This window comes from Zea mays, chromosome 3, assembly GCF_902167145.1.
Source record: "Zea mays cultivar B73 chromosome 3, Zm-B73-REFERENCE-NAM-5.0, whole genome shotgun sequence".
Taxonomy (NCBI): domain Eukaryota; kingdom Viridiplantae; phylum Streptophyta; class Magnoliopsida; order Poales; family Poaceae; genus Zea; species Zea mays.
Genome location: NC_050098.1, coordinates 123,413,618 through 123,483,670, shown reverse-complemented (window position 1 = coordinate 123,483,670; position 70,053 = coordinate 123,413,618). Strand labels below are relative to the sequence as shown.

At 47.8% G+C, this 70,053-nt stretch overlaps 4 protein-coding genes, 1 long non-coding RNA gene and 1 other non-coding gene across 17 annotated transcripts in view; 1 reads left to right on the top strand and 5 right to left on the bottom strand.

The window, feature by feature from the left end:
• Positions 1–2,193, bottom strand: part of LOC100216762 (uncharacterized) — a 2,654-nt gene extending 461 nt beyond the window's left edge. Inside the window, exon 1 of the mRNA NM_001143162.2 lies at positions 1–2,193. This exon is cut by the window's left edge and continues 461 nt beyond it. Coding sequence (NP_001136634.2) covers positions 1–2,161 — 2,161 coding nt within the window. The 5' untranslated portion in view covers positions 2,162–2,193.
• Positions 1–2,558, bottom strand: part of LOC103650491 (uncharacterized) — a 9,014-nt gene extending 6,456 nt beyond the window's left edge. For 2 of the 4 annotated variants that reach the window (XR_004857184.1, XR_004857185.1), the window contains exon 1: positions 2,237–2,558. This is a non-coding gene — a long non-coding RNA (uncharacterized lncRNA). The remainder of the gene's footprint in view (positions 1–2,236) is intronic. The other 2 variants (XR_004857186.1, XR_004857183.1) reach the window with 2 other exon arrangements.
• Positions 2,559–3,465: 907 nt separating this feature from the next.
• LOC100194364 (uncharacterized) lies at positions 3,466–6,946 on the top strand. 3 transcript variants are annotated; one of them, XM_008674004.3, is made up of 7 exons: positions 3,466–3,765; positions 4,186–4,299; positions 5,503–5,616; positions 5,861–5,973; positions 6,077–6,157; positions 6,242–6,313; positions 6,401–6,946. In XM_008674004.3, exons 2-7 carry the CDS (start codon positions 4,188–4,190, stop codon positions 6,443–6,445), a joined length of 537 nt encoding a protein of 178 aa, XP_008672226.1. In that variant the 5' UTR covers positions 3,466–3,765; positions 4,186–4,187; the 3' UTR covers positions 6,446–6,946.
• A 315-nt stretch (positions 6,947–7,261) lies between these two features.
• Positions 7,262–7,349, bottom strand: TRNAM-CAU (transfer RNA methionine (anticodon CAU)). Its single transcript is given in 2 exon segments — positions 7,262–7,297; positions 7,312–7,349. It is a non-coding gene; the product is annotated as a tRNA-Met (tRNA).
• Positions 7,350–33,918: 26,569 nt separating this feature from the next.
• Positions 33,919–38,404, bottom strand: LOC103650490 (NAC domain-containing protein 21/22). 2 transcript variants are annotated; one of them, XM_008676077.4, is made up of 3 exons: positions 37,566–38,404; positions 34,875–35,167; positions 33,919–34,741 (listed from the first exon to the last, which is right to left on the bottom strand). In XM_008676077.4, exons 1-3 carry the CDS (start codon positions 37,750–37,752, stop codon positions 34,202–34,204), a joined length of 1,020 nt encoding a protein of 339 aa, XP_008674299.1. In that variant the 5' UTR covers positions 37,753–38,404; the 3' UTR covers positions 33,919–34,201. The 2 variants fall into 2 exon arrangements, with proteins under 2 accessions (XP_008674299.1, XP_008674300.1); XM_008676078.3 differs by having other exon boundaries at positions 33,919–34,738.
• Positions 38,405–42,101: 3,697 nt separating this feature from the next.
• LOC100216669 (S-adenosyl-L-methionine-dependent methyltransferase superfamily protein) lies at positions 42,102–51,276 on the bottom strand. 6 transcript variants are annotated; one of them, XM_008674023.3, is made up of 13 exons: positions 51,062–51,276; positions 50,869–50,964; positions 50,709–50,792; positions 49,892–49,966; positions 49,702–49,782; positions 49,008–49,135; positions 48,688–48,921; positions 48,380–48,554; positions 47,534–47,617; positions 45,467–45,814; positions 43,365–44,773; positions 42,944–43,231; positions 42,102–42,837 (listed from the first exon to the last, which is right to left on the bottom strand). In XM_008674023.3, exons 1-11 carry the CDS (start codon positions 51,206–51,208, stop codon positions 44,570–44,572), a joined length of 1,656 nt encoding a protein of 551 aa, XP_008672245.1. In that variant the 5' UTR covers positions 51,209–51,276; the 3' UTR covers positions 42,102–42,837; positions 42,944–43,231; positions 43,365–44,569. The 6 variants fall into 6 exon arrangements, with proteins under 6 accessions (XP_008672245.1, XP_008672246.1, XP_008672243.1 ...); XM_008674024.3 differs by having other exon boundaries at positions 43,379–44,773; XM_008674021.3 differs by having other exon boundaries at positions 42,944–44,773.
• Between the last annotated feature and the right edge of the window lie 18,777 nt (positions 51,277–70,053).

The window sequence follows — 70,053 nt, the reverse complement described above, 5'->3', positions numbered from 1 at the left end:
CTTGGTTCATCATGTCAAGACCAGCAGTTAGAAGCATCCGTATGCGCTCATTGGCAAGTAACTCTGGTGGGAAAAGGCCCTTCCATCCCTTATACCAGTTCATTATCTCATTGAAATCAGGATTTGGTGAGCACAACCAGTGGTAAAGAACCTGCTGCCACTTGCTGAAGAAATCGACTTCCAACATATGGACCATGAGCTGTACTGGGATTGCAGATGTCCACAACATCACCCAGTTGAACTGATCGAGCTTCTGGTTTGCTGGGTTGATCTGAAAGTCTTGCAACGCCAATCTCAGTTTAGGAATGATATACCGCACAATCAGGTCTTCCCAGCTTGCCGAATCAAACACGTCTTTCCACGGAGACAACACTGCATATGCTGAAGCATCATGTGCTTGCCATACATGGAGGACAGTGCTCAACTTGTATCGAATAGAATGGCACAAGGTCTCTATCCTTTCCCTTAGCATTGGCAGCCATGGATGCACCCAGACATGGATCGGTATGCTTTCCCTGCGAGGATCCCAAGAATCCACGGCAGCTGAGAGCTTTGGCATGATCACATGCTCTAGTAATGATTGAAGCAAAACAGGCGGCAGCAACTTCTTATTATCCCATAACTCAAGAAAGTGGAGCATTGGTTCCGGTTCCCTAGCCTCCCACGAATTGGTTCCTGATATCCTCACAGCCGGTAGGATGACTTCACTAACAAGCTGCACATATGGTGTCATTGATGCGGCACTATCTGAGAAGTCATATGGTTGGTCCCCCTGCAGCAGGTCCTTCCATTTTTTCATGACTTCTAACCCAAATTTTGGATCATGCAGGGGCTGCCACCCCTGGAAGACGCGGATTAGGAGCGGATGAGCGTATCTGCAAGCAATCCATGCGATGCTACACATCTTGAACTCCTCCTCAAACTGCACCTTCAATCCGTGGAATGTCTGAATCAACCCATCCAGAGTGAGCATGCCGGATGCATCATCGTCCTGGACCTTCTCCAGTGTCTCTGCAATTCTCTCCATCACAAGCAACTGGCGTTTCTGCGATGCCTCTTGCTTAGCCACTTTTTCCTTCTCCCGCACCAAGCTAGCCACCTTCTCCTGCTCCCGCCGCAGCTGGGCGTCCAACCTCACAATATCAGCCCTAGCCTCATCAACAAGCATGCGGACATTGTACTGCAGCTCTGGCATGGGCACGTCATTCGCCTCCATCTCTTGTTCTTCATTGAGACCCTTCAAGTCTGTCAGCACCCGCGCCTGTGGCCCTCGCATGTCAATCACCTTCTGGACAACAGCGGGCTGTTCCTCCTGTTCCTGCTCAGCACGCATAGCCAGGAGCTCATTTTTCGTCAAGATTGGAGCCTTCTTTGTGGTAGCCTTCTTGGACCAACGCTTCTTCTTCGCTGATGCCGGTGGAGGTGGTGGGGCTGGCACATTCTCCTTAGCAGACATGATCTTGGGCTCCCTGAACCCCTCAACGCTCCCCAGGCCAGCGTTCTTGGGTCGCAGAGTGGACTCAACCGGCGCAGTGATCCCCTGCTGATTCTTGCCAAGGCCCATGCCTTTCTTGTACCCCATCATCCGCATCATCTTGGCCACCTTGGAGTTGGACTCCAGGCTCCCAGGAGCGGCGGATGGCTCCCCGGCCCCGAGACCCGCTGCCTGTCGCCGACGGGCCGCCATCTCCCGCTCCCGCTCCTTCTCCTCCCGCCTCGCGCGCGCGCCGTCCCTGATCTTGCCGAACATCGCCGGCAGCATCTCGGTGTCCCCCTCATCGTCCTGATCCTCCTCCTCCTCCTCCTCCTCCTTATCGGCAGCAGCGGCGGCGGCGCGCCCGAGCCCCGGCCTCTCCTCAGGCTCGGGCTCCTGGGTGGGCATGAACTTACCGGTGGAGACGAACTGGACGGGCTTGGTGAGGTCGGCCTCCCCGCCGCCGTCCTTGCGGCGCTTCCGGCGGCGGCGGCGGGTACCTTCGTCGTCCTCCGAATCGTAGTCGGAGTCGCCCTCCGCGAAGACCCCGTAGATGGCGTCATCCCGGGTCTGCGGCGCCCGCTCCCGCCGGCTCCGGTAGTAAAACTCCCCGTCGCGGCCGAACCGCCCGCCCTCGAAGTCCCCCTCCATATCGAACCGGTCCATCCCCTCCGCCTCCTCCGCCATGGCGGCGGCTCTCCGCTCCCCTGCCCTCAGTGGCGGAGGACGGAAAAAAATTTAGGTATGGCTTGGCGGACGGACCTGCTCGGCGGACGGCGGAAGCTCGGCGCGTCGCGCTCGCGGACGAACCTGTTCGGCGGACGGCGAAGCCGGAAAGCACAGCAGCTCGGCGGACTGAGGGACAGTGACAGGCGGACAGCGGCTCGGCCGGCGAACGGAGGCACAGCACAGCCACAGGGGCAACGGCTCGGCGGACGGGGAGGGACAGCGGCTCGGTGCCTCGGCGGACGGCGGAAGGCACAGCGGCGGCCTGGCGGCTGACTGGGTGTGTTCGTGAGCCAGGGTTAGCGGCTTAGCGGTAGGGCACCAAATGGGTGTGTTCGTGAGGCCTCGGCACGAATGGAAGCTGGGCCGGCGGACGTACCTGTTTATTTTATTTTAGGTATGGCTTGGGCCATAATAAACTATAATGGGCCCTCCGCCCCTGCCTGCCCTCCTCGGCTCCTCTAGGGTTAGGGCTTCACCCCGATTTTATTTTCTTTTTTTGTGTGGAATTTTTTCCTGGGAAGACGACGAGTCGCAAACAGGCTACAGCGCGCTCCGGGTCTCGGTGCCTTTGCGGCGTGAGTTTTTTACTATTTTGTCACCCTGAAATGAGTGGATTCTCTGTAATGTTACGTTCGTTATGGGCTTCTCTAAAACATCTCTCTTAAGTGCTAGGCTTCTCTTAAATGCAGATTACCCAAGCAGTAGCTATAAATGTGACTGATCATATTTCAAAGGAGAGAACAATTGCATATGACGAGGATAGCCCATGTATGAAGTTAGGCACCCCGTATCCTTCTATGAAAAAATTCAGATTGGCTATGAGACAATATGGAATAAATAAAGAGTTTGAATTGGGTATTGAGGCAACTTGTCCAAACAGGTATAGAGGGTTTTGTAAGTCTGATGGTTGTTTTCAGCTCATTTTGTGTTAAATATATGACAGGTTGTATGTTAAATATTGTTTGAGAGAAGTCAGGGACAAAATAGACATTTTATGTACCTGTTGGTTTATTAGAAGCTGAGAGACAGTGTATAATGACATTTGAGAGAAGTCCAGTAGCTGAGAGAAACGTTTTAGAGAAGTATGTGGCGAACGTGACATTACAGAGAAGCCATCGTTTCATAGTGACAAAATAGTAAAAACCTCTTGCGGCGTTGCCGTGCCAGGACGAAAGCTCCTAGGATGACGTGTCAAAATAACACCCGTCCGTTCTCACTTCAGGCCCCCTCGTCCGTTCGATCGACTCCTCGGAAAGAGGGCGCTCATGTGGTTGCGTATTCCGCGCTGGGACACGTATGGCAGGCGTGCGCTTCCTACGGGTCGTCCTCAACCTCTCGTCCGGCCGTGTTGACCTGACCGAATAACCACCCGTCTGCCGCTGTGCCGCACCCCGCACGAGACCCGTCCTTGAGGGGCACGTCCTAGATCGGTGGCGCCTGCCTCTCGCCGCCGATACGGTGCCTCTCGCGGTCTCGCTCCCCCTCGCAGGTCTTTTGGTTTTTTTAGTTCCTCCCTTTGCTTCTTGGAGGTGTTTGTTGCCGTCTCACCCGCAGTTCTTGAGGTACGCACGCAGTAATCCGGCTTCTTTCTATGTTCCGATGTCTTGCTGGTTGGATGAGGAGGGTACGACGCTCTGTGGAGAGATCTAATCGCGCTGGTAAACTGGGGCGATCGGTGTGGGGGAATCGGATAGCGTGGATGGGATTTGGGATTGGAAGAGAAGCTGGAGGATGCCTTTTTTCCCCTGTCCCCAAGCTTTCTGTGGATGACGGTGATAATCGTGGACGAGCTAAGCTCATTGAGTGTCTGGCTGATGTGGGATTGGGTGGCATATGCTGGATTGCTAACTGTTCCATCTGGTGCACCAAGAATTGGACTGCACTGGGGTTGGGATTGGGATTGGGATGGGATTGCTTTGCCTTTGATTGTGTATATGCTTATTATGTGCTCATCCGCTGTGGCTTTGGCCGGAACTTTGCAGACATGCAGAGCCAGATAGTGTGCCACGGGTGCAGGACCCTTCTGTTCTACCCAAGAGGTGCTCCGAGCGTGTGTTGTGCGGTATGCCATGTGGTCACCAATGTGCCGCCTCCAGGTAGCACGTCTGGGCTTTGGTTTCTATTGTTTCATGGTTGAACATCCACACACATTGCATGGGGAACAAAAGGGACCAAATCCTGATGTCATGATTCGGAATCTTGTTGACGCTGGACTTAGGACACAGGTGACCAAATACTTCTAGGTGACAATTAAAGGGGCAGACCAGGTCTGGGGTGTCGTAGAGGATGTCGTTGTTGCTGTCTACCTAGGGAAATGTTAAATTTAGAGATGTATAAGTAATTCATCGTGTTTCGATGGCTGTAGTGTTTTTCATCAATCATTAAGGCCCTGTTTTAAATGCACTAGAGCTAATAGTTAGCTGCTAAAATTAGTTGAAGACATCTAAATAACCTAATTAATAGTTCAGATGTTAGCTATTTTTAGCAAATTAGCTAATATTTAGCTAGCTATTTGTTAGCCAGCTAATTTCACTAGCAATTTTTTAGCCAACTAACTATTAGCTCTAGTGCATTCAAACAGTCCTTAAGTCCAAATATCCAATATATCTCAGCTATATGTTGTGTGTTGAGTGTCAAGTGTGTGCAGGTATTGATATCACATAGTTTAGGCTAGGATGACCAGTGGAAGAGGGATGATCTCTGCCTTGTAACTAATAATGTCTGATATCTTGCATGGTACGGCCCAGTAATTTAAATGAGACTGTTATCTATCCTTCAAACCACATAGCCCTAAAGCACATACCATCATGAGCTTTATATTTGGTTTGTATTGTATTATTCATCATTTTTTTGTTAACGTACTCTACTGAGTTGAACTGACAATTTATGTAGCATTCTTGGTGTCAAGTTGTTGGGTATGAGAGATAGATCTTTGTATTGTTGTTTAACATGGAATTAGTATTACACATAGTCTTAAGTAAATTTGAATCCAACTTGCAGTATATGACTTAGTTTTTGTTTGGAAAACCTCATAACCAAGCTTTCATTGACTATCATGTACATGGGGACTAGGTCATGTGACCCTGTATAATATAAGGTCTTGTATAATGTCAAATAATTATAGCTAGTCAAACAAAATAATTTGAATTAGTATATGGGTAATGGTATGGTTAGTCCAAAACACAGTTTGAACTTTATGGTACCCTGCTCATTCTATTTTGTTCCCCTCTTGAATCTCTCACCTCATAAACACAATTCATATTGCGTGCTTATGAAATAATGGTAAATTTCTTGTGCAGCAATGGAGATGGCTCGACTTATATGTGGTGGCTGCCAGACATTATTGATGTATGCTCGCAGTGCAACAACTGTAAGATGCTCATGTTGTGACACAGTCAATCTTGTCAGACCAGGTACTGATGTATGTGTAAACTTATCTTGCAGATCCATAAGCTTTTGATTTTCCATCTATGAACATGTTTAAATTTCAATTTTCAAGAGTAGGATGCATGTTCTATGCAGGCAGAAGAGTTGTTTTGGCATTAAGTTCCCGAGCACCGTATTTGATACTGTATTGTGCTAGTAGTTTATCTACTCCTAGTGTACTTAAATCAGGATAAGCTTCTAGCATGTTGACGATTTTTGTTCATCCTGCAGTGAGTAGCATAGCTCATGTGAACTGTGGCCAGTGCCAAACAGTGTTGATGTATCCATACGGAGCACCGTCTGTCAAATGTGCTGTTTGCAACTTCATTACAAATGTTGGCGGGGTACGTTAATTTCCCCTTATGGGTCTGCTTGTGCTACAAACAGCCTTAGTGTCTAGTGACACCCACCTGGTTTTAACATGTCTATTAAATTTCCTAACATCAGGTGACTCCCATGATACCTTTGCCACCACCAGCACTAACTGCATCAAGTGGAACTTCATATATCATCCCGTCAATTTCCGTGGTATGTTTATTCTATGATTTACCGTGAAATCCATGCGAGTTTAATGTGATTTATCACAAAGTTGTTTCCGTCCAACCTGGGCAGCCGACGAATCAACCGCGGAATGTAACTGTTGTCGTTGAAAACCCAATGACAGTAGATGACAAGGGAAAATTGGTGAGCATGTTATGCTAATAACGGTGCCTCTGCTATGCCCGACAAAGTAGTGAAGGCTGCTGATTTTAGTTTTCCTGTGTATTGCAGGTGAGCAATGTTGTAGTAGGGGTTACGAGCGGCGGGAAAAAGTGACGGCATATCACAACCCGTATAGCTTTGTCCAAACTATCTAAAAAGGGTTTAAGAATACATACCTTGTATCATACTGCTGTTTGGCGATCGGCTGCTCGACGGAGGAATCCCCCTCCCTGGAGAGCGTAGTGGCAAGGCAGCGCTGCTTTCGCCACTGCGATCGTGCTAGAACGAGCCAAAAAAAAAAACGAAGTGCGGGTGTGCATACTCAGAGTATATCTGTAGCTTGTTACCCCTTGATTCTTTTGTATGTAATATGGGCTCTGCCTGACTTTCACTGTGTGATCAAATTTCCAAGCCCGTGGGCGCTGTTGCTGCGTGCCTTGTTATTAGTGAATAACAAACATTGCAAATGGCTCTTGAAATACAGTGTGTGTGTGTTTTAATCTCTCTGCATTTATGTTAATCAGCAGGTGCCACCATTTGCTGTTCCAGACTGATAATGCAGAGTTTGTATCCACGTTCTTTGGAGAAAACATTTGAGGCTCATACGCTGTTTCATGTCCCATGTGTATATTTTCTCTATTTTCATGCTGCTTGCACGAATGTGTTGGTGTCATATGTTAGTTACTGTATTAGTTTGAAGTCACTGTATTTAGAACTCGGCTTGAAACTGCACCCAAAAATTAAATTTATGCCAAACACAAAAAAAGGGAAACTAAAACAAGTAAAAAGGCATCGGGGTGAGAGAGGCTCAAACTCTCTGTATTAGTTTGAAGTTACTGTATTAGAAATTTAGAACTCGGCATGAAAACTGCACCCAAAAACTGAATTCATGCCAAACACAAAAAGAAAAACTAAAAACAAAAAAAATATTGGGGTGAGAGAGGCTCGAACTCTCGACCTCAGGATTACTCAAACTTAGCTATGAGACCTACGCGCTAGCCAACTGCGCCACCACCCCTATGATGTTTCTAAAGACATTAAAATTATTATTACATATATTGAGTTGCACAAGCAACCATTTTATTAGGTAGCTGCGTCTGCGTGTTCTTTTCTTGCAGAATCTCGCCGCGTGCCGTGCCGTGCCGATGAACACCGAACACGATGCATGGTCTCCGTTTGATAACTGTGCAGGTGCTAGCTTCGCCTTAGCCAACGCCCATTGCTGTGTTGCTGCCGCGTATAACTATAATTTCGTGGCCGGCGCCGCCTAGCTAGTTCCGCGCTCGGCGGAGGATCGGACGACGGCGGCGGGTTTGGTACTTTGGTTTGAAACCGCCAAACCGGCCTAGCTAGCACACTGTCAACCAACCAATCGTCATTTGGATCTCATGAGAGACGACGACGACAAGGCAGAGCTCTCTTGCATGTGCATTATTATTCTTTGCTTCCTAGAGATGGTTGCGCCGTCACACATAAACCTGGTGTTCAGAGACGACAGAACTTTTGGAGCCTTGCGATGATTGCGTTCTACAGGCTGGCTTTACAAAAGCTCAGCTTGATCCGCCTAATCAGGAATCTATTGGGTTGCCACTGTCCGAAGCCAGTTGCCTGACTGAAACCCTCTGTTTGCTGTACCTGCTGTACCTGTACTCGCATAGACATGCACTGTAGCGCGTCAGCCAATTCATACGCATATATATACACCGCATTATTGGTCCAGGTGATCAGCATGGCTCTGTTGGTTACCGGCCGGTGCCGCCACAGGCCCACAGCCCACAGCGGCGTCCATGGCAAGGACGGACGGCAACGTGCACGCGCGGTGGAACCCGGTCTGCGACAGGTTTGGCTCCTTCTGCGGCCGCGCAAAAGCGTCGCCCTCATGCTGGTGGCGATGAGCCTGCTTTCAGTTTCAGCTGCGTCCAATGCTGCATGCTCCCCGGGCCGCCAATGAGTAGCGCGCGTGCATGTCTCGGACAGCAGCTCATCCACAACCACAACACAACAGCGCGCTGTCAAACTGCTCCGTTTTGCTTGGCCTGAAATGGGTCATGGGTGTGACAAGAGCACGCGAGCATATGGCTGCAGTCACAGTTGTGGATCTTTGGCTGCGCCAGTTCTTGCATAAACCGTTACGGCGCTACCCAATCCTTCTAAACCGTTGTCGTTCTGAGTTGTGATGTGAATTTATAGATATCTTGATCTCTTCAATAGTTGCATTGACAGGCTAAGCCTGCGTGAGCTCCCCCTTCTCGATAGTCTGTTCACGTGGTCGAACAAGCGCCGCTTCCCCACGCTTGCTAGACTAGACCGAGCCTTCACCAACTCAAACCACGCCTCAGTTTTCCCCTCTACCACCCTCACCTCTCGGCTCAGACCTACCTCGGATCACAAGTCGATCCTTGTTACCATGTCGACCGCAGTCCCAAAATCAACCTTGTTCAGGTTTGAGAACGCCTGGCTTCAGTGCCCCTCCTTTCTTCCGTCAGTGCTCCTGGAATGGCAACCTGATCCTGCTATCCTTGACGCTGCCGGGCGCCTCGCTGGCTGCCTCAAACGCACGCGGTCTGCGGCAAAGGTTTGGTCAAGGCGTAACAGGGCGCCGCCCCACTTAATTTCCAATTGCAAATTCATTATTATGTTGCTCGACCACCTGGAAGAGTTTCGCACGCTGTCTGGTGCAGAAGTGCAGGTTCGGGTTCTGTGCCAGGACAAGCTGGAACTCCGTCTTCGAGAGCAGGCTGCATACTGGAAGCAGCGTGCAATCCGGGAGGCGGATGCCAATACCGCCTTTCACCATGCTCATGCTACTCAGAGACAAATAAGAAACCACATCAGAGTGGTTGAGGTGGACGGCCAGGAACTATGGAGTCATGAGGATAAAACAGCGGCGATCACTTCCTACTTCGCAAGTATCATGGGCGCTAGTATTGCCACCTCCCGGTCCTTCGATGTGCAAGCCCTCTACAGCGGGAGGGCTCGTGCTAGCGGCGCCCTCACTTCCCCCTTCTCTGAGGCAGAAGCTGCTGCTGCTGTTCGATCGATGAATAGGTGCAGTGCCCCGGGCCCTGACGGCTTCGGGCCTAGCTTCTACAAGGCAGCTTGGTCGACTGTTGAAGTGCAAGTGATGGATCTCTTGGGCGCTTTCCACAGAAATGAGGTCGACCTTGAGCGTATCAACAGGGCGTACATGGTGCTGTTGCCAAAAAAACCGGGGTGTGTGTCAGTGGACTCCTTCCGACCGATCAGCCTACAGAATTGCAGTCTCAAGATTATCACAAAAATACTCACCACCAGGCTGCAGCGGGAGATTGCATCCCTCATTGATTTGGATCAGACAGGGTTCATTCGAGGCCGCTCCATCACAGAGAATTTTGTGTATGCTATGGAGCTTGTCCAATGTTGTCATAAGAGGAAGACTCCCACATTGGTGCTGAAGTTGGACTTCGCAAAGGCTTTTGACACTGTCAGTTGGGACGGCCTAGCCACCATTCTGTCTGCAAGGGGTTTTTGTGACGTTTGGCTGTCTTGGATGAAGAAAATTCAGAGCACATCAAGGAACGCCGTGTTGGTGAATGGATGCCCGGGGCCTTGGTTTACCTGCAGGCGCGGGTTGAGGCAAGGGGACCCCCTCTCCCCGTATCTCTTCCTGCTTGTCGCCGATGTTCTGCAGGTGCTAATAAAAAATAGCGGCATGGTTAGGCACCCCATTCTTGAGGACTCAGCTTGCCCAATCTTGCAATACGCTGACGACACCCTCATCCTTGCCCGTGCTAATATAAGGGACATCATGGCTCTGAAGCACCTTTTGGACTCCTTCTCCGCAGCGTCAGGCCTGCAGATCAACTACTCCAAAAGCACTGCGGTGCCCATGCATGTTAACCCTCAGGATCTGGCCCCAATGCTCCAAGTTTTGGGATGCAAGCAGGAAGGTTTCCCGCAGACGTACCTCGGGTTGCCTCTGTCCAGCACAAAGCTCAGACTCACGGCCTTCTCTCCCCAAATCGCCAAGACTGACAAATATTTGGCGGGCTGGCAAGCAGCCTTGTTAAATCCCACTGGCAGGGCAGTCCTAGTGAACTCGGTGCTTGACTCTCAACTCGTCTATGCCATGTGCGCTATGCCTTTGCCACCTGGGATTCTCTCCAGGGTGGACAGCCGAAGAAGATCCTTTCTCTGGACTCGCGAAGATCGGTGCTCTGGATCGAGCTGCTTGGTTGCTTGGGAAAATGTTTGTAAACCGAAACAGGCAGGGGGTTTGGGCATCAAGGACCTACACATCCAGAACACATGTCTGTTGGTCAAGCTCATTCACAGATTGCACTCTTCGGCCTTGTCGTCTTGGGCAGCCTGGGTGCGCTCGAATGTTAAACTAGCAACAATGGAGGGCGAGATCAGGGGGTGCCATTGGGATACTCTGAGAGCGTTGCTGCTGAAAGGGAATTAGGCTTACACCTAAGTCCTAAATAATTTTGGTGGTTGAATTGCCCAACACAAATCTTTGGACTAACTAGTTTGCCCAAGTGTATAGATTATACAGGTGTAAAAGGTTCATACTCAGCCAATAAAAAGACCAAGTTTTGGATTCAACAAAGGAGCAAAGGGGCAACCGAAGGCACCCCTGGTCTGGCGCACCGGACTGTCCGGTGTGCCACCGGACAGTGAACAGTACCTGTCCGGTGCACCAGGGGACTCAGACTCAAACTCGCCACCTTCGGGAATTTCCAGGGCGACTCGGCTATAATTCACCGGACTGTCCGGTGTGCACCGGACATGTCCGGTGCTCCAAGGAAGCGCGGTCTCCGGAACTCGCCAGCCTCGGGTTCGCGTGGCAGCCGCTCCGCTAAAATTCACCGGACTGTCCGGTGTGCACCGGACTGTCCGGTGAACCAGCGGAGCAACGGCTCTTTTCGGCGCCAACGGCTCCCTGCGGTGCATTTAATGCGCGTGCAGCGCGCGCAGACGTCAGACATGCCCATACCGGTGCACCGGACATCAAACAGTACATGTCTGGTGTGCACCGGACACCCAGGGGGGCCCAGAAGTCAGAAGCTCCAACGGTCAGAATCCAACGGCAGTGATGACGTGGCAGGGGCACCGGACTGTCCGGTGTGCACCGGACTGTCCGGTGCGCCATCGAGCAGACGCCTCCAGCCAACGGTCAAGTTTGGTGGTTGGGGCTATAAATACCCCAACCACCCCACCATTCATTGCATCCAAGTTTTCCACTTCTCAACTACTACAAGAGCTCTAGCATCCAATTCTAGACACACTAAAGAGATCAAATCCTCTCCAATTCCACACAAGGCTTTAGTGATTAGTGAGAGAGATTTGCCGTGTTCTTTTGAGCTCTTGCGCTTGGATTGCTTCTTTTCTTTCTCACTTGTTCTTGAGATCACAACTCCATTGTAATCAAGGCAAGAGGCACCAATTGTGTGGTGGCCCTTGCGGGGAAGTTTTTGTTCCCGGCTTTGATTTGAGAAGAGAAGCTCACTCGGTCCGAGGGACCGTTTGAGAGAGGGAAGGGTTGAAAGAGACCCGGCCTTTGTGGCCTCCTCAACGGGGAGTAGGTTTGCAAGAACCGAACCTCGGTAAAACAAATCTCCGTGTCTCACTTGCTTATTCGCTTGGGATTTGTTTTGCGCCCTCTCTCTCGGACTCATTTATATTTCTAACGCTAACCCGGCTTGTAGTTGTGTTTATATTTGTAAATTTCAGTTTCGCCCTATTCACCCCCCCTCTAGGCGACTATCAATTGGTATCAGAGCCCGGTGCTTCATTAGAGCCTAACCGCTCGAAGTGATGTCGGGAGATCACGCCAAGAAGGAGATGGAGACCGGCGAAAAGCCCACTACAAGCCATGGGAGCACTTCATCGGAAGAGTCCCGCACCAAGAGGAAGGAAAAGAAGAAGGACTCCTCCAAACGGAAGGAGAAAAAGGCTTCCTCTTCTCACCACCAAGAGAAGAAGGAAAAATCTTCTTCCCACAAGCCGCATCGGAAAGGCGACAAGCATAAGAGGATGAGGAAGGTGGTCTACTACGAGACCGACACTTCATCAACTTCTACCTCCGACTCCGATGCGCCCTCCGTCACTTCTAAGCGCCAAGAGCGCAAGAAGTATAGTAAGATCCCCCTACGCTATCCTGGCATTTCCAAACATACACCTTTACTTTCCGTCCCATTAGGCAAACCACCAACTTTTGATGGTGAAGATTACGCTAGGTGGAGCGATTTAATGCGATTTCATCTAACCTCGCTCCACAAAAGCATATGGGATGTTGTTGAGTTTGGTGCGCAGGTACCATCCGTAGGGGATGAGGATTATGATGAGGATGAGGTGGCCCAAATCGAGCACTTCAACTCTCAAGCTACAACAATACTCCTCGCCTCTCTAAGTAGAGAGGAGTATAACAAAGTACAAGGGTTGAAGAGCGCCAAGGAGATCTGGGATTTACTCAAGACCGCGCATGAAGGTGATGAGCTCACCAAGATCACCAAGCGGGAAACGATTGAGGGGGAGCTCGGTCGGTTCCGGCTTCGCAAAGGGGAGGAGCCACAACACATGTACAATCGGCTCAAGACCTTGGTGAACCAAGCGCGCAACCTCGGGAGCGTAAAGTGGGATGACCACGAGGTGGTTAAGGTTATTCTAAGATCACTTATTTTCCTTAACCCTACTCAAGTTCAATTAATCCGTGGTAATCCTAGATATACCAAAATGACCCCCGAGGAAGTTATCGGGAATTTTGTGAGCTTTGAATGCATGATCGAAGGCTCGAGGAAGATCAACGAGCTTGATGATGCCACCACATCCGAAGCTCAACCCGTTGCATTCAAAGCAACGGAGGAGAAGAAGGAGGAGTCTACACCAAGTCGACAACCAATCGACGCCTCCAAGCTTGACAATGAGGAGATGGCGCTCGTCATCAAGAGCTTCCGCCAAATCCTCAAACAAAGGAGGGGGAAAGACTACAAGTCCCGCTCCAAGAAGGTTTGCTACAAATGTGGTAAGCCCGGTCATTTTATTGCTAAATGTCCTATATCTAGTGACAGTGACCGAGGCGACGACAAGAAGGGGAGAAGAAAGGAGAAGAAGAGGTACTACAAGAAGAAGGGCGGCGATGCCCATGTTTGTCGGGAATGGGATTCCGACGAGAGCTCAAGCGACTCCTCCGACGACGAGGACGCCGCCAACATCGCCGTCACCAAGGGACTCCTCTTCCCAAACGTCGGCCACAAGTGCCTCATGGCAAAGGACGGCAAAAAGAAGGTTAAATCTAAATCCTCCACTAAATATGAATCCTCTAGTGATGACAATGCTAGTGATGAGGAAGATAATTTGCGTTCCCTCTTTGCCAACCTTAACGTAGCTCAAAAGGAAAAATTGAATGAATTGGTTAGTGCTATTCATGAAAAGGATGACCTTTTGGATTCCCAAGAGGATTGTCTAATTAAAGAAAACAAAAAACATGTTAAGGTTAAGAAGGCTTATGCTCTTGAAATTGAGAAATGTGAAAAATTATCTAGTGAGCTAAGCACTTGTCGTGAGATGATTGACAACCTTAGAAATGAAAATGCTATTTTAAGTGCTAAGGTTGATTCTCATGTTTGTAATGTTTCAATTCCCAATCCTAGAGATAATAATGATGATTTGCTTGCTAGGATTGAAGAATTAAACATTTCTCTTGCTAGCCTTAGATTAGAGAATGAAAATTTGATTGCTAAGGCTAAAGATTTTGATGTTTGCAAAATTACAATTGCCGATCTTAGAGATAAGAATGATATACTTCGTGCTAAGATTGTTGAACTTAATTCTTGCAAACCATCTACATCTACCATTGAGCATGTCACTATTTGTACTAGATGTAGAAATGTTGATATTGATGCTATTCATGATCATATGGTTTTAATTAAACAACAAAATGATCATATAGCAAAACTAGATGCTAAAATTGCCGAGCATAACTTAGAAAATGAAAAATTTAAATTTGCTAGAAGTATGCTCTATAATGGGAGACGCCCTGGCATCAAGGATGGCATTGGCTTCCAAAGGGGAGACAATGTCAAACTTAATGCCCCTCCAAAGAACTTATCTAACTTTGTTAAGGGCAAGGCTCCCATGCCTCAGGATAACGAGGGTTACATTTTGTACCCTACCGGCTATCCTGAGAGCAAAATTAGAAAGATTCATTCTAGGAAGTCTCACTCTGGCCCTAATCATGCTTATATGTATAAGGGTGAGACATCTAGTTCTAGGCAACCAACCCATGCTAAGTTGCCTAAGAAGAAAATTCCTAATGCATCAAATGATCATGCCATTTCATTTAAAACTTTTGATGCATCTTATGTGCTTACTAGCAAATCCGGCAAGGTAGTTGCCAAATTTGTTGGGGGCAAACACAAGGGTTCCAAGACTTGTGTTTGGGTACCCAAAGTTCTTGTGTCTAATGCCAAAGGACCCAAAACCGTTTGGGTACCTAAAGTCAAGAACTAAAATTGTTTTGTAGGTTTATGCATCCGGGGGCTCAAGTTGGATACTCGACAGCGGGTGCACAAACCATATGACTGGGGAGAAAAGAATGTTCTCCTCATATGAGAAAAACCAAGATCCCCAACGAGCTATCACATTCGGGGATGGAAATCAAGGTTTGGTCAAAGGACTTGGTAAAATTGCTATATCTCCTGACCATTCTATTTCCAATGTTTTTCTTGTTGATTCCTTAGATTACAACTTGCTTTCTGTTTCCCAATTATGTCAAATGGGCTACAACTGTCTATTCACTGATGTAGGTGTCACTGTCTTTAGAAGAAGTGATGATTCAATAGCATTTAAGGGAGTGTTAGAGGGTCAGCTATACTTGGTAGATTTTGATAGAGCTGAACTCGACACTTGCTTAATGGCTAAGACTAACATGGGTTGGCTCTGGCATCGCCGACTAGCCCATGTTGGGATGAAGAATCTTCATAAGCTTCTAAAGGGAGAGCACATTTTAGGATTAACAAATGTTCATTTTGAGAAAGACAGGATTTGTAGCGCATGCCAGGCGGGAAAGCAAGTTGGAGTCCATCATCCACACAAGAACATCATGACGACCGACAGGCCGCTTGAGCTACTCCACATGGATCTATTCGGCCCGATTGCTTACATAAGCATCGGCGGGAGTAAGTATTGTCTTGTAATAGTGGATGATTATTCTCGCTTCACTTGGGTATTCTTTTTGCAGGAAAAATCTCAAACCCAAGAGACCTTAAAGGGATTCTTGAGACGGGCTCAAAATGAGTTCGGCTTGAGGATCAAGAAAATTAGAAGCGACAACGGGACGGAGTTCAAGAACTCTCAAATTGAAGGCTTCCTTGAGGAGGAGGGCATCAAGCATGAGTTCTCTTCTCCCTACACACCTCAACAAAATGGTGTAGTGGAGAGGAAGAATCGAACTCTTTTGGACATGGCAAGAACCATGCTTGATGAGTACAAGACACCGGACCGGTTTTGGGCCGAAGCGGTCAACACCGCCTGCTACGCCATCAATCGGTTATATCTTCACCGAATCCTCAAGAAGACATCCTATGAACTCCTAACCGGTAAAAAGCCCAACATTTCATATTTTAGAGTTTTTGGTAGCAAATGCTTTATTCTTGTTAAAAGAGGTAGAAAATCTAAATTTGCTCCTAAAACTGTAGAAGGCTTTTTACTTGGTTATGACTCAAACACAAGGGCATATAGGGTCTTTAACAAGTCCACTGGACTAGTTGAAGTCTCATGTGACGTTGTGTTTGATGAAACTAACGGCTCTCAAGTAGAGCAAGTTGATCTTGATGAGATAGGTAATGAAGAGGCTCCATGCATCGCGCTAAGGAACATGTCCATTGGGGATGTGTGTCCTAAGGAATCCAAAGAGCCTCCAAATGCACAAGATCAACCATCCTCCTCCATGCAAGCATCTCCACCAACTCAAAATGAGGATGAGGCTCAAGATGATGAAGGGCAAAATCAAGAAGATGAGCCACCTTAAGATGATGGCAATGATCAAGGGGGAGATGCAAATGATCAAGAAAAGGAGGATGAGGAAGAACCAAGACCGCCACACCCAAGAGTCCACCAAGCAATACAACGAGATCACCCCGTCGACACCATCCTCGGCGATATTCATAAGGGGGTAACCACTAGATCTCGTGTTGCTCATTTTTGTGAACATTACTCTTTTGTTTCCTCTATTGAGCCACACAGGGTAGAGGAAGCACTTCAAGATTCGGATTGGGTGGTGGCGATGCAAGAGGAGCTCAACAACTTCACTAGAAATGAGGTATGGCATTTAGTTCCACGTCCTAACCAAAATGTTGTAGGAACCAAATGGGTCTTCCGCAACAAGCAAGATGAGCATGGTGTGGTGACAAGGAACAAAGCTCGACTCGTGGCCAAAGGGTATTCACAAGTCGAAGGTTTGGATTTCGGTGAAACCTATGCACCCGTAGCTAGGCTTGAGTCAATTCGAATATTATTAGCCTATGCTACTTACCATGGCTTTAAGCTTTATCAAATGGACGTGAAAAGTGCCTTCCTCAACGGACCAATCAAGGAAGAGGTCTATGTTGAGCAACCTCCCGGCTTTGAAGACAGTGAGTATCCTAACCATGTTTATAGGCTCTCTAAGGCGCTTTATGGGCTCAAGCAAGCCCCAAGAGCATGGTATGAATGCCTAAGAGATTTCCTTATTGCTAATGGCTTCAAAGTCGGCAAGGCCGATCCTACACTCTTTACTAAAACTCTTGAAAATGACTTGTTTGTATGCCAAATTTATGTTGATGATATTATATTTGGGTCTACTAACGAGTCTACATGTGAAGAGTTTAGTAGGATCATGACACAGAAATTCGAGATGTCAATGATGGGGGAGTTGAAGTATTTTCTAGGATTCCAAGTCAAGCAACTCCAAGAGGGCACCTTCATTAGCCAAACGAAGTACACTCAAGACATTCTAACCAAGTTTGGGATGAAGGATGCCAAACCCATCAAGACACCCATGGGAACTAATGGGCATCTCGACCTCGACACGGGAGGTAAGTCCGTGGATCAAAAGGTATACCGGTCGATGATTGGGTCGTTGCTTTATTTATGTGCATCTCGACCGGACATTATGCTTTCCGTTTGCATGTGTGCAAGATTCCAATCCGACCCTAAGGAATCACACCTTACGGCCGTAAAACGAATCTTGAGATATTTGGCTTATACACCTAAGTTTGGGCTTTGGTACCCTCGGGGATCCACATTTGATTTGATTGGTTATTCGGATGCCGATTGGGCGGGGTGCAAAATTAATAGGAAGAGCACATCGGGGACTTGCCAGTTCTTGGGAAGATCCTTGGTGTCTTGGGCTTCAAAGAAGCAAAATTCGGTCGCTCTTTCCACCGCCGAAGCCGAGTACATTGCCGCAGGACATTGTTGCGCGCAATTGCTTTGGATGAGGCAAACCCTGCGGGACTACGGTTACAAATTAACCAAAGTCCCTTTGCTATGTGATAATGAGAGTGCAATCAAAATGGCCGACAATCCCGTCGAGCATAGCCGCACTAAGCACATAGCCATTCGGTATCATTTTCTTAGGGATCACCAACAAAAGGGAGATATCGAGATTTCTTACATCAACACTAAAGATCAATTAGCCGATATCTTTACCAAGCCTCTTGATGAACAATCTTTTACCAGACTTAGGCATGAGCTCAATATTCTTGATTCTAGAAATTTCTTTTGCTAGCTTGCACACATAGCTCATTTGAATACCTTTGATCATATCTCTTTTATATGCTATGACTAATGTGTTTTCAAACCAAGTCACAGGTATATTGAAAGGGAATTGGAGTCTTCGGCGAAGACAAAGGCTTCCACTCCGTAACTCATCCTTCGCCATTGCTCCAAGAAAAGGACCTTGTCTTTGGGGGAGAAAGTAAAAGCCCAAAGCAAAAGGACCGGATTTCGTCTTTGGTATAATCTTAACTCATTTACTTATGACCAAAGGGGAAGAAATTACTTAGAGGGCTCTAATGATTCCGTTTTTGGCGATTCATGCCAAAAAGGGGGAGAAATGAGCCCAAAGCAAAAGGACCGCACCACCACCAATTTCAAAAACTTAGTGCTTTCCAAAAGTATTTATCAATTGGTATCCTATTATGTTCAAAAGGGGGAGAAAGTAGTATTTCAAAAATGGTATATCAAAACCCTCTTGAACACTAAAGAGGTGGATCTCTTTTAGGGGGAGTTTTGTTTAGTCAAAGGAAAAGCAATTGAAACAGGGGGAGAAAATTTCAAATCTTGAAAATGCTTTACAAACTCTTATTCATTTACCTTTGACTATTTGCAAAAGAACTTTGAAAAGGATTTACAAAAGAATTTGCAAAAACAAAACTCGTGGTGCAAACGTGGTCCAAAATGCTAAATAAAGAAAGGAACATTCCATGCATATCCTGTAAGTAGTTATATTGGCTCAATTCCAAGCAACCTTTACACTTACATTATGCAAACTAGTTCAATTATGCACTTCTATATTTGCTTTGGTTTGTGTTGGCATCAATCACCAAAAAGGGGGAGATTGAAAGGGAATTAGGCTTACACCTAAGTCCTAAATAATTTTGGTGGTTGAATTGCCCAACACAAATCTTTGGACTAACTAGTTTGCCCAAGTGTATAGATTATACAGGTGTAAAAGGTTCATACTCAGCCAATAAAAAGACCAAGTTTTGGATTCAACAAAGGAGCAAAGGGGCAACCGAAGGCACCCCTGGTCTGGCGCACCGGACTGTCCGGTGTGCCACCGGACAGTGAACAGTACCTGTCCGGTGCACCAGGGGACTCAGACTCAAACTCGCCACCTTCGGGAATTTCCAGGGCGACTCGGCTATAATTCACCGGACTGTCCGGTGTGCACCGGACATGTCCGGTGCTCCAAGGAAGCGCGGTCTCCGGAACTCGCCAGCCTCGGGTTCGCGTGGCAGCCGCTCCGCTAAAATTCACCGGACTGTCCGGTGTGCACCGGACTGTCCGGTGAACCAGCGGAGCAACGGCTCTTTTCGGCGCCAACGGCTCCCTGCGGTGCATTTAATGCGCGTGCAGCGCGCGCAGACGTCAGACATGCCCATACCGGTGCACCGGACATCAAACAGTACATGTCCGGTGTGCACCGGACACCCAGGGGGGCCCAGAAGTCAGAAGCTCCAACGGTCAGAATCCAACGGCAGTGATGACGTGGCAGGGGCACCGGACTGTCCGGTGTGCACCGGACTGTCCGGTGCGCCATCGAGCAGACGCCTCCAGCCAACGGTCAAGTTTGGTGGTTGGGGCTATAAATACCCCAACCACCCCACCATTCATTGCATCCAAGTTTTCCACTTCTCAACTACTACAAGAGCTCTAGCATCCAATTCTAGACACACTAAAGAGATCAAATCCTCTCCAATTCCACACAAGGCTTTAGTGATTAGTGATAGTCGCCTAGAGGGGGGGTGAATAGGGCGAAACTGAAATTTACAAATATAAACACAACTACAAGCCGGGTTAGCGTTAGAAATATAAACGAGTCCGCGAGAGAGGGCGCAAAACAAATCCCAAGCGAATAAGCAAGTGAGACACGGAGATTTGTTTTACCGAGGTTCGGTTCTTGCAAACTTACTCCCCGTTGAGGAGGCCACAAAGGCCGGGTCTCTTTCAACCCTTCCCTCTCTCAAACAGTCCCTCGGACCGAGTGAGCTTCTTTTCTCAAATCAAAGCCGGGAACAAAAACTTCCCCGCAAGGGCCACCACACAATTGGTGCCTCTTGCCTTGATTACAATGGAGTTGTGATCTCAAGAACAAGTGAGAAAGAAAAGAAGCAATCCAAGCGCAAGAGCTCAAATGAACACGGCAAATCACTCTCACTAGTCACTAGGGTTTTGTGTGGAATTGGAGAGGATTTGATCGCTTTGTGTGTGTCTAGAATTGAATGCCTAGCTCTTGTAAGTGGTTGAGAAGTGGAAAACTTGGATGCAATGAATGGTGGGGTGGTTGGGGTATTTATAGCCCCAACCACCAAACTTGACCGTTGGCTGGAGGCGTCTGCTCGATGGCGCACCGGACAGTCCGGTGCACACCGGACAGTCCGGTGCCCCTGCCACGTCATCACTGCCGTTGGATTCTAGCCGTTGGAGCTTCTGACTTGTGGGCCCGCCTGGGTGTCCGGTGCACACCAGACATGTACTGTTTGATGTCCGGTGCACCGGCATGGGCAAGTCTGACGTCTGCGCGCGCATTAAATGCACCGCAGGGAGCCGTTGGTGCCGAAGAGAGCCGTTGCTCCGCTGGTACACCGGACAGTCCGGTGAATTTTAGCGGAGCGGCTGCCACGCGAATCCGAGGCTGGCGAGTTCCGGAGACCGCGCTTCCTTGGAGCACCGGACATGTCCGGTGCACACCGGACAGTCCGGTGAATTATAGCGCGCCGGCTTCCGAGAAATCCCGAGGGTGAAGAGTTTGAGTCTGAGTCCCCTGGTGCACCGGACAGGTACTGTTCACTGTCCGGTGGCACACCGGACAGTCCGGTGCGCCAGACCAGGGGTGCCTTCGGTTGCCCCTTTTGCTCCTTTATTGAATCCAAAACTTGGTCTTTTTATTGGCTGAGTGTGAACCTTGTACACCTGTATAATCTATACACTTGGGCAAACTAGTTAGTCCAAAGATTTGTGTTGGGCAATTCAACCACCAAAATTATTTAGGAACTAGGTGTAAGCCTAATTCCCTTTCAATCTCCCCCTTTTTGGTGATTGATGCCAACACAAACCAAAGCAAATATAGAGGTGCATAATTGAACTAGTTTGCATGATGTAAGTGTAAAGGTTGCTTGGAATTGAGCCAATAAAACTACTTACAAGATATGCATGGAATGTTTCTTTCTTATATAACATTTTGGACCACGTTTGCACCACATGTTTTGTTTTGCAAATTCCTTTTGTAAATCCATTTGAAAGATCTTTTGCAAATAGTCAAAGGCAAATGAATAAGAGTTTGCAAAGCATTTTTAGGATTTGAAATTTTCTCCCCCTGAATCAAAATGCTTTTCTTTTGACTTAACAAAACTCCCCCTAAAAGAGATCCACCTCTTAGTGTTCAAGAGGGTTTTGAATTACCATTTTTGAAATACTACTTTCTCCCCCTTTTGAACACAATAGGATACCAAATGATAAATACTTTTTGGAAAGCACTAAGTTTTTGAATTTGGTGGTGGTGGTGCGGTCCTTTTGCTTTGGGCTCATTTCTCCCCCTTTTTGGCATGAATCGCCAAAAACGGAACCATTAGAGCCCTAGAAGTAATTTCTTCCCCTTTGGTCATAAGTAAATGAGTTAAGATTATACCAAAGACGAAATTCGGTCCTTTTGCTTTTGAGCTTTTGCTCTCTCCCCCAAGGATGAAGTCCTTTTCTTTGATGCTCATTTCTCCCCAAGGAATAGAGAGTTGCTCAGAGTGATGGCGAAGCATGAGTTACGGAGTGGAAGCCTTTGTCTTCGCCGAAGACTCCAATTCCCTTTCAATATACCTATGACTTGGTTTGAAATAGACTTGAAAACACATTAGTCATAGCATATAAAAGAGATATGATCAAAGGTATTCAAATGAACTATGTGTGCAAGCTAGCAAAAGAAATTTCTAGAATCAAGAATATTGAGCTCATGCCTAAGTCTGGTAAAAGATTGTTCATCAAGTGGCTTGGTAAAGATATCGGCTAATTGATCTTTAGTGTTAATGTAAGAAATCTCGATATCCCCCTTTTGTTGGTGATCCCTAAGAAAATGATACCGAATGGCTATGTGCTTAGTGCGGCTATGCTCGACGGGATTGTCGGCCATTTTGATTGCACTCTCATTATCACATAGCAAAGGGACTTTGGTTAATTTGTAACCGTAGTCCCGCAGGGTTTGCCTCATCCAAAGCAATTGCGCGCAACAATGACCTGCGGCAATGTACTCGGCTTCGGCGGTGGAAAGAGCGACCGAATTTTGCTTCTTTGAAGCCCAAGACACCAAGGATCTTCCCAAGAACTGGCAAGTCCCCGATGTGCTCTTCCTATTGATTTTACACCCCGCCCAATCGGCATCCGAATAACCAATCAAATCAAATGTGGATCCCCGAGGGTACCAAAGCCCAAACTTAGGTGTGTAAGCCAAATATCTCAAGATTCGTTTTACGGCCGTAAAGTGTGATTCCTTAGGGTCGGATTGGAATCTTGCACACATGCAAACGGAAAGCATAATGTCCGGTCGAGATGCACATAAATAAAGCAATGAACCAATCATCGACCGGTATACCTTTTGATCCACGGACTTACCTCCCGTGTCGAGGTCGAGATGCCCATTGGTTCCCATGGGTGTCTTGATGGGCTTGGCATCCTTCATCCCAAACTTAGCAAGAATGTCTTGAGTGTACTTTGTTTGGCTAATGAAGGTGCCTTCTTGGAGTTGCTTCACTTGAAATCCTAAGAAATACTTCAACTCCCCCATCATCGACATCTCGAATTTCTGTGTCATGATCCTACTAAACTCTTCACATGTAGATTCGTTAGTAGACCCAAATATAATATCATCAACATAAATTTGGCATACGAATAAATCATTTTCAAGTGTTTTGGTAAAGAGTGTAGGATCGGCCTTGCCGACTTTGAAGCCATTAGCAATAAGGAAATCTCTTAGGCATTCATACCATGCTCTTGGGGCTTGCTTGAGCCCATAAAGCGCCTTAGAGAGCCTATAAACATGGTTAGGATACTCACTGTCTTCAAAGCCGGGAGGTTGCTCAACATAGACTTCTTCCTTGATTGGTCCATTGAGGAAGGCACTTTTCACGTCCATTTGATAAAGCTTAAAGCCATGGTAAGTAGCATAGGCTAATAATATGCGAATTGACTCAAGCCTAGCTACGGGTGCATAGGTTTCACCGAAATCCAAACCTTCGACTTGTGAATACCCTTTGGCCACGAGTCGAGCTTTGTTCCTTGTCACCACACCATGCTCATCTTGCTTGTTGCGGAAGACCCATTTGGTTCCTACAACATTTTGGTTAGGACGTGGAACTAAATGCCATACCTCGTTCCTCGTGAAATTGTTGAGCTCCTCTTGCATCGCCACCACCCAATCCGAATCTTGAAGTGCTTCCTCTACCCTGTGTGGCTCAATAGAGGAAACAAAAGAGTAATGTTCACAAAAATGAGCAACTCGAGATCTAGTGGTTACCCCCTTATGAATATCGCCGAGGATGGTGTCGACGGGGTGATCTCGTTGGATTGCTTGGTGGACTCTTGGGTGTGGCGGTCTTGGTTCTTCCTCATCCTCCTTTTCTTGATCATTTGCATCTCCCCCTTGATCTTTGCCATCATCTTGAGGTGGCTCATCTTCTTGATTTTCCCCTTCACCATCTTGAGCCTCATCCTCATTTTGAGTTGGTGGAGATGCTTGCATGGAGGAGGATGGTTGATCTTGTGCATTTGGAGGCTCTTCGGATTCCTTAGGACACACATCCCCAATGGACATGTTCCTTAGCGCGATGCATGGAGCCTCTTCATTACCTATCTCATCAAGATCAACTTGCTCTACTTGAGAGCTGTTAGTTTCATCAAACACAACGTCACATGAGACTTCAACTAGTCCAGTGGACTTGTTAAGGACCCTATATGCCCTTGTGTTTGAGTCATAACCAAGTAAAAAACCTTCTACAGTTTTAGGAGCAAATTTAGATTTTCTACCTCTTTTAACAAGAATAAAGCATTTGCTACCAAAAACTCTAAAGTATGAAATGTTGGGCTTTTTACCGGTTAGGAGTTCATATGATGTCTTCTTGAGGATTCGGTGAAGATATAACCTATTGATGGCATAGCAGGCGGTGTTGACTGCTTCGGCCCAAAACCGGTCCGGTGTCTTGTACTCATCAAGCATGGTTCTTGCCATGTCCAAAAGAGTTCGATTCTTCCTCTCCACTACACCATTTTGTTGAGGTGTGTAGGGAGAAGAGAACTCATGCTTGATGCCCTCCTCCTCAAGGAAACCTTCAATTTGAGAGTTCTTGAACTCCGTCCCGTTGTCGCTTCTTATTTTCTTGATCCTTAAGCCGAACTCATTTTGAGCCCGTCTCAAGAATCCCTTTAAGGTCTCTTGGGTTTGAGATTTTTCCTGTAAAAAGAATACCCAAGTGAAGCGAGAGTAATCATCCACTATTACAAGACAATACTTACTCCCGCCGATGCTTATGTAAGCAATCGGGCCGAAAAGATCCATGTGGAGTAGCTCAAGCGGCCTGTCGGTCGTCATGATGTTCTTGTGTGGATGATGGACTCCAACTTGCTTTCCCGCCTGGCATGCGCTACAAATCCTGTCTTTCTCAAAATAAACATTTGTTAATCCTAAAATGTGCTCTCCCTTTAGAAGCTTATGAAGATTCTTCATCCCAACATGGGCTAGTCGGCGATGCCAGAGCCAACCCATGTTAGTCTTAGCAATTAAGCAAGTGTCGAGTTCAGCTCTATCAAAATCTACCAAGTATAGCTGACCCTCTAACACTCCCTTAAATGCTATTGAATCATCACTTCTTCTAAAGACAGTGACACCTACATCAGTGAATAGACAGTTGTAGCCCATTTGACATAATTGGGAAACAGAAAGCAAGTTGTAATCTAAGGAATCAACAAGAAAAACATTGGAAATAGAATGGTCAGGAGATATAGCAATTTTACCAAGTCCTTTGACCAAACCTTGATTTCCATCCCCGAATGTGATAGCTCGTTGGGGATCTTGGTTTTTCTCATATGAGGAGAACATTCTTTTCTCCCCAGTCATATGGTTTGTGCACCCGCTGTCGAGTATCCAACTTGAGCCCCCGGATGCATAAACCTACAAAACAATTTTAGTTCTTGACTTTAGGTACCCAAACGGTTTTGGGTCCTTTGGCATTAGACACAAGAACTTTGGGTACCCAAACACAAGTCTTGGAACCCTTGTGTTTGCCCCCAACAAATTTGGCAACTACCTTGCCGGATTTGCTAGTAAGCACATAAGATGCATCAAAAGTTTTAAATGAAATAGCATGATCATTTGATGCAGTAGGAGTTTTCTTTCTAGGCAATTTAGCATGGGTTGGTTGCCTAGAGCTAGATGTCTCACCCTTATACATGAAAGCATGATTAGGGCCAGAGTGAGACTTCCTAGAATGAATTCTCCTAATTTTGCTCTCGGGATAACCGGCAGGGTATAAAATGTAACCCTCGTTATCCTGAGGCATGGGAGCCTTGCCCTTAACAAAGTTGGACAATCTCTTAGGAGGGGCACTAATTTTGACATTGTCTCCCCTTTGGAAGCCAATGCCATCCTTAATGCCCGGGCGTCTCCCATTATAGAGCATGCTACGAGCAAATTTAAATTTCTCATTTTCTAAGTTGTGCTCGGCAATTTTAGCATCAAGTTTAGCTATATGATCATTTTGTTGCTTAATTAAGGTCATGTGATCATGAATAGCATTAACATCAATATCTCTACATCTAGCACAAATAGTGACATGCTCAATGGTAGATGTAGAGGGTTTGCAGGAATCAAGTTCCACAATCTTAGCATGAAGAATATCATTTTTATCTTTAAGATTGGAAATTGTAACTTTGCAAACATCAAAATCTTTAGCCTTAGCAATTAAATTTTCATTCTCTAATCTAAGGCAAGCAAGAGATACATTCAATTCATCAATCTTAGCAAGCAAGTCAATATTATCATCTCTAAGATTGGGAATTGAAACATTACAAACATGTGAATCAACCTTAGCATTTAAAATAGCATTTTCATTTCTAAGGTTGTCAATCATCTCACGACATGTGCTTAGCTCACTAAATAATTTTTCACATTTTTCTACTTCTAGAGCATAAGCCTTTTTAACCTTAACATGTTTCTTGTTTTCTTTAATTAGACAATCCTCTTGGGAGTCCAAAAGGTCATCCTTTTCATGAATAGCACTAATCAATTCATTTAGTTTTTCTTTTTGCTCCATGTTAAGATTGGCAAAGAGAATACGCAAATTATCCTCCTCATCACTAGCATTATCATCACTAGACGATTCATATTTAGTGGAGGAGTTGGATTTAACCTTCTTCTTTTTGCCGTCTTTTGCCATAAGGCACTTGTGGCCGACGTTGGGGAAGAGAAGTCCCTTGGTGACGGCGATGTTGGCGGCGTCCTCGTCGTCGGAGGAGTCGCTTGAGCTCTCGTCGGAGTCCCACTCGCGACAAACATGGGCATCGCCGCCCTTCTTTCTGTAGTACCTCTTCTTCTCCTTTCTTCTCCCCTTCTTGTCGTCGCCTCGGTCACTGTCACTAGACATAGGACATTTAGCAATAAAATGACCGGGCTTACCACATTTGTAGCAAACCTTCTTGGAGCGGGACTTGTAGTCTTTCCCCCTCCTTTGTTTGAGGATTTGGCGGAAGCTCTTGATGACGAGCGCCATCTCCTCATTGTCAAGCTTGGAGGCGTCTATTGGTTGTCGACTTGGTGTAGACTCCTCCTTCTTTTCTTCCGTCGCCTTGAATGCAACGGGTTGAGCTTCGGATGGGTCGCCAAGCTCGTTGATTTTCCTCGAGCCTTCTATCATGCACTCAAAACTTACAAAATGCCCGATAACTTCCTCGGGGGTCATTTTAGTATATCTAGGATTACCACGAATCAATTGAACTTGAGTGGGATTTAGAAAAATGAGAGATCTTAAAATAACATTTACCACTTCGTGGTCGTCCCACTTCTTGCTCCCGAGGTTGCGCACTTGGTTTACCAAAGTCTTGAGCCGGTTGTACATGTGTTGTGGCTCCTCCCCTTTGTGAAGCCGGAACCGACCGAGCTCCCCCTCGGTCGTTTCCCGTTTGGTGATCTTGGTGAGCTCATCTCCCTCGTGCGCGGTTTTGAGTACATCCCAAATCTCCTTGGCGTTCTTCAACCCTTGTACTTTGTTATATTCCTCTTTGCTTAGTGAGGCGAGGAGAATTGTTGTGGCTTGTGAGTTGAAGTGCTCGATTTGGGCTACCTCATCCTCATCATAGTTCTCATCCCCTACGGATGGTACCTGCGCACCAAACTCAACAACATCCCATATGCTTTTGTGGAGCGAGATTAGATGAAATCGCATTAAATTGCTCCACCTAGCGTAATCTTCACCATCAAAAGTTGGTGGTTTGCCTAGTGGGACGGAAAGTAAAGGTGTATGTTTGGAAATGCGAGGGTAGCGTAGGGGGATCTTACTATACTTCTTGCGCTCTTGGCGCTTAGAAGTGACGGAGGGCGCATCGGAGTCGGAGGTCGATGTTGATGAAGTGTCGGTCTCGTAGTAGACCACCTTCCTCATCCTCTTGTGCTTGTCGCCTTTCCGATGCGGCTTGTGGGAAGAAGATTTTTCCTTCTTCTCTTTGTGATGAGAAGAAGATTTCTTCTCCTTCCCTTTGTTGGAGGAGCTCTTCTTCTTCTCCCTCCTTTTGGTGCGGGACTCTTCCGATGAAGTGCTCCCGTGGCTTGTAGTGGGCTTTTCGCCGGTCTCCATCTCCTTCTTGGCGTGATCTCCCGACATCTCTTCGAGCGGTTAGGCTCTAATGAAGCACCGGGCTCTGATACCAATTGATAGTCGCCTAGAGGGGGGGTGAATAGGGCGAAACTGAAATTTACAAATATAAACACAACTACAAGCCGGGTTAGCGTTAGAAATATAAACGAGTCCGCGAGAGAGGGCGCAAAACAAATCCCAAGCGAATAAGCAAGTGAGACATGGAGATTTGTTTTACCGAGGTTCGGTTCTTGCAAACCTACTCCCCGTTGAGGAGGCCACAAAGGCCGGGTCTCTTTCAACCCTTCCCTCTCTCAAACAGTCCCTCGGACCGAGTGAGCTTCTTTTCTCAAATCAAAGCCGGGAACAAAAACTTCCCCGCAAGGGCCACCACACAATTGGTGCCTCTTGCCTTGATTACAATGGAGTTGTGATCTCAAGAACAAGTGAGAAAGAAAAGAAGCAATCCAAGCGCAAGAGCTCAAATGAACACGGCAAATCACTCTCACTAGTCACTAGGGTTTTGTGTGGAATTGGAGAGGATTTGATCGCTTTGTGTGTGTCTAGAATTGAATGCCTAGCTCTTGTAAGTGGTTGAGAAGTGGAAAACTTGGATGCAATGAATGGTGGGGTGGTTGGGGTATTTATAGCCCCAACCACCAAACTTGACCGTTGGCTGGAGGCGTCTGCTCGATGGCGCACCGGACAGTCCGGTGCACACCGGACAGTCCGGTGCACACCGGACAGTCCGGTGCCCCTGCCACGTCATCACTGCCGTTGGATTCTAGCCGTTGGAGCTTCTGACTTGTGGGCCCGCCTGGGTGTCCGGTGCACACCGGACATGTACTGTTTGATGTCCGGTGCACCGGCATGGGCAAGTCTGACGTCTGCGCGCGCTGCGCGCGCATTAAATGCACCGCAGGGAGCCGTTGGCGCCGAAGAGAGCCGTTGCTCCGCTGGTACACCGGACAGTCCGGTGCACACCGGACAGTCCGGTGAATTTTAGCGGAGCGGCTGCCACGCGAATCCGAGGCTGGCGAGTTCCGGAGACCGCGCTTCCTTGGAGCACCGGACATGTCCGGTGCACACCGGACAGTCCGGTGAATTATAGCGCGCCGGCTTCCGAGAAATCCCGAGGGTGAAGAGTTTGAGTCTGAGTCCCCTGGTGCACCGGACAGGTACTGTTCACTGTCCGGTGGCACACCGGACAGTCCGGTGCGCCAGACCAGGGGTGCCTTCGGTTGCCCCTTTTGCTCCTTTATTGAATCCAAAACTTGGTCTTTTTATTGGCTGAGTGTGAACCTTGTACACCTGTATAATCTATACACTTGGGCAAACTAGTTAGTCCAAAGATTTGTGTTGGGCAATTCAACCACCAAAATTATTTAGGAACTAGGTGTAAGCCTAATTCCCTTTCAATTAGTGAGAGAGATTTGCCGTGTTCTTTTGAGCTCTTGCGCTTGGATTGCTTCTTTTCTTTCTCACTTGTTCTTGAGATCACAACTCCATTGTAATCAAGGCAAGAGGCACCAATTGTGTGGTGGCCCTTGCGGGGAAGTTTTTGTTCCCGGCTTTGATTTGAGAAGAGAAGCTCACTCGGTCCGAGGGACCGTTTGAGAGAGGGAAGGGTTGAAAGAGACCCGGCCTTTGTGGCCTCCTCAACGGGGAGTAGGTTTGCAAGAACCGAACCTCGGTAAAACAAATCTCCGTGTCTCACTTGCTTATTCGCTTGGGATTTGTTTTGCGCCCTCTCTCTCGGACTCATTTATATTTCTAACGCTAACCCGGCTTGTAGTTGTGTTTATATTTGTAAATTTCAGTTTCGCCCTATTCACCCCCCCTCTAGGCGACTATCAGCTGCCCATCTATCAAGCGACCAGTTCGTCTCAGGTTGGGGATGGCTGCAGCACTGATTTTTGGCATGACGCTTGGTCTGGGCCTGACGACCTGTCTACAGCCTTCCCGGCCCTGTACTCACACTGCATCAGGCAAAAGGTCTGCGTGAGAGAGGTGGTGCTGCAGGGTTTGCACCTAGTCCCGCGCCTCACGCCACAAGCCCAGGAGGAACTAGAAGCTGTGCTAACAATAGTAAACAACACAAGCCTCGCCGATCGACCAGATACCAGACATTGCTTCCTTGCGGATCACACTGGTAATTTTCAGACCTCTACTCTCTACAACCTGCTTAAAGGGTCCTTGGGGCATGGTGATGTTAGCACCACTTTCATCTGGGGTAACAAAGCCCCCCCGCGGGCACAATTCTTCTGTTGGCTGCTTATGCAAGGAAAAATTCAGTGCAAATGGAACCTGAAGAAAAAAGGGATTGTGGATGATGACTGTTGTGAAATATGTAACCAAGACAGTGAAACTCCTTCGCACATCATCTTCCACTGCCCGTTTGCACGCCAATTTTGGAGCTCCATCGGATTCTCTGTCGCTGATGACCTGGGCACCCAGGACCTGCCAAACATCAGTCGCCCTGATCGTCTTCCGGGTGCAGAATTCAACTCCTTTGTCCTCCTCTGCTGCTGGCAATTGTGGAAACGCAGAAATGGTGTCGTCTTCCGTCAGGATCATGCCACTCTTGCGGCCACTTTGCATTCATGCGCTTCTGAAGCAAAAGCTTGGGCGTACAGGCACAACAGGAAAGAGGCACAAGTATTAGGTGCTTGGTTGTTGGTGTTCTCTAATCCTATTATGTAATCTCATCATTGCTTCGCCCTCCCCCTGTAACTATGCTAGCTACAATGCTGCTAGCTTGCTGTAAACTCTAGCCGCTTTGGGCAAAAAGACCTGAATGAAAATCAGGTGGGGATCCTCTCCCCCCGGTGACAGTCTAAAAAAAATTTATAGATATCCTACTTTTCTTTGATTTTCTTTTCTTTTTCTTTTTCTTTTCTTTTTTTAGCTAGCATGCTACTGTACTTTGCAGTAAGTTTTTCTTCTTGGTCCTTTCAGAAACAATATCAGAATGAACCATTGCCTATAGTTCTGCACAAACGCAGGCCTCAAGAATTAATGATTTTTTTTAATACGTACTCCCTCTCTCCGATCTTTTTTGTTTATCGCGGTTTAGTTCAAAAATGAACTAGTCGGCGACAAATATTCGAGAACGAAGTTAGTAGTAAAAATTTGCCTATTGAACTGAGAGAGAGAAAACATATGCTCCTAATACAGTGGGATGTCCAATTAGTTAACACTACTATATTTCAACCTGTTTTTTGTTGTTATTTACGCAGCATGTAATTTTGTCATTGCTTCACTCAGGGTTCTAGGATTCAAAAGCTGAAGCCCGTGTTTGTTTCGGCTTTTCGCAGCTTCTAGCCACCAAAAGCTGTTGCGGACTGCCAAACACTCAGCTTTTCAGCCAGCTTCTATAAAATTCGTTTGGGTAAAAACCATTCAAAATCAACATAAACATATAATCGGTTGAGTCGTCGCAATTGTAGTAATCCATCACTTTATAGATCCTGAGTTCCATGGACAACTTTATCTTCCTACGCACGTAATCCTAATGATACTCAGATTCTCTACACAGCCAGATTCTCCCCACAGCTAGATTCTCGGAAAAGCTGATCAGAAAAAGCTGAACCAAACAGGCCCGGAATTTTTCCGTGCCCACCGAAATGGACGGGTTTCGGAAATTTGGCCCGGGATTCACCTAATTTGACTGGTAAAAAAAGCATGATGTGATAAAATTTCGCCAAGATATGACTAAATCTGAAAGCCAGCTCTGAAGTAGAGGAGGAATGACATGGGAAAAAAAAGACGCTACTGAAGTAAGAGGTCCAGGCGCTCCTCCACTTTGGGAGCCAATTGCTAGCCGCCGGCCACCAGGTAAGGGTGGTTCTATGTAAACTCAATCCACGCGGATTGGGGAAGATTGAGGCCCCGTTCGGTTGATAGGGATTGGAGACCCGGATTGATTCCTAGCCGGATTACTTCTCTAATTTATATAGATTTTGATGAGCTGAAATAAATCCTGGTCTATTCCGGTGAAACCGAACAGGGCCTAAGGCCTTGTTCGTTTCCGTCGGATTGCACCCGGATTCGTTCCAGCTAATCAAAGTTTGTATAAATTAGAGAAGCAATCCGGTCAGGAATCGTTCCGACCCACCAATCCGGCAGAAACGAACAAGGCCTAAGGCCCTGTTCGGTTGTTCCAGATTGAAGCCTCGGATTAATTTCTAGCCGGATTACTTCTCTAATTTATATAGATTTTGATGAGCTGGAATGAATCCTAGCTCATTCCGGTACAACCGAACGGGCCCTAAATGGATTTAAATCCCTATTAAATAAAAAAAAATCCCATCCAGTCCATATAAATTGGATGGATTTAAATCTCTATTAAATCAAAAAAAATAATTTCTTTCATTCAGTCTCATCTCAATCCATATGGATGGTAGGGTTTCTAAGTTGAGGTTTGCGGCTATACACGAAGAGGAGGTAATTGTGGGCTAGATCGAACTTTTAGATGGACAAGGAATTCAAAATGGGCTTAATTCTTGTTTGTCCGGTTTTCTTATTGTGTCGGGCCCTACCGAAATGGACGGATTTTGATGAAATTCAGCCCATTCGAGATCGGTTTGACTATAGAAAAAAAAATTGTAAACTGTTCTCTCTCTCTCTTGACTTCTTGAATATGAGTGGTCCTTAATTGCACTACTCGGTTGTCTTAGGTTATTTCCCTGAAAATAGATTAAACTCCCCTTAGTTGAATCTCAATTGCTAGAATAGAAAAGGGTGACCTATTACCATAAAACATGAATATAAACTGTTTATATGTTTTATTTTGATAAGTGGTATAAACAGGAAAACATGAACATCCGATTAGACCTAACAACAGTGAATTCGCTGTATCTATCACCACCGGTTCTTTTTTCTTTTTTTTGCTTCTAATGAGCTGTACCGCAGTAGTGTAAACAATATGTGAAATCGATCACAGTGCAGGTACATGTTCATGCGATGGATACTGGCATGAAAGAGAGCAGAGAAAGACTGGGACGTTTCAGTATCTAGAAACTGCCACCTTGATGCAAATCCTACGTACTGTTACAGGAAGATTGAGAATCGAAAGGTGTATAGGATGTGTAGTTATATGGGATTACAATTTCGGACCGAAATTTCCTTTCTTTCGCTGGGTCCAGAAAAAAACATTTCGGCCAAAAAATATAAATAAATCAGCCGGATTTGGCCTCCCGCCCCAATCCACGCTAAAATGGTCCCAAAAATAATTCAGGATGATATTAGAACATCTGATACAATAGATCTATCTAATGAGTATTATAAAATACAGTTTTATTTTATTGTTTTTATGTAACTGTAATGCTGGATGTCTTAAAAAAATAGATAATGGAAAGACTGCGTTAGAAAATTTAAAAATTTTGGATGTATTTAAATTTGATCCGAAATTTCGTTCGGGCAGGGGTGAATTGGGCAATTTTTTAACTTATTCGTTTGACTTTAATATGTACCGTTGTTTTTTGTCTTTAATGGATCACAGGTGCAGCAGTACAGTTAGATTTGATCTGAAACGAATAGTCCTAACTTTCTGAAAATGAAAGCCCGCTATATGTACGAGTACCAGTATTGACGACAAAAAAGGTGCAGCAAGCGCAGTTAGGAATTAGGATGGATGCCTCTTTCTGAAAGGTGTAACGAAGCACACAGGTCTTTTCTGAAAGGTGCTGCTGGCCCGCACAGCATATCAGGAACAGTGCAGTGGAAAGCCAGTGCCCAGGAGCCCTCACTCAGCTGACTGCTTGGTTAGCATGATTGTCATCGCAACAATACACATCGGAAAAAGAAAGATGGTGTGGTAAAGAAGAGATGCTCGGATGTGACTGTCATGCCTACTTTCCTGCATAAATGGCATGATTGATTGGGTTTGGCAGCCACTGTTCTGTCTTCTGTCTGTTTACCATGATGATTCTATGAATGTGCACTGTGTCTCTGAGTGAGTGAGTGAGTGAGTGGTGTCAAGTGTGATCTTGGGGTTGAGTTCAGGCACAGTAAAATAACCAATCTGAAATTCTCCTGATCATCGCTCATGACATACGACCTCTGCATCTGAATGTGTACACACACTTGAGCAGCCATCATTATATTACAGAGTTCTACTCCTTGCCTCATGGCCTTCGTCCAAATCGATCGGCAGCAACCAAAAAAATGACGCATGCTCTACTCCTTGCCTCACACACAAATGTTTCACCACACAATTATGTATATATGTATGTATTTCCCATAATATACGCAACCAATCACATACTTAGGTTCGCTGCTGAACTAATGTCCCCTAGAAGTGATTCATCCAAGCGGATGAAGCGACGACAGCGCCCGCGGCCATCTCGTGCTGCAGGCTCAGGCCCGGCGCCACCGCGTCGCCGCCGAGCTGGCCCAGCACCGCCTTGAGCAGCTTCTTGTCGCCGTGGAGAGGATCGAAGCAGCCACCCAGCTCAGGCGGCAGCATCGCGTGGTCTAGGTAGTAGCTCGTCGTGCCGTGGCTGCCGCCTGTGGCCATGCTGGGCAGGTAGCATGGCTGCGCTGCTGCTGCTGCGGCAGCAGCTCTAGAGCTGGCAGTGTTGTTGTTGAAGCTGGAGAAGCAGGGCACCTGCTCGAGCGCGCCGGCGGTGGCGTGCATGGCGGCCTGGAGCTGTGCTAGGGTGGCGTCCGTGTCCATGCGAGGTGGCAGCGGCGGCGGCGGCGGGGTGGCTGGCGCGGTCTCGCGGCCGCCGTTGCTGGCGACCAGGCTCCTCGAGCTGCCCCCTCCTGCGCGGCCTCCTGCTGCCAGTTTCTTCTTGCAGATGACTCTGCACAGCACCCAATCTTCATCCTGCTGGTGACATGCATGATGACAGGAGAAGGATCGATGGACGACAACGAAACAGTTAAAACACCCCCGGTCAGTTCGTCGAATTAATGGAGTCTTAACTTGTCGTTTCATCGAATAATGGATCGACCGATTTTACCTTGGAGTTGGATGAGGAGGGTTGGTGATCAAGAAGAGGAGCAGCTGGCTCCATCCTGTACTCGTGCATCACCCACTCCGTCTTCCTGCCCTTGGGCGCCCTCCCCTGGTAGAACACGAGCGTCTTGCGCATCCCCACCAGCGCGCCTCGCCGCGCCGCCACCACGGGTCGGTCCTTCCCCGTCGCCTTCCAGTACCCGGACACCGTGGCCCGGTTCGTCCGCTGCCCCGTCGCGTACTTGCGGTCCTTGAGGCTGAAGAAGTACCACTCCCGCGGCCCCACCGACGCCGCCACTGCATGACCATCATGCGCACACGAGAAGAAGAAGGAGGAGGGGAATGATTCAGCAAGCGACGCCAGTTAATCATTCATTCATTTGTTCTTGGCACAATGACACTGGCTGGCAGGTAGGAGACGCTGTTCATGGGCAGTGAGTGAGTTGTGCAGCACATCATCATCATCATGCATGTAGTAGGATTCTTGTGGTCACCATCACAACCACACGCTGTAGCCTGTACTATGTGGATGCTGAGGTTTGGAGCCACTGCTAGAAATAGCATGGGGGTGGTGTATGTATGTAGCCCGCCCATGCATAGCTTAGATTTGGGACCTTCTGCTGCCAGTAGTGTGCTGATCCGGGCATCAATTCACAAGAGGGGAGGGACACGTGACGTGATGTGCAGACAGAGAGAGAGAGCGTGCTGGGAATCTGAGATCTCATGCGTAAGGCGTGATTTGCAGTTTGTTGCTTTCCGATGTGCATTTTTATTTAACAAATTAGGAGGGCCACGAGCTCAAGATCTTTCAGTTCATCAGCATGCATGTACGATTATTCTTGCAGTTTGTACGGCATGCAGTCTGTGCACAATCAAGGCTGCTTCCCCGGCCGTACAATATAATATAATCGCCGTGTAATCAAAATTACAAAAAAAAACCAAAAAAAATTATACTTATATTTTACTCTCTCCGTCCTAAAGTAGTATTCGGTTTAGCTATTGATTTTTATATCTACTATATTCAAATAGATGATAATGAATCTGGATGCATGTATATAAAACACACACATCATCAAGTGTTGTATAAATATATTAATTATCTAAAACGGATATGCATCTGAGCCGGAGGGTATTATAATATATAGTATACTGATACATAAAATTTTGAATTCTAATTTACCCGATAATGTTAGAAGAAAAAAACAGAAAATTTTGCTTCTGATAGTTGCACGCACATTAGTTTTTCTCTTCTTCCATATTAGATTAAAATATACTATATATATATATATATATATATATATATATATATATATATATATATATATATAGTCAATGTTTTTTTTAATCAAGATCAAATGGTGAGAGGTATCTAGAACGAACGCAGGACTACGAGACGGAAAGCATTTTGGACACAAGCTAAAACAGGTCGAAGAGAAGATTCGTTGGGCAGACGTTAAAAGGGGTTGGCCGTAAAAAGGTTGCCATTCTTTAATTTTGTTTCTCTTTTTAAAGCTCAGTAGTTGCTAGAGTCTAGCTATTTGGCAGGCAGCAGGACGGCTTCACCGGCTTAAACAAATCGAGAGATATACCATATAGCAGAGGGTTGTCGTTCCTCGCGGTGAATTTAGATGAACTCCAAATGATTCAAGTTAATTTTACTCTTCTTTTTAGATTGGCAAAAAGCTCGTCCAAGCGACGGACGCTTGGCTAGCTTTGTTAGTGTGGTCTTGTGCATATCGAGAGCGCAGTACGTGTACACGCGTACTCTGATCGTGACGTTGATATTATACCACCGCGCGCGCGAGAAGGTTTCAGAAACAAACAAAGAAACCATCGTGTACAAATTGGATAATTACAGCCGACGAACGGAAAACAAATTAAATCGATGTGTTTTTCAATTAATTAATGGTGTGTGTATACCTACTGCTTAATTTTAGTTTGACCTCCGACTTAAAATACAGCTGGTCATAACTATTCATTGTTGGGGAGGCGTCATCAATAACAAGCTAAGTCAAGTTCATGGTAACCAAAGAAAAAAAAGAAGCTAGAGGAAGAGGTATATAAAATATATACCGAGTGAAGAGGAAGACAAGGAAATGATTATAAATAGGCATGAAAACGAGATCGATCATGAATTATTTCTAAAGGTTTAGGTAGCAACGTCGATATTACTATCCTAGCTAGCTTGCTGACGAAAAATAAAAGCATGTAGGAGAGTGTGATGTGTGTGCAGCAGTTTAGTGTATGAACAGCACATTTGGCCGGGGACTCGTGTGGTGTTTCTCTTGACGCTGAAGCAACAGAGGATCGATCCCAAATAGCTTTATTCTGGAAAATCATGATTTTTTTAAAAAAAAACAGCAGAAAATAAGAGGCTGTGTTTTATTTAAAAAAACGGAAAAAGCTGTGAGTTTTGATCGTGGACTAGAATATAATAAACAGGGACAGATTTAAGGATCGTGTTGTGTCGAGCAAGCTAGGGAAATTTGACGTGTGTGATTTCTCTGCATCTTTCTCATCTCCCTGCGCATATATGCATCAACTTGGTGCAAGTATATCATGGAGGAATTAATCAAGGAAGACGCACAGCTAGCTAGCTTTTATTAGCTGAGAAGAAGGTCGTAGAAAAAGAAAGGAGCGCTAGCAAATTAAAAAAAAGATTTATCTAGCTACTTGCGTGGACGTACGTACTCACCGGGGAGGTCCCATGGCTCGACCTTGTTGAGGTCGACGTCGACCATGGGCGGGCGGCAGCCGGAGAAGCCGGGCTTGGCGCCGAGCTTGGGCGCGAGGTAGTCGCAGATGAGCTCGTCGTCCCTCGGGTGGAACCGGAACCCCGGCGGCAGCTCCGCCTCCACCATGCTCAAGAAGCTCATCGACATGCTAGCTGCCCTCTCGGTCTCTCTAGCTATATCTGGATTCTTTTTCACGAGTCTCTCTCGACGAGTTGCGAGGCCAGCAGAGACGATAACATCGAAAGGAGCTGGGCGAGACCGAGAGAGAGAGAGAGAGAGATGAAAAAGGGGGTTCTCGGAGAGGAGTGAGGAACTAGCTAGCTAGCTAGGCAGCTAGCCAAGACGACGAAGAAGAACTGATGAGCTGTGTGCTTGTGCCATGTGTGACTAGTTTGGAAGAGGGGGGTTTATATGGTGGTGTGGGTCTCCCTCAACCTCCACATCTATCTATCCCCTTTTTCCCCCCTCTTCCCATTCTGCCTTTTCATTCCAGAAATAAGGGCAGCACGCACTTTCTTTCTGTAGTACAAAGGGGACTAGCTCACAGCTCTCCATCCCCGTCTCCTCCACATGCATGTATATGGCACACACCAAGGGAAATTTCCCTGGAATACATATATGTGTGCAACAAAAAGAAGAAGAAGAAGAAAAAAGAAGTGGCCGAAGAAAACGAGAGGAGGATGTATATATGTGTGTGTAAAATTAAAAACACGGAGGCCGCCTTGGAACCAAACTGGAAAAGCCTGGATTGCTGCTATCCACCTCCACCATGTGGACGATCGCGCCATCTGTCGCCTGGGGTGTGGCTGCTGGCCTACTGCTTTCCAAGGAAACTGAAAGGTTAGAGTCTGTCATGTGTCAGCTATTAGGACAAGTTTAAACATTATAAAGCCATAAACATTATAAAATATTTTACCAGCAGCAATATATATCTTATTGGCAGTAGGTGCTATATACCGTACGTCCTGCTTAGGACAAGTTTAATTTTTTTTCTTCTAAAAAAAGAACATGGTGTAAACCGAGACCCTCGTGCACGGTGCACGGCACAGGTGCGTACTCCTATGAATGAACGTATCTATTCGCGGGATTGAAAGTCATATCTCTTATCTCTAGTATACTTAAGTACCAGTTTCAACGGTCATCCCGCGTTATCTTTTTACAAATAACTCCTTACAGCTATTTAAAATTAATCTACCGCCCGTCCGGTCCGCGCAACCAACCTCCAGGCCGGCCCTTTAGTCCGTCGGCTCATTTGATTAAATCAGCGTAAAATGTTAAAAACGGTGTAGGAGGTGATGTTCGAACTCATGCCCTGATGGAAAAAGAATGAGGTGATGTTCAATCCATGCTCTGATAGAAAAAGGGCGAGAGACACTAGGTGAAGCTGTCTAACCAGTAGAACATAATGATCAAATGTTTTTAATATTGAATATAATTGTATATATGTATATACATTTTTTGTAAAATAAAAAAATATAATCATGTCGGGATGTGCCAGCACTACAGGCCGAGGCTACAACCCAAGCACAACACGACGTTCTTGGCTCTTGCAAGCATTAGGTTGTTTCTGAGACCATATTGGCGCAATGGACTCCATGGTGTTTGAGGTTGCTGAATTGGATGGAGCAACAATGATTTGTCACAATACTGTAAAATGAAAGGTTATTTGTTGGTTTTAAACGTTAGTAATTGCTACGAAGTAGCATAATTTATATGGAGCGCATCCAATTTTTATTGATGTCTGACTTTAGCAACCACTCCATATTTTGATCTATCTTTTTTATAAGTTTGAGTTCATGTGACTTATTTTAGAAACTTGAGCTCACAAACTTTCTCTTATTTGGTCTCTGTATGGTGGAATTATGTTATTCTATAATTTCTGTTTGTTCAGTTAGTCGTTGTGAACTCTCTTCTAATCGTTTACTTCATTGGCTGTGTTGTACCAAGACATATTGGATGGAGTAAACAATAACATCAGTTAGCCAAATCAAAAAAAATATTATACGGAGAGCGGAGACAATCAATAAAAAATCTTGAGATTTATTTGGTGGATAGTTTACGTGAATATTATTGTAAGCCGTCGCAACGCACGGGCAACCGACTAGTATGTATATATAGGGGAGATTTTGAAAGCCTTGTGTTTGGTAGTAGATAATTAGTGGGCTAACAGTTACTCTGCAGGTGTCGTTGTGCGTGGGCTAGGTCAAGTCCACATCCAAGATTGAAGAAAGATGCAGCCATAGAGATGATCGATGGTGATTGCCACAAATGCTAGTTAAGCACTTAACTCGGTAAAGAAGAAACACAAGGACAAAATACAAGCGCTCAAAGCAAAGAGCAAAGGTATATCTAAGATATTTTTTTTCAAAGTTGGCAGGCACGCTTGCGAGAAGAGGAGGGAGCGCTCTCGGCGCTACTATTAAGCACACTAGACATAGACATAGAACTCAAAGAGCATATAATTCAGTACTTTAGCTGTAATAAGTGTCACAACTCACACTAGACAGGGAACTCAAAGTACTAAACTATAAAAATTATTAACGGGCGCACTCATGCGTAGGGTGGTAATAAGGTCTAAATTTTACACTATAAAATTTAATTTAAAGATCGAATCGGATTAGAATCAGACTCTATTTCTATACATTTTTGAACTAAAATTTATTAAGCCGCGAAGAAACATATTTATCATGATCCAGTACCACCCTTCTACTCATGTGAGCCATCAGCCATCGCCCATCAGTATTGGATTTGTCCTTTATTCATCCACTCTAGTTATCACTCTTCTATCGAGAATAAAGATCGTAATAAAAAGTAGTTAGAGACAGGAGGGACGTATCCTAGGTACTTAGGCTTGATTTATACATAAACAAATGTATGCGGGGTTTGGTTGTTAACTAATACTCACTCTGTTTCTTTTTAGTTGTCGCTGGATTGTGCAAAATTGAACTATCCAGCGACAACTAAAAAAAACAGAGAGAGTATATTTTTCCCCGGCTCGAGTTCGACTTATCCAAAATTCAGGTCAGATTGAGAAGACTAATCAACTTTTAAAGACTGCGGCTACTGTGTGTACCCATTGCGAGTTTTGAAAAAAAAAAGTCAAAGACAAGCACCGCAAAGCGCCGTGATGCGAAGGGGCTTCGGAGGATCGGGTCATGAGGCGAGTGCTTAATTTGCGCCGTGATCAATCGTTTCCCTTGTAATCTAGTAATAAAAAAATAATAAGGTCGTGCCAGCTGGCACCGTCGTCAAGCTCATTCCTGGCAGCGTGAGGAGAGCAGTTAGTTAAGGCCGTTCTCCTCTTCGCACCTACTACTACCTTGTGCTTATTAAAGCTGGCGATCGGACGAGAACCGGGCTCCGTTCACACCTACCACTACACTGCAGCACGCACGGGCTGAGGGTGGTAGCCATGAAGCTCCTCCAGACCCTCAAGATTCGGATAAAAAAAATTCCAAGCGAAATCACTGGGGACTAGGACGACTAGGACCTCTCGCGCGCGCACACACACACGCAGGCACGTGGCGTTGCAGAGAAGGCGACACGCGGCACCAGCTCCGGCGAGGGACGCGCCCGCCCGCCCACCCACGGATCGCGTCGGAGCCGTGACGAGGCCGCCGTTTTCCTTGTCAGCATCTTCTCTGTGAGAAGGAAGAACACGTAGCCGGTGCAGGGGATCACGTCCCAGCCAGCCAAGCCAGTGGCATGTGTGATGCATCCGGACGGGAGGGCCTCCTCAATCCTCATGGAGGCGGCATGCGCTCGGTGCGCCCCCACCCGTCCGTCACACCAACCACGCGCGATCCCGTCGCCGCGGCGGCACCGCCCTGGCCCCGGCCGTTGCGCAGCCGCATCACGTGACCAATACAGCAAACCGGCGCTTGCCATCCCCCCCCCTCCCCGACGCCACGAACGCAACGCGCAGGCTCGCGTCGCGACAAAGCAAAGCGCGGTCGCAATCAGCCCTGTCGACAAAACGAAAGTTCCAGGCTTCGAAGAAGAAATAATATTTGTTTTTGTTTTAAAAAAATATATTGCACAAACAAGTAAACCACACTGTAAAAAGCAAAAAAAAAACAGAGGTCCCGTGTCCAGACAGGACCGGCCGGTCTTCTGGAATTGACCAACACATGGGAGGGAGTAGTCCCGTCTCCCGTGTGCAGTCTCCACTGCCAGATTCGGAGATTCCTCTGCCAGTCAAGTCACCTCACCAACGGGTAGGGTGTACAACACACATGATCATTATCAAAAGCCACTACCGACCTAACCCATAGCACCCAGCAGCAGCGAGTGAGCGCGGCCGTGGCTCCTCTCCTCCGAAAGCTCCTCCAGGCTCACGTCCATCTTGGACAAGTCAAGCGAGCTCCCCCACCAACAAAACAAAACAAAAAAAGCGGTAAAACTCCTTTTCCGGCACATAATTCCTGCCGAGAGAGAACCCAAAAGGGTGGCGGCGGCGATAAGAAGAATAGAGTAGATGGCGGCACGCAAATGGAGAGATGCCATTCCGCGGATCTATCCAATCCAATCCAACAAGTAAGGGCTTGTTCGGTTAGCTCTCAACTCAAACTTCTTCACAATTTTTTCCAATCCCATCCAATCCATGTGTATTGGGAATAACCGAACAAGCCCTAAGTAGAGACACCCAACTGTTCCTGCAAGGCCTGGCCTCGCGATGAAAACGAACAGCAGCAGCAGCAGCAGCAGCAACGGCGGGAGGGGAATTTATGCAACCAATCTGAGAGCGACCCGGAAGTGAATGGAGGCCTGACAGCGACAGCGCGACCCTCGTCCCCGTTTCTGCACGGCCTAATAACATTAACACCCCCCATTTGCAGTAACTTTTAACCTGGACCAGCCAATCAGCTCGCGCCAGGCACGCGCAAGGCCTTTTCCGCGCACAGTGGGATAAAAACGACGCTCCAGATCTCGTCTCACCATGAGATATTGCGCTACCATCAACACGAGGGCGGGGAGCTTCCAGGTCAAGAGCTGTGTGCCGTCCGTCCGTTACCTCTCCCCCCGCTCCGACGCTGCTGGCTGGCAGCATCGGTGAAAAGCAGCTGGAATTGACCGGCGGCTTCGCTGCGCACCTCCGCGTGCGCATATCTGGATAAGGGTTCGAGGACGGAAGGGCTGCGACGGCTCTGTCCACTGGACGCTGATCCGTCGTCGTCATCGTCGTCGCAAGTACAGGCGCCGTCGTGCTCGTGACAGCGGCTGGCCAAAAATCTGCGAAACGAGGACCAAGGAAGATGGTAGACTGGTATTAGCTCTCTCGCCTTCAATGCCACGTAGAATCCAAGGGTTTTACTTGACACATGGAAGTAAAACCAACCAATCAATCATTGCCCAGAGTTGATAGAACAAATGACAGATTGGTGCTCATGAGCTACCACCATGGTGAGAGCACGGTCAGTACAGGGCCTTTATCGGTCTACCGGTGGTCCAGGAATTATTCTGAAGACACATATGCCCTCCTTCCTATTGAGTCTTGACCACGAGTGGTGAATAAGCCCAAATAAACGGCTGGTCGGTCAACATGGAGGATTTTTGCGCCTGGAAGGTTTTCCTGGGGCAGTGATTTCACCAAACTCCTTTTTTTTTCTTCTTTACGGTGCCAAGCCTGCAGCAAAAGAGCAGAAACATCTCACAGGTTTGCTAGGTTGGTCTACAGACTATTCATATGACAAGAACAGTAAGTAAGTCAGACCACCGAAGCACTAAAAAAAATTTGTATAAGCAAAGCGATGACAAACCCGGAACCACAAACCATGCTGATGAAATGAAACCACGTGGGCGGCGGCACATGCTCAATAAATTCCAAGTCAACCTCTTCTGCTGGTCCGTCTTTCAGCCAGCCTACCCACATTGGTGGCATGGCATGGCATCACATCAGAGATCCTGCAGGGTTTGATTTTTTTTGTAGATTTGCATGTAAGTAGTCAACGTGGTTAGATTTTATTTCTTTTATGACACGTCACAGTAGGTTTGCAGGTAAATAGTTCATTTGGTTTAGGCATGATCTGTCCCTCCTCCCCTTGACCCCTGCCAACCCCTGCTCAATTGACTCCAGATCACTGGTTCTTGGATCAGACATAACTTGTTTCAACTGCCAACCCCTGCTCAACTGAACCAATGGAAGCAGTAAAAATAATGAGGGATAATATGTACACAAGTTCTCACATAGTTGCATACTTGCATAGAACATTTATACACATTGCAGGATATATATATATAGAGAGAGAGAGAGACATCATCGTTCCATAGCAACTTGTTTCATGATCACTTCAGGAAACAAGCAAGCACCATGGATAGATTGTTGACCTAGCATTTAGTGGATAAAGGCACACTATTCAAGGGCAATATCTTGCAACTAGATTTGGAAGATCTTGTCTACTTGAGTTTTCCTTTCTTACCTGTAGAAATACTGAACGTCTCAAGTAGGCTAGATAGCCTGTCACATTCTTCAAAGATCTGAACATCACACAAGCAACAAAATACACTCCGGGAGAAGCTAGGATGCAAAAAAAGCGGATCAAGTACATATAGACAGGCTCTGGGGGAAGTGGGGGGGGGGGACAAGACATGTACCAGGTGATTTGAAAGGGAAATGCATTGCCCTCACAATTTCAAAGACAATACTATCTTCAGGTTTTTTTTATATGGGAGGACAGCAATACAATTAAAATAAAGCACACCCAGTGCTAGAGGCTTGGATAAGGGATAAACCGAGGCAAGCCTCCCACGCAAATGCGGAGAGGCTGCTTCGAAACCGTGACCTGGTGATTCAGTGAGACAGCTCTCACCTCTGTATCAGGCCTGCCCTTCTAAAAGGGACAGCAATACAATAACTGTATCTAAATCGAAGAAGTTCTGCCATAAGACAATAGTCTGGCTTATAGTTTGGTACCAACACACCATCCCATCAACTGCATATCCTATCATCAGAAGATTTACCATGTCATGCTTCTGAAGAATTTGCACATAACTTCCAAGCAATTACGGCCATGTTCCTTGGAGAAATGGTAGGATCAAACAGAGGAAACAGCAATGCTTCAACTAGGTTGCTTCGCTCTTGAAGATACAATAACCGATCAAGTAAAATATATGTTTCCACCAGTGGACCTAAAGCAGCTCGAAGGCACCAAAAGGGACCTATATATTCCTTCATGAATAAGAAAAACAGCCAGATTAGAAATTTGACATGATACAGAGTGTATCTTTTGGTGCTAAAATATCAGGGGGGGAGCAGTCATATTTCAATCACTATGCTTTTATTTTATGACTATAAAGCAGTTGGAGGCATTTGGCCGGACATGTTTTCTTATTAGATGATGTTCACATTTATATGGTTTGTATTAGCATAATATGTTGGAATAATTGTTGCTCACTTCTATTCCACGTCTGAGGCACTTGTTCTAGATTACTGTCATATAAGCAACACACTGTTAATCTGCCTTATATTTGTCTTCTTCCAGTATTAAAACATAAAAAATTACTACGATCTGCATAACTCTTTTGATACATGCTTCACCAGCACACCTACCAGAAATGATGTAATTCCAATAAAGTACTATTGAATAAATTGGTAGCCATAGTGTGTTAAAACTGATGCGGGATGGGAGCCTCTGGCACCGGATCTGCCCTTTTTAGTGTGTAAAAACTGAAATAACCTCAGCAAGCATACTTATCAATGTCTACCAAGGACCTTTTTTTAACGCATTGTATAAGACAGAGACAGAATAAATAACAATAACTCACTTCTATTGAGAACGAACAAATAAGTGAAAATAATCAGTACTTGTAATTATACTATAACAAGATAGCATAATAAAAAGGGTGTCCCGATAAAACCTACAGAGAAGGGTTGCACGTCCTTCCATATTTCAAGAAGACTCGTGTCTTCCACTGAGCCACAGCCAAGGCGACCTAATCCAGATAATGTGAAATCTTTGAACAGGATGAACTTTTGATGTGCGTTCTGATGGATGTCATCTGGCCCTGTGTCAACTTCATGTATGACTGGATGAACATCGTTTGTGTTCTTGTTTTGTTCCTTTAAAGTTGAACAGGAGAAATCATCATTTTTCTTTGTAGTCATTTGTGATTCCACAACTTTTCGAAGCCTCTGACGTCGAAGAGCTTTTCCTTGCCTTCCAATTGATGGACTCAACCTTGACACTTCTGGAAAATATTTCTCAAGTACCTACAGCAAAAACATCTAATCAAGTGAAGCCATAAATTTGAATGAAAGAAAAAAAACAAATTGCTAGTTTACAAATCTAAAATCCGAAAGGGTCAAACTGAGCAGCTTTATCTTCCTTCAAGTACTACCAATAAATTTTGATGCCATAGAACCAAAATGGATCTTTATCTTCCTTCAAGTACTACCAATACCAAAAAAACTTCTAACCTGAAATTATATTTAACATATTCCCGAACCATCAAACACTTCCATATTCATAGGGCCCAAGGCGTGACTATGTAATCTAAACAGGAAACAAAAAACAACACACCTAAATGTTTGGCACTGAATTCCTTGATAGTCCTGGTGGCTTGGTAGGTCTGGAAACACCGTAATGCATGTATGTTTGAGAAGATGAAGCCGAATGTTCAGGAGGTAATTAGTGCTGTTAACACGGAATGAGGTTGCTGTACTGTGGTAGGTTCTTGTCTGACTCGTGTACTTTTTTATCAACCTTAATGAAATGACACGCAACTCTCCTATGTATAGTGTGATATTCTGACCCCTGAGATGGTGATATCCTGACCCAAGGTTTAATAGAATTAAAAGAGTATCCATACCAATAAGTTGCATTTTTTTAGAAAGCATATCTCGAAAGAACCTCTAAGTTAAGCGTGCATGGCTTGGAGCAATTTGGGATGAGTGACCGACCGGAAAGTTTTATCGGGTGCGCATGAGCATGAGTGAGGACAAAGTGCGCACAAAAGAGTCGTGTTGGTCAATGAGGACAATATATGATCCTAAAGAGCTGCCAAGAGTAAGTACCGCCGGTCCAGGAGTGGACGGGGTGTTACATATAGGATGTTCCTAAAACATCCGAATTATATGACAAATCTAATATTTTGACATAGATATGAATAGAATTTGGTACTAATCTTTAGCCATGTTGTTAAGCATATTATTGAAAACAAGAATAAATTTTTAGTGCATTATTTTCTCTCCACAATGAAAAAGGTGAAGAAACATCCGAATAGTATCCATATCCGAATTTTATATTAATTATTTAAAATAATATAGAACGAATTTGAGATTTAGTTTTTATGAATCCTAATAAGCTCAATTCTAAGAACAAGAATATAATTTTACATAACAAATTATGTATCCTATTTGTTCGCAATCGAAGAAAGAAGACCAAAATTTTAACATCTGAATAAATAACCAGATCCATCCCTACCTATGTAGAGAGAAAAAAATGTTTGGCACTTGAGATCATACAAGAACCAACAATTGGTATGCAGTGAGGTTAGCGTATCAGCACGTGTGGTGAATGTAGAAACTATGTGGTCTTTCCAAGGAATCTAATATGTCAGCTTTCTAGGTAAAACCACAAGATAAATTAGAATTTAGGAATGCAATAAAAGCTGCTGTTGCTGGCCAGCCTATAAGCCAGCTTGTGGTTTCATGTTCATCAAGCTAGCTGAATATTACATTGAAACTGTTTCTTAAGCACGGAGAGGAATGCATATCATGAAGTCAATGTTATATAAATGAGCTGCTGATACAATGCAGCAAGGTAAACAAGGTGTACTGATTAGCAAGTCCACTATGTCCAGAACCTTTCTTCAGAACAATATTGAACATGAGGATAAATGAAGTGATCAGATATAAAGCATCCAGTGAAATAGCCAAAGTATAAATGAAAAGTTTGACTAAATACTTATTTGAAATAATAAAATTTACCATTTGAAATGCAGCTCGGAAGGCATGTACATCAAAATTTTGCAATGCAATGTCCATGGTGAGATTTCTCCATCTCTCTGCGCTCTAACATGATTAAAAATATATTAAATAAAAGAGCTTTGCACCAAAAATCCAAAATATCAGTATGTTATGATAATCTCAAAGGATGTGTCCTTAATAGTATGTATACCAAAAATGTATAAATTTTTCATGCTGCAACTAATTAGTTCAAACTGGAGATATAACCAAAGTACACCAATTACCTAACACACAAGTGATGTCAAAAAATCGATGCATTATTTTTACTTTCATTAGGTCAGGTAGCTGTTAGCTCTATAATGCAAATTATTTTTACTTGCATTAGGTCAAGTAGCTGTTAGCTCTCCAGTAAAAAAAATAATGCAATATTAAATACATTTATCCTAACATAAACAGATTAACACAAAATTTTGCTGAGGGGAAGAAAAGTATGCTGTAGTGTGTAGTGTAGGAGAATAATGTTTTAAGCCGCAAAAATGCAGACCATACAAGTATGCACAGAGGAAATACAAAACAGATTAATACAAAACTTGCAGAGGCAATGAAAAGTATTCTGTAATGTTTTTAAGCCAGAAAATTGCAGACCATACAAGTACGCACATAGGAAACAGAAAACTTCGATAAGCTTGTGAGGATTTTTATTTCTAAGTCAACCAAACAGATAACTCTATTTAGTATATATTCTTTATTCTGAGTGCTTTCAAACGTATATATTGTTTATTCTGAGTGCTTTCAAACATGAATTTCAACAATACGAGATGTCACAAAAATAGCAGGCAACACTAAGATCATGAACTGCTATCATACCTGACATGCAAGGTCACGGATGCTTTTCCCAAGTACCAATTCAGAATGTTTGGCAGCCTTGCTCATAGGAAAACCAGGGCAGGTATCTGTGTCCTCATAAGTATCCTCAGAAAGCAAGTTGTAACAGCAGCCAATGCTTACCAATGCTTTTACTTGTTCACAGGACACAAAAACTCTGTAAAAAAGAATGTAATATTTGAAGGACTTTCACCAAGGTGGAAAATACTTATATTCAATATGCAACATTTAGCGAGCTTGGAGAAAGGACCATGCTCCATGGCCATGTTCTCAACTTCGCAAATACCAACCTTAGCATGTTAACTGAAAGATCACCACATGCATGAAGACCAGCCAGGATTAATGGAGGGGTGCCCTGAGTTGATTCCTGGATTTGAGTGATTTTCTTAGTAGATGTTTTAGTATCTCTCACATGTTCTCCATTGTCATCCTTACATGCATCTAATGTGACTGCTGCCAATGTGTCACTAGAAAGAACATGACAGGTGACTGCCCTAGGTACCATGAGCAGTTGCTTCTCCACACTAACAAAAATAATAGGCACAATTTATACCATTAGATAGGAATCCAAAGGTAGTAGAACTCAAATTAAACTTGATGAAGGTTGCACCATTTAGCAGCATAGTGCTTCTTTATTCTTTCTGCACGAGCAATTGTAACTGATGCATGGTGTGATGAAGCATCTATTGCTACAACACGGAGTTGGTACTCAAAAGATAAGGCCTGTGCGAGATAACCCTGATAATCAAATAAGATGGGAAATAAGATAAATGCATGACACAACACGTTACTGCTGATACTAGGTTAAATTCAATCATTTCTTTCATTTAACAGCAACATAAAAAATAAGGCATTGCCATGCAATGTCTACAACAAAAACCAGATAGCTTGACTTGTTCATTTGTTTGCAGCTTGCAATTAAGTCAACAAAATAACAGACCAGACCATGTAGAACATGTTCTTTGTAGGTTCTGACTATTTAAAGATGAGTAAAACAGTCCATAATTTGGACTCTTAGCATCCAGACTTCAAGAGTATCATGCGATAAAGGCATAGTTTATGAAATATGGACATGTATAAAGCACAGTATATTGCTTTTCCTCGGGGGCAGTATATTTAGCTGGATCGATTGGGGCATTCTTGCTCGGGATTGGTGATGAATGCATAAACCTAACATTTAAGATGGCATAATCACAACCAAAAGGAATAAAGAGGGATGCCAACTGTCCAAGTATTAGAAAGAAAATTATGACTACTAGGAATCTGGTTACAATTGCACAGATGCTAGCATGCATATGACATACCTGGCCAGAACCTACATCAACCACTGTCTTGGCTCCACACCTCTTTGCAATTGCATGAACCACAGCAGCTAGATTTTCAATCTGAATAAAGCAATTTCTTCAAACATGAGAGTTCAAATAACAACATATTTGCAGGAAAAAAAAGAGGACATAGAAAGTTCAACAATCAGTATGAAGCCGAATTACCTACTTCGTGCTTCTTCTTTGAGTTCATGCCCTGAGCGAGAACAGTGCCAACTGGGGCTACATGAATGTCAGATACAAGCTGCAAATTTCCAAGGAAAAGAGCATATAAGATTAAAGCATGTTGACAAAATAGACAATCGCTTAAGTCGTAACCAAAATGACAGCAAGGTGATCCAAGCTCCACTGCCTGTTCTAGCAGCGTTGCAGCTACAGTGTTTACTGTTTAGCACCTTACACCATCAGCCGCAGCTGATAGGGATGAAAATAGATATTTATTCGGATATCAATTTTTTGATCTTTTTTCTTTGATTGCGAATATATACAATATAAAATCTGCTATATAAGTTTGTATTCTTATTTTTAGCATTGAATTTGTAAAGGTTTATAAAAGATAAACCTCAAATTTATCATATGTCTTCTCAAATGATAGATATAAGATTCGGATACAGATATTTTTTCACCTTTTTGTTGTAGGGAGCAAATAATGTATAAAACTATTTATCCAAAAAATTATTATTATTTGTAATACTGTGCTTGATAACATAAAAAATATTAGCATTAAATTTCATATACATCTATTTTAAACTATTAAATTTTTCCTAACAATTCAGATACCCACTTGCACCCCTAACAGCTGATGCTGCAAAACCAAGCAGCCGAACGTCTGTGCACTGAAACCAAGCAACGTGACTGCGAGTGGAGCGCCTACAGAGAACTTGGATATAAAGTGCACAAACTCAAATGCTGCTGAAACACAATATTCTCCGTGTTCTATCTGTACCGAGATTAGTTGATAATACAATTTATTCAGGAAAACCTACCGATTGCGGAGCCTTCTGCTCCCGTGGAATCACAAGCGACCTAGCAGTAAGCACAAACTCTCGCAGTGTAGCAGGCCAGTGCTCCTTCACACCAACAGAAAGTAAGATCCATTAAACCTCCAACCAAGGGCATAAACTAGCAACGACTAACTCGAACTACCTGGACGCATCCAGATGGCAGCTTGAGCAAGCTCTCGACGGGCTCCCGCCGGAGGCACTCCATCCACTCGGCGTCCACTAGCTCCCACAGCCTGTCCTGCGCGACCAGGAACACACAGGACACAAACTCTCAGCAAACAAACCCTCCAATCGGCCGACTAGCCTCCGAAGAAATCACGGGCGGGGATGAGGACCTTGAAAAAGTTGACGACGTGGGCCTCGAGGAGCGGACGGTGGCGGCCGAGGAAAGTGGCCAGGGCCTGCATCCACTCGCGGGTACGCTCCGCCGTCTCGCAAGAGTACGCGCCGCCGCAGCCGACGCTCGCCGGAGCCGCCGCCATCGCGCGCGGGGGAGAACAGGCGGTGAGAGAAAACAGAGCCAAACTTCCAAAAAGTAAGGTCCGGTATTCCGGTCAGACCAGCGAGTCGGGCTGCTTTCCAGAGCTCTCTTGTTGGGCCGTGTTGGGCTCGCTCAGGATGACCAGAAGGCTTGTTCGATCACTGGTCTCGTTGCTTGTTTCTTTTTTTTTCCTTTTCTCTATCTCTATATCTTTATCTTTATCTTTACTTCTTAAGAGTGCAACGAGGGCGTCCACACCCCATCGTGCCCCCGCCTGCAATACTACTCACCGAGGCCTGTGCCCCAGACCCCGCCCCGACCTCCCACTCCCTCACCGCGTGTTTAGCTCCCCAACGCTCGCCCTCACCACTGCCGCTGTTGTGCGCTCCTTCCTCCCTAGAAACCCTCGCCAACGCGAGGTCGTGCCTCCGCCACTGTCCTCCCCGGCCTCGGTGCCCCCACCCCCGTCGCGTGATGCCCGCCAGTGAATTGATGCCCCGCCGCAACAGCCCGCGTCCTCACCCAACGACCTGCCGCGAGATGCAGGTGCTAAACCCTACACACATCTCCTTCTGCCGCCTCCTTCCTCAGCCTCATTGCAACGGAGTCCACCTCTTTCCTCCGCCTCCTCAACGCCCACTCCCACCTAGGCCGCCTCCTTTAGGAGCTCTGGGGTCAAGACCGCTCTGGCGTCCGACCAGGAAGGTCTCCCTGCGTCGTCGTTGTCTCCTGGTGGCGAAAGACTCACAGCAGCAGAGTCCACCTCCTTCCTTTGCCTCCTCGATGCCCACTCCCACCTAGGCCGCCTCCTTTAGGAGCTCTTAGGGTCAAGGCCACGACACAAGTGGAGGGTCGTCGCTACTGTCAACTCTAACGTCGCAATCCCTGCACCCTCTCCTTGCCCCACTCACTGAGCGTTCGCGAGCCTGCGACCACCACCGTCGTCTTCGTGCTGCCCAGATCCACCCAGCCGGGTGTGGCACTGCTCAAGAATACATGTACAGACGCGACGAGATGCAGCCCTCGCCCACCTCGTGGAGGACTCGCTCCTGTGTCGTGCTTACGAGCACTACCGGTGGCCTTGCGGAGGACGATTCGACTGAATCCGGTGGAAGTCACCATGGTGTGGTGTCAAATGGGTGAGCTCCATCGGGCTACGCGTGGGTTTATATGATTTTAAATCTTAAATCAGGTCTTCAGTGATGATTTATGTTGTTTTGGTGGTTCATTCTTTCAGTTACCAGTTCGATCTGAAACCATTGTATTGTTCTTTGTTGCTCTCCCTATTATGTAGAAACATATCTCTACTACTCTATAAGGAGGTAACATGGGCGTCCACAGCTACACCAATGCCCCCATCCCCGTCCCGTCTAGCCCGCGCCTCTGCCTCCCAGGATTCTCACGTCGCGCCTGTCACACCCGGGTTTCGGGGCAACAAGACCCAGGCGCGAACATAATCACCAGGTATGCTGGGACCAAGTCTCACACATATAATGAATCATGGTACAGGATCGAATGTCACCTCTTTACTATATAATAGGAGTTCTGTACAAAATAAATAAATAATTACATTATAAGGAGACAACGACCCAGCAACCCAAAGTTGACTAGGAGACGGCGGCCTAGATCTCTCGCGAACTCGTCACAACATCCTCCATGCACCTCATCCTGTGGTACATGTTCTTGACCTATGGGGGGTGTGAGACAGCAAGAGTGAGCTCACATACGTTCATAGCTCAACAAGTTGTGGGGAATAATGTGCATGAACTCACCAAAGATGGGAATTTTCATATGAAGTGTAAGGCTCATCAATAAAATAAAGGCTGAAGCTGAGCATTGCTTTTATAAGTTGGTCAAAATTTTATTAGCAATTACTAAGTGTAAGTAAATATCAAACCATAGTAATAATAAATAAAGTAATAAATAAATAATCCCAATGTGATGTAAATGACAAATTGAGTTTTAATTCTATAGATTAATCATGTTAGTGTCCGAGCTGCTCATGACCGTGAGCACGGCTAGTATACCAGTTTTACACTATGCAGAGGTTGCACATCTTTACCCACAAGTCATGTTACCCATTTGCCAAGACACGACCAATCCCATACACCTCTACCGAGGAGGCGAGGCAGGGTAACACTACGAGGCCTTTACAAAGTTCCACTAGCTTCAGAAAACCCGCTACAGTTATATAGGAAGCTCCAGTGCAGGGATCCCTCGCTTGACCGCTATCGCAGCAAAATCAACCCAAGGACCTCCCTACACTAACCACTCCCCTACTGCCCTTGCCCCTATCGAGTAAGGTAGTCATCCACTAGCTTTCCTAGTTAATCAGCCAAGGGCATCCCATACTACCCTTGTGGTAGCACTATTTTCCCGGGTGGTCGTTCCATGTTCCCATTAACATAATGATCTTAACATGGACAGTAATAATAAAAAGATAATAAAGTGTAATCATGAATAGTGTCTCTCCATACCCAAAACCACAATAAGCAATAGCAAGTACTACCCAAAAATATTTAGTGGCAAAACAAGGTATAAAGATAGCCAAAACTGGGGTAACCTATTGGATCCCATCAAAATTAACCTATGCAGATCATTATGATTAATAAGAACATGGCTGGGTAAAATTAAGTGATCAAGGGCACAACTTGCCTTCAATGAGCTCCTGCTCAGCAACTTCTATCTGCTAGGCACCAAGATCCTCAGTAGCTTGCTCGTCTACTCGCATCAATACAAACATACATAGTATAGCAAAAATTAACATCACACCAAACAATAGAACAAAATGTGTAATAATATTCTACACATTAAAATAAGATCCTAGGAACAGGAATCATTAATTTTGGAGTTATGGATTTTAAATTATGAATTTATAAAGGTTTTATGTGCTTGATATATAATTAAGTGAGAAATTAATTTTACTATTGTTTTCATGTCAAAACAGAGACTCTAGGTGATAAACAATAATATTACAAAATTTTAGAAACTGAAATGGATTAATTTAGACTTAGTATGAATTTTCTATGAATTAATTAAGTTCTAGAATTCTTTTTATATTGGAAATTCATTTTCTAAATTCATTTCTCCTATTTTCTCTGAGTCCTGGGTTGCGCACACAATAACAGAGAACCCAGGGTCTAACTCATAAAATTGCTTAAGACTCAGTTTTCCTCCCGCACAGGACGGCGGGTTGATTCTTGAAAAGTGGAGGGGCTCTTGTGCAAAGATGTTGCGGCGGAGGGGTATGCCTAAATCTGGGCCGTGAGACCTGAGATGGAGGGCTCGGATTAAATCCACATACGCACCGAACCGGTACGCAGTGAGGACCGCAGGATCAACTATCTACGACATAGATTTAATATGGCGAAGGGTTATGGAATCACCTAATCGTGACCGTCGATCCAAACGCATGCGGCCCCGATCTATTCCCGAACGGATATGAGTAGGAGCTAATCCCCACCGTTGATTAGAGAACCAACAGTGCCCAACCTCGTCTTCTACCTCTAGTTAAAACCCTGGCGGCGCCGCCCATCTGCTACGGTGGTACGCTCTCGGCGTTCGGCAATCGCCCCAAATATGCCCTAACTCAACCCCTGAAAGGGTCCTACTCTATGCGGGCGCCTACATGAATCGGATGGACGAATATGTACCGGCGATTGAAGTCCCGACGATGCTGGCCACGCGTCGATGCGGTTCCGCGGGGAAGACCCGACTACGGCGAGAAATTCTTGCCCAGTTGATGTCGCGCTCTCCCGGCCTCTGCTCCGAGCGTGATCCGTGCGACCACACGAATGTCCAGGATGAGGCAGTCGGAGTAGATGGGCGTTGATGACGCGGTTCAACGACGGCGGCAGGTGAACTACCGGGTTTCTCTCTGGTGGCGTCTGGAAGGAGGTGCAAAGGAAGAAATGTTTCAGCGGGACGAGGAGAAGGGGAGGTCGGCCGAGAGTCTTATGCCGCCTAGGTCGGGTAGTGGGGTCGTTCACGGAAGCCGAGATCTCCGGCGAGATCCTCGCGCGAGGTGGGCGCGGTCCGTGCGGAGAGGTCTATTACGCTCCTGACAACTGGGTCCCAGCAGCAGAGGTCGGGCGCAAGGTGGCTGGTAGGTGGGTCCAGCGAATCAGGCGTCTAGACCAAGCACTCTCACCCATCGAGTAACCGAGGGGTCCCGCCTGTCAGGTCCGCGGCGCATAGAGAGTGATTGACTGCCCGGGGGCCCCATGTGTCGGCGCGGGTGTGGAACTGGGCTAGCGCGAGGTACGGTTAGGTGGGCCGAGGGCGAAATTGGGCCCAGACACTAGGGTGCTCTCTCTCTCTCTTTTCTTTTATTTTTTTATTTTATGTTTCCCTCTTCCTCCTTTTCAAATTCAAACTCATTTCAAATTTAAATTCCATTATTGTGGAAAATTTATCCTCAGTTTTATATGGTGCCATTAAAGTACTGACTTTGAAGATACATATTTTTATATATTTTTCTATAAATTCCATATTCTTTCTCTTTCTTTTCCTTTTCTATGTTATTTCCCAAATTCCTAAATTGTAACTTACGTTAAATTCAAATTTGGATAATGATATATTTTTATTAATATTGCTGGTATTAAATGCACAAACAAATAAATCCAATATGATGCATAGGTTATTTAGGTGTCTTTTGTTAATTGTTTATTTGTTTAAGTGAGGTTTTTCACATGTGATGGTAAATAGAGATAACACACATATATAAAAGAAATAATTTCTCCTTTTATATCTTCTTACAAATTGGTTATTACAAATCCTACCCCTCTTACAAAGAATCTCGTCCTCGAGATTTAGGAAGGACTAGGAAATAGATGGGGAAAGTCTATGCGTAGTTCTTCTTCTCTTTCCTAGGTTGCTTCATCTTCTCCATGGTGGCTCCATTGCACTTTGCACATTTTAATCACTTTACTCCTCGTGACTCGAGTCAAGGTATCAAGAATCTTGATAGGATATTCTGCATAAGTCAAATTATCTTGGACAGTAAGATCCTCCATTGGTAGCTGCTCTTCAGGTACCCTGAGACATTTCTTCAGCTGAGATACATGGAAGACATCATGTACATCTACAAGATGATTAGGTAGTTCCAGTTGATATGCAACCTCTCCCACTCGCTTTAGGATTAAGAAGGGTCCAATGAAGTGAGGAGACAACTTTCCTTTGACTTTAAATCTTCGCATACCCCGGAGTGGTGACACCTTCAAATAGACATGATCACCCTCCTTAAACTCTAGCAGTCTTCTCCGGGTATCAGCATAACTTTTCTGCCTTGACTGTGCAATACTCAAATTCTCCCTTATTTGATGGACTTGCTCCTTTACCTCTTGTACAATTTCAGGTCCAAAGAACTGCCTTTCACCAGTTTGATCCCAATACAGTGGAGTCATGCACTTTCTACCATATAGAGCCTCAAACGGGGACATCTTCAAACTGGCCTGGTAGCTATTATTGTAAGAGAACTCCGTATACGGTAAACTCTTATCCCAACTACCACCATGTTTAAGAGCACAAGCTCTTAACATATCTTCTAGTACTTGGTTGGTTCTCTTGGTCTGCCCATCAGTTTGGGGATGGTAGGCCGAACTAAAATTTCAATCTTGTATCCAAGCACTCATGCAACTTCTTCCAGTACCGAGAAGTAAACTGTGATCCCCGGTCTAACACAATCTTCTTTGGCACACCATGTAAGCATACAATTTTGTGCCATGTATAACTCTGCTAGCTTGGCTCCTGAATACGTGGTCTTCACTGGAATAAAGTGGGCTACTTTAGTTAGCCTGTCCACAATCACCCATATAGAGTCATACCCAGCAGATGTGCGGGGTAATCCCACAATGAAGTCCATGCCAATCTCTTCCCATTTCCACTCAGATATCTTAAGCGAGTGCAGTAAACCAGCAGGTCTTTAATGTTCCGCTTTCACCCTCTGGCAAACATCACATAGTACAACATGTGAAGCAACATCCTTATTTAGTCCATACCACCAATACTTCTGCTTCAAGTCCTGGTACATCATAGTACTACCAGGGTGGATAGAATAAACTGAGTCATGTGTCTCCTTCAATATGGTTTCACGAAGACTATCAATATCAAGAACACAAATCTGATTCTTGAACCATATCATGCCCTGCTCATCCTCCGTGAAATCTGGACCTCTATCTTCCGTTATTAGATCCTTAATCTCCTGAATTTTGGCATCACCGATCTGACCTTTTCGTATTTCTTGCTCTAAGGTAGGTTCTACTTTGATGGTAATTCCTTCAGTATGGGCAACTATCCCCAGATTGAGCCTCTCAAAATCTTCTGCTAACTCATCGTGTAACTGGGTGACAATAGCTGCATGGACCTGCCCCTTCCGACTCAAAGCATCCGCAACCAGATTCGCCTTGCCGGGATGATAGTGAATTTCTAGGTCATAATCCTTGATGAGCTCCAACCATCGGCGTTGCCTAAGGTTAAGATCCTTCTGAGTGAAAATGTATTTTAAGCTCTTGTGATCAGTGTAGATTCGGCACTTGGTTCTCATAATATAGTGTCTCCAAATCTTGAGAGCATGCACAACGGCTGCCAGTTCTAATTCATGAGTGGGGTAGTTCAACTCATGATTCCGCAACTGGCGAGATGCGTAGGCAATGATGTGTCCTTCCTGCATAAGCACACATCCCAGGCCTTGGCGACTTGCATCACAATATATATCAAAATTCTTCTGTAGATCTGGCATAATCAGTACTAGAGCAGCCATCAACTTAGATCTCAACTGATTGAAACTCTCTTGGCATTCCTCAGTCCACTTAACTCCTTGCCCTTCTCCAATAATGAGGTCATAGGCTTAGCAATCTTGGAGAACCCTTCAATGAATTGCCGGTAATAGCCTGCGAGTCCCAAGAAACTCCGGATCTCCGAGACTGTACTTGGTATCTTCCAATCCATTATCGTTGTTACTTTAGCCGGATCCACAACAATTCCTACTTTGGAGATGATATGCCTGAACCCTAAACCCTAAACCCTGAACGTGAACAGTGTACGGACAGCGCGCACAGAGTCAGAGCAGCGCTAGAAGGCGCTCCAGATAGTGAATAGTGACTGTCCGGTGCACCACTGGACTGTTCGGTGGCCCAGTTTTTTTAGAGCTCCATCGGTCGAACCCAAATGGTTTGTTCCACCGCATAATGTGTTCCACGTGTCACAATTGAAGAAGTGTCTTCGGGTTCCTGATCGAACCGTTGAAGTGACAGATGTTGTCCTTGAACCGGACTTGACATATTCTGAGCACCCTATTTGAGTCTTGGATCAAAAGGACAGGGTTACCCGGAGAAAAACTCTCAAGTTCTACAAGATACAGTGGAACCAACATTCCGAAGATGAGGCTACATGGGAAACTCAAGACTTTTTAGATAAGAATTTCCCAGGCTTTTTAGCCTCTTGTAATTTGTAAAACATGTATAGCTGCTATAATAAAGGAGTGATTCCCAAGCCACCCCTGCCTTGTACCAGAAATAAGGAAATAAGAATGTGACACATTTCCTTTTCCATTACTTACCCTAGGACTTTTAATCTCGGGACGAGATTCTTTTATGGGGGGAAGGATGTAACACCCATGGTGTTACTGTAATTAAAACTTGAGCATGACATCATAAGCATTGGCATTGCATATGTTTGACACACCTAGAGTGCATTCACTAGGTAAAAATTTCAAACAAGTTGTATTGTTATAACACTTTGCAAGTAGAACCCTGGATAGGGAACTTAACCCTAAATAGGGATTAAAGGGGTAAAACATAACCCAAATTGAGAAAACCTAAAAGCTTTAGGGGAGTAGTCATAAAATGTTTCCAAGAATAAACTTGAATCACATTTATACCCCTGGGATACCAAAAACCCCATTTGAAACCCTGGAAAACCCTAAGTCCAAACCCTAGGGGCCTATGTGCAAAGACAGTGCACATTTGGACTAAAGTGTAAAAAGTACAATGTCAAGACATATAAAGTCCCATGGTTCACATTTGGAAAGGTTTACAAGCCAAACCCTAAGTTTTGGAATGATTTGCAAAAAGGACCCCAATTGAGAATTTACTCTAAGTCCGAATTTCAGATTTGTGGGCTCAACTTTTGAGTCTTGTAACTTTCAAATACTAGGGTTTTTGCCCTAGGCTACCACATCAAAGTTATAGACCTAACATAGAAGAACAACTTTTCTTAAGAGCATAAGCATAGTTGTTAAGAAGAATTTGGAAATAATTAAGCCTAAAGCTTGGCTGTCAGGCTGGTTCCATTCTGAAATTCAGATATTCAGTGTAACAGAGCCAGCTTTGAATGTGAATTCAACCTTGATCTAGTGCTCAAATGAGTTCAATCCCTATAGTCGAATTATTGATGGTTTATAGCTCTACAATTTTGCTGCAAAGCTTGGGATGAGTTGTCATTGGAAATTGAGAGTAAATCATGCTCCAAGATGTTCTGTCAGTCGACTGAATGGCGATCGCCATGGTACAATACCTGGCTGGATCAGACCAAAAGATCTCACCGCCGATGAAATCTCGCCGTGATTCGTGTCACCGGCGCCAGGATTCACACTCGGGGTGGATGGATAACGTCGCGGGGTTAAGGATCCTCGCCGCCGGTGAGCTGGAGGTCACTCCGGTGACTCACCGTCGTATCCCCTCCTGCTTTGCGGCTGGCGCGGATAGCTTCACCGGTGAACCGCCGCCTCTCGGCCTTGTGCCGCGTGGCTTTGCCTTTCCACCGCGACGCCGTGACTCGCTACGGCTGTCCAATCGTCGCCGGTGAGCTCGCCACGACTGAGGACACGAACCCACTGCGCCATGATTCTTCTCTGTCTCCGGCCGCCAGCTCTGCCCGGCCAAATTGAGCGCCACCGTCGAAGCCCTCTATAAATTGATGGCCGGGGCAGCTGCGCTATGTCATCGTGAAGCCTTAGCACCCACTCCCACCCGTAATCGTTCACCCGAGCTCTGGAATTTCAAACTTCCCCCAAATTTGTCGCCGCCACCGCGAAGAACAGCTTCACCGCGGCCAGCCCCTTTCCGGTCAGTCCCTGTCCCCTGCTTCCTCGTTTGAGCACTCTCATAGCTCTGTGATGTTTGCTGAGCCACCAATTTGGACTGCGGGCTCACCAATCGCCGAGAACACACTCCCCTGTCCGCATGGTTCTCGGTCGCCGTGGCCAGAACAATTTAGGTCTCCATTCTTCAAATTAAGTTGGGGGAAATGGTCGGGGAAGGTTCAATTCGGTGTCAGCCGCTTGGGGGCGCCAGTCGTTGCCCCATCCGGCCGGTCTAGGTGCTCGCCGGAGCTCGGCTGTACGCGAACGCCGTCGTGGACTTCCAACCGAGAATAGATAGGAGTGCGGGGGTCTTTTTGTAAACGGTCAGTGACTCTGTTAAACAATGAGAGAACCTGTTTTCGGTTAGTAAAAACTCTGAGGCCCTTTCTGTAAAGATACCTGCGCGTGCGCGGGCGCGATTCTGCGTGGACCTGGGCCGCCTGGGCTGAAACCGGCCTAGTACTGTTGAGTCTTTTCCTTTTTCTTTTTCAGAAGAACTTTGGAAATCTGTTATAAATTGTAGAAAAATCCTAAAATTGTGAAACCAAATTTCCTAGACTTCTTATTTTCCATAGTATTTAATAAAATTAGTTTCATGATTTTTAGATTAAATAAGGAATTTTGAGGTATTTAAAGTAGCTTAAAACATTAGTTCTGGATTTTTAGAAAATAAGTGGTAATCCCAAAATTTCCCAAATTTTTTATATGAGCTCTACACATTATTTAGAAGCCTTGGGTAGAGTTTGGTTTGAATTGGACTTTGTTTGATAACTAGAACCAAAACCCCCTGCCCTTTGAACTCCTTTACTAACTCCGGAAACCCTAAGTTCTCGGAGTTCCGTGAAGGAAAGTTATATTCAAGACTTAGATAATAAATTTGTCGGGGACCATAATTAGGGGTACCCTCAAGACGCCTAATTCTCAGCTGGTAACCCCCATCAGCATAAAGCTGCAAAGGCCTGATGGGTACGATTAGGTCAGGGATCAGTCCACACGAGTGACTCGATCACGCTTCAGCCGAGCCTAGCCTCGGCCAAGGGCAGCCGACCTCGAGAGACTTCCGTCTCGCCCGAGGCCCCCCTTTTTACGGCGGACACATCACCGGCTCGCCCGAGGCCTTGGCTTCGCTCAGAAGCAACCCTGACTAAATCGCCACGCCGACTGACCAAGTTGCAGGAGCATTTAACGCAAAGGTGGCCTGACACCTTTATCCTGACACGTGCCCCCCCGGCAGAGCCGAAGTGACCGCCGTCACTCCACCGCTCCTCTGACCGGTCTGACAGAAGGACAGCGCCGCCTGCGCCTCTCCGACTGCGGTGCCACTCGACAGAGTGAGTCTGACAGGCAGTCAGGCCTTGCCAAAGGCGCCACGGCGAACTCCGCTCCGCCCGACCCCAGGGCTCGGACTCGGGCTAAGACCCGGAAGACGGCGAACTCCGCTCCGCCCGACCCCAGGGCTCGGACTCGGGCTAAGACCCAGAAGACGGCGAACTCCGCTCCGCCCGACCCCAGGGCTCGGACTCGGGCTAAGACCCGGAAGACGGCGAACTCCGCTCCGCCCGACCCCAGGGCTCGGACTCGGGCTAAGACCCGGAAGACGGCGAACTCCGCTCCGCCCGACCCCAGGGCTCGGACTCGGTCTAAGACCCGGAAGACGACGAAACTCCGCCTCGCCCGACCCCAGGGCTCGGACTCCGCCCTGGCCTCGGCCGAACGACTTCCGCCTCGCCCGACCCTATGGCTCGGGCTCGGCCTCAGCAACAGAGGACAGACTCAACCTCGGCTTCGGAGGAGCCCCCACGTCACCCTGCCTAGGGCACAGACCCGCCACGTCAACAGGAAGCACCATCATCGTCCTACCCCGAATCGACTCGGGTCACGGAGAACAAGACCGGCGTCCCATCCGGCCAGCTCCGCTGGATGGGCAATGATGGCGCTCCACAAGCTCTGTGACGACGGCGGCCCCCAGCTCTCTTACGGAAGCAGGGCGACGTCAGCAAGGACTCGACCGCTCCAACAGCTGTCCCTCCGCCAGGCTCCGTCGCACCTCCGACAGCCACGACATCACGCCAGCAAGGTGCCAAGACCTCTCCGGCTGCCACATTGGCATGTACCTAGGGCGCTAGCTCTCTCTCCGCTAGACACGTAGCACTCTGCTACACCCCCCATTGTACACCTGGATCCTCTCCTTACGACTATAAAAGGGAGGACCAGGGCCTTCTTAAAAAAGGTTGGCCGCGCGGGACCGAGGACGGGACAGGCGCTCTCTTGGGGCCGCTCGCTTCCCTCACCCGCGTGGACGCTTGTAACCCCCCTACTGCAAGCGCACCGGACCTGGGCGCGGGACGAACACGAAGGCCGCGGGACTTCCACCTCTCTCACGCCCGACTCCGGCCACCTCGCCTCTCCCCCCTTCGCGCTCGCCCACGCGCTCGACCCATCTGGGCTGGGGCACGCAGCACACTCACTCGTCGGCTTAGGGACCCCCCTGTCTCGAAACGCCGACAGTTGGCGCGCCAGGTAGGGGCCTGCTGCGTGCTGACGAACAGCTCCCCGTCAAGCTCCAGATGGGCAGTCTCCAGCAACCTCTCCGGCCCGGGGCGGTGCTTCGTTTCGGGACTCTTGAGTTCATGTCCTTCGACGGCAGCTACGACATGATACTTCTTCCACCGCCGCGCGACAACGACAATGGCGGCCGACAACCCGCCCGCCGGCGGCGGAATCGACGACATCTTCCCTGCGTGGTGGAAGAGCAACATTCGAGCTCGCTCCGTTCTCTCCCCCGCCAACGGAGGAGGAGGCGGGGCCATCAAGGCCAGGCGGGAGGCCGCGCTTCGTTGGCCATCGAGCGAATCGACGCCCCCGACGCCCCGACGGAAGGCACGCCGGACGTCGACCTCGCGTTCAAGACGGAGGCAAGCGCCGTCCCCCCGCGACACGCTGACCCCGAACAAGAAGACGACGCCAGCGCGCTCGCAGAAAGCCTGCAGGACGTCGCCCTCGTACCTAAGATGACGGTGCAACCAGTCCCCAATGTGACTACGTCGCTCCTCGTCGACCAAAAGGTACAGACTAACTCCCATCTTGCGTCATTTCGACTCGGCCTCAACCCGCCAAACGACCTCGTTTTGGCGGGCGCTCTCATTGAGGCGAGTGCAACCCCACTGGGGTTTCGTATGCGGTCGCCTTGGGACCAGCTGACGGACGTCTCGACCTACAGGCCCTCTGGGTCCGAGGAAGATGACGATCCCAGCATCTGTTGGGATTTCTCCGGACTTGGCAACCCCAGTGCCGTGCGGGACTTCATGACCGCATGTGACTACTGCCTCTCCGACTGTTCCGACGGAAGCCGCAGCCTTGGCGACGAGAGCTGCGGCCCAAGCCGCGAATGTTTCCACATCGAGCTAGGGGATCCCTCCGAAGGCAACCATCTCGGCATGCCGGAGGACGGTGATCTTCCTAGGCCGGTGCCTCGCGCCGACATCCCACGGGAGCTAGCTGTGGTCCCCGCTCCGGCGGGGGTTACGACCCACAACTCGAGCAAGTCCGCGAGGCGCAGGCCAGGCTCAACGAGGGAACAGGAGCGCTTGAGCCGATCCGTCGGGACGTCGGGCAGGCATGGGCGGGCCAACCCCTGGCCGGAGAAATACGTCACCTGCCCCAAGGTCTCCAGCACCGCGTCGCCAACGATGTCAGGGTCAGGCCGCCGCCCGCATCCAGTGGGGTTGGTCAGAACCTGGCAGCCGCAGCGATGCTCCTCCGCGCGATGCCGGAGCCATCAACCACCGAGGGTCGGCGAATCCAGGGAGAGCTCAAGAATCTCCTGGAAGGCGCTGCGGCCCGACGGGCCGAGAGCACTGCCTCCCGAAGGCAAGGATATCCCTCGGAACCTCATGCCGCGACTTCCCGATTCATGCGGGAAGCCTCGGTCTACACCGGGCGCACGCGCAACACCGCGCCTGCGGCCCCGGGCCACCTCGGCAACGAGCACCATCGACGCGACCGACGGGCCCACCTCGACGAAAGGGTGCGCCGAGGCTACCACCCCAGGCGTGGGGGGCGCTACGACAGCGGGGAAGATCGGAGTCCCTCGCCCGAACCACCCGGTCCGCAGGCCTTCAGTCGGGCCATCCGACGGGCGCCATTCCCGACCAGGTTCCGACCCCCGACTACTATCACGAAGTACTCGGGGGAAACGAGACCGGAACTGTGGCTCGCGGACTACCGCCTCGCCTGCCAACTGGGTGGGACGGACGACGACAACCTCATCATCCGTAACCTCCCCCTGTTCCTCTCCGACACTGCCCGCGCCTGGTTGGAGCACCTGCCTCCGGGGCAGATCTCCAACTGGGACGACTTGGTCCAGGCCTTCGCTGGCAATTTCCAGGGCACATACGTGCGCCCCGGGAATTCCTGGGACCTTCGAAGCTGCCGGCAACAGCCGGGGGAGTCGCTCCGGGACTACATCCGGCGATTCTCGAAGCAGCGCACCGAGCTGCCCAACATCACCGACTCGGATGTCATCGGCGCGTTCCTCGCCGGCACCACTTGCCGCGACCTGGTGAGCAAGCTGGGTTGCAAGACCCCCACCAGGGCGAGCGAGCTGATGGACATCGCCACCAAGTTCGCCTCTGGCCAAGAGGCGGTCGAGGCTATCTTCCGAAAGGACAAGCAGCCCCAGGGCCGCCCATCGGAAGAGGCTCCCGAGGCGTCTGCTCCGCGCGGCGCCAAGAAGAAAGGCAAGAAGAAGTCGCAACCGAAACGCGACGCCGCTGACGTGGACCTTGTCGCCGCCGCCGAGTACAAGAACCCTCGGAAGCCCCCCGGAGGTGCAAACCTCTTCGACAAGATGCTCAAGGAGCCGTGCCCCTACCATCAGGGGCCCGTCAAGCACACCCTCGAGGAGTGCGTTATGCTTCGGCGTCACTTCCACAGGGCCGGGCCACCCGCCGAGGGTGGCAGGGCCCGCGACGACGACAAGAACGAAGATCACCAAGCAGGAGAGTTCCCCGAGGTCCGCGACTGCTTCATGATCTATGGAGGGCATGCGGCGAATGCCTCGGCTCGGCATCGCAAGCAAGAGCGCCGGGAGGTCTGCTCGGTGAAGGTGGCGGCGCCAGTCTACCTAGACTGGTCCGACAAGCCCATCACCTTCGACCAGGCCGACCACCCCGACCATGTGCCGAGCCCGGGGAAATACCCGCTCGTCGTCGACCCCGTTGTCGGCAATGTCAGGCTCACCAAGGTCCTGATGGATGGGGGCAGCTGCCTCAACATCATCTACGCCGAGACCCTCAAGCTCCTGCGCGTCGATCTGTCCTCCGTCCGAGCAGGCACTGCGCCCTTCCACGGGATCATCCCTGGGAAGCGCGTCCAGCCCCTCGGGCGACTCGACCTCCCCGTCTGCTTTGGGACGCCCTCCAACTTCCGAAGGGAGACCCTGACGTTCGAGGTGGTCGGGTTCCGAGGAACCTACCACGCCGTACTAGGGAGGCCATGCTACGCGAAGTTCATGGCCGTCCCCAACTACACCTACCTGAAGCTCAAGATGCCGGGCCCCAACGGGGTCATCACCGTTGGCCCCACGTACAAACACGCGTTCGAATGCGACGTGGAGTGCGTGGAGTACGCCGAGGCCCTCGCCGAGTCCGAGGCCCTCATCGCCGACCTGGAGAACCTCTCCAAGGAGGTGCCAGACGTGAAGCGCCACGCCGGCAACTTTGAGCCAGCGGAGACGGTTAAGGCCGTCCCTCTTGACCCCAGTGGCGACACCACCAAGCAGATCCGGATCGGTTCCGGGCTCGACCCCAAATAGGAAGCAGTGCTCGTCGACTTTCTCCGCGCAAACGCCGACGTCTTTGCGTGGAGTCCCTCGGACATGCCCGGCATACCGAGGGATGTCGCCGAGCACTCGCTGGATATTCGGGCCGGAGCCCGACCCGTCAGGCAGCTCCTGCGCCGATTCGACGAGGAGAAGCGCAGAGTGATTGGCGAAGAGATCCACAAGCTAATGGCAGCAGGGTTCATCAAAGAGGTATTCCATCCTGAATGGCTTGCCAACCCTGTGCTTGTGAGGAAGAAAGGGGGGAAATGGCGGATGTGTGTAGACTACACTGGTCTCAACAAAGCATGTCCGAAGGTTCCCTACCCTCTGCCTCGCATCGATCAAATCGTGGATTCCACCGCTGGGTGCGAAACCCTGTCCTTCCTCGATGCCTACTCAGGGTATCACCAGATCCGGATGAAAGAGTCCGACCAGCTCGCGACTTCCTTCATCACGCCGTTCGGCATGTACTGCTATGTCACCATGCCGTTCGGTTTGAGGAATGCGGGCGCGACGTACCAGCGGTGCATGAACCATGTGTTCGGCGAACATATCGGTCGCACGGTCGAGGCCTACGTCGATGACATCGTAGTCAAGACAAGGAAGGCTTCCGACCTCCTCTCCGACCTTGAAGTGACATTCCGATGTCTCAAGGCGAAAGGAGTCAAGCTCAATCCTGAGAAGTGTGTCTTCGGGGTGCCCCGAGGCATGCTCCTAGGGTTCATCGTCTCCGAGCGAGGCATTGAAGCCAACCCGGAGAAGATCGCGGCCATCACCAGCATGGGACCCATCAAGGACTTAAAAGGTGTACAGAGGGTCATGGGATGCCTCGCGGCCCTGAGCCGCTTCATCTCACGCCTCGATGAAAGAGGTCTGCCTCTGTACCGCCTCTTAAGGAAGGCCGAGTGTTTCGCTTGGACCCCTGAGGCCGAGGAAGCCCTCGGCAACCTGAAGGCGCTCCTTACGAAGGCGCCTGTCTTGGTGCCCCCGGCGGATGGAGAAGCCCTCTTGGTCTACGTCGCCGCGACCACTCAGGTGGTTAGCGCCGCGATTGTGGTCGAGAGGCAAGAGGAAGGGCATGCATTGCCCGTTCAGAGGCCGGTCTACTTCGTCAGCGAAGTGCTGTCCGAGACCAAGATCCGCTACCCACAAGTTCAAAAGCTGCTGTATGCTGTGATCCTGACAAGGCGGAAGCTGCGACACTACTTCGAGTCTCATCCGGTAACTGTGGTGTCATCCTTCCCCTTGGGGGAGATCATCCAGTGCCGAGAGGCCTCGGGCAGGATCGCAAAGTGGGCGGTGGAAATCATGGGCGAAACGATCTCGTTCGCCCCTCGGAAGGCCATCAAGTCCCAGGTGTTGGCGGACTTCGTGGCCGAATGGGTCGACACCCAGTTGCCGACGGCTCCGATCCAACCGGAGCTCTGGACCATGTTTTTCGACGGGTCGCTGATGAAGACAGGAGCCGGCGCGGGCCTGCTCTTCATCTCGCCCCTCGGAAAGCACTTGCGCTACGTGCTGCGCCTCCATTTCCCGGCGTCCAACAATGTGGCCGAGTACGAAGCTCTGGTCAACGGGTTGCGGATCGCCATCGAGCTAGGGGTCAGACGCCTCGACGCCCGCGGTGATTCGCAGCTCGTCATCGACCAAGTCATGAAGAACTCCCACTGCCGCGACCCGAAGATGGAGGCCTACTGCGACGAGGTTCGGCGCCTGGAAGACAAGTTCTTCGGGCTCGAGCTCAACCACATCGCTCGGCGCTACAACTAAACCGCAGACGAGCTGGCTAAAATAGCCTCGGGGCGAACGACGGTCCCCCCGGATGTCTTCTCCCGGGATCTGCATCAACCCTCTGTCAAGATCGACGACGCGCCCGAGCCCGAGGTACCCTCGGCTCAGCCCGAGGCACCCTCGGCACAGCCCGAGGTACCCTCGGCCCCCGAGGGCGAGGCACTGGATGTCGAGGAAGAGCAGAGCGGGGCCACGCCAGATCGAGATTGGCAGGCCCCGTACCTGCAATATCTCCGTCAAGGAGAGCTACCCCCCGACCAAGTCGAGGCTCGGCGGGTAGCGCGACGCGCCAAGTCGTTCGTCTTGCTGGGCGATGAAGAGGAGCTCTACCATCGCAGCCCCTCGGGCATTCTCCAGCGATGCATCTCCATCGCCGAAGGTCGGGAACTGCTGCAAGAAATACACTCGGGGGCTTGTGGCCATCACGCAGCGCCCCGAGCCCTTGTCGGGAATGCTTTCCGGCAAGGCTTCTACTGGCCAACGGCGGTGGCTGACGCCACTAGAATTGTCCGCACCTGCGAAGGGTGCCAATTCTATGCGAAGCAGACCCACCTGCCCGCTCAGGCTCTGCAGACAATACCCATCACCTGGCCCTTCGCTGTATGGGGTCTGGACCTCGTCGGTCCCTTGCAGAAGGCGCCCGGGGGCTACACGCACCTGCTGGTCGCCATCGACAAATTCTCCAAGTGGATCGAGGTCCGACCTCTGAACAGCATCAGTTCCGAGCAGGCAGTGGCGTTCTTCACCAACATCATCCATCGCTTCGGGGTCCCGAACTCCATCATCACCGACAACGGTACCCAGTTCACCGGCAAAAAATTCTTGGATTTTTGCGAGGATCACCATATCCGGGTGGACTGGGCCGCCGTGGCTCATCCCATGTCGAATGGGCAAGTAGAGCGTGCCAACGGCATGATTCTACAAGGGCTCAAGCCTCGGATCTACAACGACCTCAATAAGTTCGGCAAGCGGTGGATGAAGGAACTCCCCTCGGTGGTCTGGAGCCTAAGGACGACGCCGAGTCGTGCCACGGGTTTCACGCCGTTTTTCCTGGTCTACGGGGCCGAAGCTATCTTGCCCACTGACCTGGAATACGGCTCCCCGAGGACGAGGGCCTACACCGATCAAAGCAACCAAGCTAGCCGAGAAGAATCGCTGGACCAGCTGGAGGAGGCTCGGGATAGGGCCTTACTACACTCGGCGCGGTACCAGCAATCCCTGCGACGCTACCACGCTCGAGGGGTCCGGTCCCGAGACCTCCAGGTGGGCGATCTGGTGCTTCGGCTGCGGCAAGACGCCCGAGGGAGGCACAAGCTCACGCCCCCCTGGGAAGGGCCATTCGTCATCGCCAAAGTTCTGAAGCCCGGAACATACAAGCTGGCCAACAATCAAGGCAAGATCTACGACAACGCTTGGAACATCAAACAGCTACGTCGCTTCTACCCTTAAGATGTTTCCAAGTTGTTCATATACCTCGCACCTATGCAAAGTTTAGTCGTCAAGGAAGGGTCGGCCTAGCCTCGGCAAAGCCCGACCCTCCCTCGGGGGCTAAAAGGGGGGAGACCCCCTCTGCGTCGAATTTTTCCTCGAAAAAGGATCTCTTTTTAGCAGGATTACTTTCGTGCTTCTTGACTACTTCGGAAAGCGGATCCTGGAAACGACGGAGTACACGTAAGCAGCCAAGGCTGACCGAGCCGAGGGACTCCTACGCCTCCGGGATACGGATACCTCACTCATCACCTTCTGCGATAAGTAACTCGCGCTCGGATAAAGCGACTCCATGGACCGAACAAGTCTTCACGTTCGGAAGCTCTCCTGCCGAAGCAGTCCTTCAAGCTTTCTCGACTAAGTCGGGGACAGGGCCTCATGAACGGGTGAAGGTACGCGTAAGCGGCAAGGCCGACCGAGCCGAGGGATTCCCACGCCTCTGGGATACGGATACCTCACTCGTCCCTTCCGCGAGAAGCAACTCTCGCTCACACAAACATCCCTGTTACCGACAGAGAGTCCAGATGCTCGAAACAAGAGGAAAAAAGACGCAGCTTCGCAAGCACGGCGAGGGTGTGTTTTCTGGCCTCGGCGGCCGCAGAAGGCACACACTACAAGACGATCTGATCCTGCAGGCTCGGGTCTTCACGCTGAAGGGAGC

Excerpts from the sequence above, each read along its gene's own strand:
- LOC100194364 (XM_008674004.3), top strand. The coding sequence starts at position 4,188 with ATGCAGAGCCAGATAGTGTGCCACGGGTGCAGGACCCTTCTGTTCTAC. Across the intron at positions 4,300-5,502 it reads CACCAATGTGCCGCCTCCAG|CAATGGAGATGGCTCGACTT; the intron begins GTAGCACGTCTG and ends TTTCTTGTGCAG. Across the intron at positions 6,158-6,241 it reads TCATCCCGTCAATTTCCGTG|CCGACGAATCAACCGCGGAA; the intron begins GTATGTTTATTC and ends CAACCTGGGCAG.
- LOC103650490 (XM_008676077.4), bottom strand. The coding sequence starts at position 37,752 with ATGTCGATGAGCTTCTTGAGCATGGTGGAGGCGGAGCTGCCGCCGGGG. Across the intron at positions 35,168-37,565 it reads CGAGCCATGGGACCTCCCCG|TGGCGGCGTCGGTGGGGCCG; the intron begins GTGAGTACGTAC and ends ATGGTCATGCAG. Across the intron at positions 34,742-34,874 it reads CCTCCTCATCCAACTCCAAG|CAGGATGAAGATTGGGTGCT; the intron begins GTAAAATCGGTC and ends GCATGTCACCAG.
- LOC100216669 (XM_008674021.3), bottom strand. The coding sequence starts at position 51,208 with ATGGCGGCGGCTCCGGCGAGCGTCGGCTGCGGCGGCGCGTACTCTTGC. Across the intron at positions 48,922-49,007 it reads AAGCACTATGCTGCTAAATG|TGTGGAGAAGCAACTGCTCA; the intron begins GTGCAACCTTCA and ends TATTTTTGTTAG. Across the intron at positions 47,618-48,379 it reads TCCGTGACCTTGCATGTCAG|AGCGCAGAGAGATGGAGAAA; the intron begins GTATGATAGCAG and ends TAATCATGTTAG.